The sequence below is a fragment of the Benincasa hispida genome, chromosome 2, assembly GCF_027475165.1.
Source record: "Benincasa hispida cultivar pf3 chromosome 2, pf3_genome.v1.1, whole genome shotgun sequence".
Taxonomy (NCBI): Eukaryota; Viridiplantae; Streptophyta; class Magnoliopsida; order Cucurbitales; family Cucurbitaceae; genus Benincasa; species Benincasa hispida.
Genome location: NC_143479.1, coordinates 55,638,882 through 55,710,970, shown reverse-complemented (window position 1 = coordinate 55,710,970; position 72,089 = coordinate 55,638,882). Strand labels below are relative to the sequence as shown.

Genomic DNA, 72,089 nt, shown 5'->3' with positions numbered 1-72,089 from the left:
TCAACACTTAAGGGAACAACCTATCTACTATCCCTAAAGCGGGTAGGAGTGAATTCCCTCTTGCACCCTATGTCCCCAGTTATCTATCTAGTCTTACCCCTGAAATGGCAGTCATATTGGGCCGGCATTGTTGAGCCAACCCTCACTTATGCAAATCTAAGGACAATCCCAGATAAACAAGAGTTCATAGTTAGCTTAGGATTAAGGTCAAGTTACCTAGGTCATCGCTTTAAAATAGTCAGTTTTAAACAATAAACAACGTTATAAAGTAAGAGTGACTCATTTCGTGGTCCGATCTTGTACAAACTCTTTTGCACAAGGACACTCCCACTCCTCATGTCCAACATGAACGAATTAGGATCACTTCGTTTGTAGCACTTTACAACTCCTTGTAAAACTATAGAGCAGGCCGTATCCAATAGTGTTACCAGAATAAGGTACCAACCTTATCCATGTACTATAGATCATTTTTACTATTTACTCGAACCTGATCCTCCTTTATGTCTCCACATAAAGTTCAAGTACTCATCCAATAGTCAAGGGACTTTTAGGTTTATTGGATTTCTATTCAAGTAATAGATCTATTCAATAACACCTTTATTGAATTTTCAGAATAAGCTACATTATTTACATACCACGAGTTTTAGGACATAAAACCCAACACAATAAACCAAGCAAACATGCTTCCATCACCCTTATACTATAACGCTTATAATATAAAGATGATGCGTGAATATGCTTACTACATGCATAAATATAACTCTTATATTTCATGATGCATGTGCATGTTTTCTTGTAATTTCATCACGCCAAAGACTATATTATAACATTTATAATATATGATGCATGAATAATTGCATAACCTAAGGTGGGTTTTAAATCTATATGTCATACACTATGGCATATAAACGACCATACATCTCATGTATATTAAATAAAAGTTAATGACCCGTGATAATTAGCTTTAAATCCTCAAAAAAACAAAGCTAACTATTACAAATAGCAAAAAGTCTCTGGTTCAAATAGGTGAACCGGGTCTTAAACCGTCCAGGCGAAGAAACGCGTCTCTTTGATCATGTACCAAATTCCTTGTGATCGCCTACATGATAGAGTAAACAAATGAGCAAAGTGTTTACCAATTTCTCCTCAATCGTGTACCAAATTACTCTATCGTTTACCAACGCTTATAGAGCTAAACGATCGTCTAGCAATGATCGTGTACCTTTGACTATGCGATGAAGCATGAAGGCATGCGATTGTGCAACACGCATCATGTAACACAAGCCTTTAAACGATCATCTAAACGACAATGATGCGGTGAAGCAAAATTGTCTAAACGATCACTGAGCAAGCGCCAAGGTATCGTATACCAGGTGATCGTATAGTCAATGATTATGCGATGAAGCATGCTAACTACACGATCATTTAGTGCACGCGCCTTTTATTAAACGATGAGCATCAAATGTGCTATATGATCGTCTACCTCCAGTATCCATGCGATCGGGCAACCAACACTACGCGATAGAGCAACCTTTACCCCATCATTTAGCATTAGCTAAACGATCATTTAGTAAATACTACACGATCACGCAGAATTTTTTTATATGATTGTTTAGCCACTTCTCAACGATCGTTTACCTTAGGCTACACGATACGACCAACCCTTGGATTTCTTCCTCGATGAGAACCGCATCTCCATGCTTCGAAACTTCATCACGAATGACTCAACAAGCTCAAACACTTTGAATTACAGACTCGATTGCATGTTAATTATGCCAAAAAATGCAAGGGCCCTTACAAATTAACACTTTGTAATTGAAAAGAAAGCTTTAGATAGAGGAAATTAACCCGTAAACATTCATCAACACATCCATAAAATGCATTTAACACTTAAACGCAATGCAGAAAACCCATCACGACTATAAAATAAGTTCAAAACAGAAATGAAATTTGGAATATCAAAACAACCTGGCTCTGATACCAATTGAAGGAAATCAAGCATGAGGATTTCCATGAGCAGCGGAATGATCGTTCCAAATTCTATTCGAAATTGAACATATATAAATACAGTACAAGAACGGAAACTAACAGGTCATGCACAACAAGAAATTACAACATGCTAACAAGAGTATCAAGGGATAGAGTATGCGTACTTTTGAAGAACCATTCTTTAAACTCCCTCAATCAATCTACAAGCGTCCACAGTAACACAGCCCTTGAATGCAACGACCGATGCAACATGATCACCAGCACGAACATGAACCCAACAAACAACCTTCACGAACCAATCGAGTCACACTTGATTCATGAAGTGAGTGAGGACACCACTACAATGGTTACCTTGGTATTCTCAGTGTGAGAATCCAGGAGTTTGGGCTATGTATGACCTTGGCTTGAGGTAGAGATTGGAGGACAACGATCGTGTAGACGATGTACTTGATCATGTAGTAAATGACAACCTATCGTATAGACAAAGCCACACGATCGTTTAGCTACGATTAGTTGATGAACTATCGCATAGTCAAACTCCACGATCGTTTAGTCTCTCTATAGCTATCTCTTAGTGAAACACTTTTACTTAATAGATTTCACCATGAGTCCTTTCCGAAAAATGGCAACATCTAAATTTAGGAAAACATTTTTTCTGTTATCTCACGGTTATCATAAAACCACCAATAATCTCCCACTCAATCGGTTATTAGAGAAAAAGATTTAATTATCAAATAATTAATATAATAACCAACTCACGATATTATATTTATAACCTATAGTTATAATATTTCATCTCATGAAACATACAAACCATAGTTCTTTTTCTATTTTATGGTACTTAATGTAAATCATATTTACATTAATCCTCCACTTGATGTATCTCATACATCACACCAATAATATCATATATAATTGAATTTTCTCATGTGAATTTGAACACTTCAAACTAACACCAAGAACTAATTCTTAACTTGAATCCATTGAGTTACCAAGGGGACTTTATGGACCTATAGCTTGAAGCTCCAACATTACGTGAATAACTAACTAAACTCTTTAGTCATGGAATCCACTATCCGTTAACTACCGGACACTCCACTAAAGACCGACAACTACACTCTCCTCACTATAGATATATTTCTGTGTCCATATCAACCAATCAACAGTGCGATAACCATTCACAGATCGCTCATAAATACAGCTGGGCCAATTTACCGTTTTTCCCCTACAGTTACATCTAACTTCTTAAGTACCACCGATTCCTCTAATGAACATAAGTCATAGTCCTACTATGGCTGAGTCCTCTTTTCCAAATAAAGGATGTGGCCACTATGTTCAAGACCCGGAATTAGCCCTTAAGAGAGTAATCTATCTACTTACCCTTGCTTCGGGGAAGGAGTGAATTCTGTCTTGTGTAACCGAGTTTCCAGCTCCCCAATCAGACAAATTCCCAAAAAGGTAGACTTGTTGAGTTTGCAATCTGGCCACTCTCACCCATATTAATCAAAGGACCGCCCTCAAAGGTAGAAGTTCCAAAAACACTCAGGATTAAGTTCATGTCACCTATGGTCGTTTAAGTGGGATGTAAGTCTCAAGTATCAACTGCGTTATATAAAGAGACGAATCATCTCGTGGTCTGGTCTTATACAAACTTTTTATATAGGACACCCCTGCTGTCATGTCTTCACATGAATGGTCAGGATCAGATCATCTGTAGTAGTTCATAACAATTGTAAACCTCTACAAAGCGGGTCATATCCGTAGTGTCACAAGGATAAGGTATCCTTCCTTAATCCGTACACTATAACCCTTTTAAGTTATTAATTAAGGCATGATCCACTTGTATATCTCATATACATGCTTAAGTTTACATACAATAACCACATATCTTTATTTATTGGATATGAGTAAATGAAAATAAAATAACTCTTATTTTATTCATAACAAAGTGTATAAAGTTTACAAACTACAAGACTTCGGAAGAATTAGGACACCAATCCCAAAAGTCTTTGTATAATATTGTTGGAAGATTTTTATTAGAAGACAAACCATATGTTTCACGAATGTGTTGAGTCATTGATCTTAGCCATACATATTATCGACTAGCCTCGTGAATTGCAAGAATTTCAGCATGATTTGAGGAAGTAGCCATTATGGTCCATTTCACTGACCGCCATGATATAATAGTTCCTCCACACGTGAATAGATAACCTGTTTGAGATCTAACTTTGAGTGGATTAAATAAATATCCAAAATCTACATAACCAACTAGATCAAATTTTGATTTATTTGAACAAAATAAAGCCATATCAATCGTTCCTCGAAGATAATAGAGTATATGCTTAATTTCGTTCCAATGTCTTTTTGTTGGAGAAGAACTATATCTTGCTAATAAATTTACTGAAAATGGAATATCTGGTCTTGTATTATTAGAAAGATACATAAGTGCACCAATTACACTAAGATATGGTATCTCAGGACCAAGAAGTTCTTCTTTATCATCTCGAGGTTGAAATATATCTTTGCTTACATTTAATGAACGAACTGTTGGGGTTGATGCCCTAAAGTCTCGTGTCCTGTAGTTTGTAAACAGTTTGTACGGACGCTTATGATATATAATATATGATATTTTACTTCACTCCTTGATTTTGCTTAGTTGTTTGTTTTATTTGCTTTACCACAAACCAATAAACCTAAAATCCCTGGTTATCTGTATGTAACTTAAGCATGTATGTGGTGACATACAAGTGGATCATGTCTTAAGTGATAACCAAAATGGTTTGTAGTATATGGATATAGAAGGGAAACCTTATCCTGGTAATGGTACGGATATGGCTCGCTTTGTGGAATGGTCACAAATGTTGTGACTTGTCACAGATGGTCTAATCCTGATAATTCGTGTAGGGGACATGCGAGCGAGGGCGTCCTATACAAAGAGTTTGTATAAGACCTGACCACGAAGTGTTAACGTCTCGTTATATAACACCATTCATGATAGAGATTTCACTTTACTAGGATGACCATAGGTAACATGACCTCAATCCTGAGTGAGTTGGGATCTCCTGCCATTGAGGGCGGTCCTTTGATTTGCATAGGTGCGAGTGTCCAGGTCGCTGACTCAAACCTACCATTTTGGGGATTCGTCTAATTTGGGAGCTGGGAACTCAGTTACACAAGATGGAATTCACTCCTTCCCCGAAGTAAGGGCAAGTAGATAGATAGCTCCCTTAAGGGTTGATTCCAGGGCTTGAACGATGTGATGCCACACACCTTCTCTTGGCCCGAGAGGTGTTCACATATAGTTGAACTATGTTGTATTGTTCATTAGAGGAATCAGTGGTACTTAAGATGTAGCTACTGGGGCAAAATGGTAAATTGGCCCAACTGTACTTACGAGCATCTGTGAAGGGTCATCGTACTCATAATTGGTTATATCTGATGGACACAGAAATATATCTGTGGTAAGAAGTGTTCAGCCCTTGGTCTTTATTGAAATGTCTGACAGTTAACGGATGGTGGATCTCATGGCGAAAGAGTTTAGTCAGCTATTCACGTATCGTTGGAGCTTCGATCCATAGGTCTATAAGGTCCCCCTGGTAGCTTGGATAAAGTCGAGAATCAATTTTTGGGTCAGTTTGAAATGTTTAAATTGACAAGAGGGAATTCGATTATATATGATATAATTGAATTGGTTAATTATATATGATATAATTGATTAAATGTATGAGATACATTATTTTGGAGGAAATTAGGTATAAATATGATTTATATTATTTTGGAGGAAATTAGGTATAAATATGATTTATATCAAGTAGATGAGAAATCACTATAATAGATATATGATATCAAACTATAGGCTAAGAATATAATATGATTATATTCATTATTTATTTAAATAGGCGGTTATGAGATAATTGGTCAGGAATTTCTCCTAAATCATGCGAAAGTGGGAAGATTGATTTCGGTTATTGTAGCTGAAGAATAAAATGAAAATTGGTTTCATTTTGCAAAAAGTTCGAAAAAATCGCTCACGGTGTGGAAACTTCACGATCGCTTAGTTGAGAGCCTATACGATAGCGCCTATTGCCTAAACAATCACACACCCGCACACTAAATGATCGCACGCGTTCTCTAAATGATCGCTCACCTTCCCTAAACGATTGCTTAGCGCGCCAAGCTTTCCTGAACGATCGTTTACTAATTACTAGACGACCGCTTCGTAAAACTTACACGATCGTGTACCTTTCTCTAAGCGACAAGCACCCGACTATACTATCTCCCACTTGCTTGTCGTTCTACATGACCGTCCTTTTCTCCTTCCTCTACCAATTCCCTCAAAGTACATTCTTTGGATTGTCATTCCGAGAATACCAAGAGCTTCAAGTGGTGGTGCCATCCCTGGTTGTTGCTTGTTCATGTAGACGATCGTGGTGCTGCTAGGTGATAACTTGTAGAAATACAAGTTATTTATGCCACCTTATCTAGATATTGCAGTCAAAAGTTAGTAATTATGCACCAATTGTATGAAAATCAGCCTAGTATTGCAATAATTATAAATGTTTGTGATTACACCCACTAACACCAAGAAGATGGAAGACAAGCTGAACTTTACTCTGTTTTGCAGGAGACCAAGTCACCGCTTGCGCTCAAGGCTCACGAGAGACTAATCAACGCATCTCTGTCACATTGCGCCCGTCAATCAATAATGAAGAGACAATTAGAGTGATGACGGCACAATGCGACAGTCGATCCAAGAGCTGTGCTTCAACCACATGCGGTAATAAAAACAAACACCGCATGCGAACCTATGATCGAAAGATGCAGCTGAGCAACACAAGAGCAGAGGATTGAGACACGTATACAACTAACGGTTGTGCAGAATAGACGGTCTGATTGCATAACAGAAGGAATAATATCCCTCCATCTTTGGAATTACCATAACATGAGTGAGGACCACAAGGCCGGAGTCAAAGATCTGAACCTATAAATACCCCATTGATTTCAGAGAAAAGATATGCTACTTGATACAGGGCTAAGTGCTACTAGATTGTAGAAAAAAGGCTGAGTTGAGTGCTTAAGAGAAGAAATCCGGGAGGAAGACGAGATAAGGCCAAGAGGTGAATCTCAGATCCAACCTGCCAAGCTCCCAATCGGAAGCTCTGTGCAAAGATCCCTGCTACCGGTAGAGCAAGCCTAAGAGGGAAGCTCTTCCTACCATCAAATCCATCCTATCCGACAACCAGATCTTCATTAAATTTGTGCCAAGACATTGGCACTTGTTTGTATCTGTTTTATCTCTCTTTCATTGTGTATTTCATGTTTTCTTTATCTCTTCATTCACACACCATGTATCAAACGCTTAGTAGAAATATTAAATGTTTCGATAAATTCCATTTACCATTCTCTGTCTATTTCTGTTCACCTACCAATCACTTTCTCCATGATGTCTCTTAACCCTCTGATGAGCAATATGAATCACTAAGAACTTAATTTGTATTAAAGATATAAAATACGTTTAGCTAAAGCATACTAGATGACATCTTCATCTGTGAGAGCAAAAGTGAAGGTGTCATTCTGATCTATCGAGAGAAGGTCAGAAGAATGCGTTAACTAAAGCGAGTAGTACTTCCAAACATGGAAGCAACCTTGCGTTCATTACATTAGTCTCTGTTTCACCACAGACATGTGGAAGCGCGACTGATCACTGAGAGGTGTATGCTAAGAGAAGAGTGGAATAGTATTTGTACCTTCAATCCAATTAAGAACTTGCGTTGTTTGTATTATTTGTCTTTATCTTTCTATTCTATTCATAAGACTTGTCGCTGCATCCCATGTCTTTACATAACTTTCACAGCCAGCCTTAATCCTAGCATCTTGTACATGAAGTCTGTATCTTGTATCATCTAGCTTAAGTTTACTGTATTTTTATGTTTTTATCGCATTTTTACTGCTTTCCTTATTGCAATTTATATACTTATATAAACTCATTTTTAAAGATTGAAAACCTGGTCGCATATATCATGAACGTATCGCAATAACCTAAACCAGTCCCCATGTTCGACCTCGGATCACACCGAGAAACTTGCAGTAGAATTACACTTGGTTCCATCGTAAGGAAACTTGTGACAACGCATGGCATACTACATGAACATCCATAATTAACGCATAACTAGAAGTAGTATCGCATCATTGTGAACAATTTATATCATCAATCCATACTCGTTACACTAGGCAACTGACTGCTGGGCGATAAGGACAATAGAAGAATCGCTTCCGCTGGATTGAGTTTGAGTGAAGATAGTCTTCAACTGGTACGTTTACTCAATCTGTTGTATTTTATTTGTCAAAGCATGCCTATAATTAGTGTTAAAATGCATACCTATTTGTTAGAATGTGTGTGTGGTAATTTGGTCACAATGAAATAGGAACGATCTGAACCCACTCATGGATACTCTTGTTTAAGAGTTCCTTCATGAACTTCCATTGCAATGTTCGATGGATGTGCTATAGAACCTTTTCAAAATTTTTCCTATATAAGTTGACTGATAAAAAAATGTCCCATTTGCTAAATGCTCAATTTGTAAGCCAAGGCAAAATTTTGTTTTTCTGAGATTTTTCATCTCAAATTCTTTCTTAAGATATTCTATTGCCTTTGTCAACATATACAGTTATAATAACAAATCTTGACTGTGATTTTTTTATAAAAACATATGGACATATTGGATTGTTTTGATATTCTTCTTTCAACAAATATCCACTCGAGCGATTGTACCACATTCCTCCTTATTGTTTCAATCCATATAGCGATATCTGTAACTTTATTGAATCAATTCCCGAGAATTTGATTAATATATTTCAAGTACTTTAAATCCTTCTGGAATTCTCATATAAATATCATTATCAAGAGATCTATATAAATATGTTGTGACGACATCCATAAGATGCATGTCCAAATTGTCATACACTGTCAGACCAATTAAATATCTTAATGTAATTGCATTCAGCACTGGAGAATATGTCTCCTCATAATCAATACCAAGTCTTTGTGAAAAAACCTTGTGTAATTAATCTTGCTTTATATCTTGTGACAACATTATTTTCATTTCTTTTCTTCACAAATACCCATTTGTATGCCATAGGTTTGACACTTTTTGGTGTTCAGGCTACTGGTCTAAAAATCTGACATTTTGAAAGTAAGTTTAATTCTGCCTTGATTGCTTTTTCGCTGAAGCCAATCTTTTCTATGTTGACATTCTTCAACGGATTTTGGTTCAGAATCTTCATTTTTATATATAATATCAAGAACAACATTTTACGCAAAAATGTTGTCAATAATTATATGAGTTCGGTTCCATCTTTTTTCTGTCATGACATAGTTTATTAAAATCTCATTATTATCTTTAGGTATTTCACCTTCCTCAGTAGTTATGTCAAGGATTTCTTCATTGGTATTTACATCCTCAACCAAGTATTTTTTACTAGTAATTATTTTTCTTTTTGAAGGATTGTTATCTTTAGAACCCGCTGGTTTACCATACTTCTGGTGTGTTCCAGACTCATTAGTGACAACTTGCTATGTTGGGATATCAATTTTCGATGGAACATTTGTAGCTGGTATATGTGATTTAGTTACTTTCTTTGCACCTATAAATGCATCTAGTAACTAATTTTCTATATTTTGCAAATGAATTATCTTCTAAACTTTAAGTTCACATTGATATGTATGGAGATCTAAATGAGACAATAACGATGCATTCCATGTAATTTCTTTTTCCAACTTCTTAATTTCTCCCCCTAATATTGGAAAATTTGTCTCATTAAAATGACAATCAGCAAATCGTGTAGTATATACATCACCCGTCAGAGGTTTAAGATATTTAATAATTGATGGGGAATCATATCCAATATATATTCCTAACCTCCTTTAAGGACCCATCTTAGTGTGTTGTGGTGGAGCAATTGGAAAATATATTGCACATCCAAAAATTCTCAAATAGAAAACAATTGGCTCATGACCATAAGCTAATTGTAATGGCGAGTGCTTATGATAAGCTACTGGCCTAATGTGTACAAGTGATGTTGCATGCAAAATAGCAAGTCTCCATACAGATGTAGGAAGCTTAGCTCTCATAAGCAGTGGTCTAGCAATTAACTGCAAACATTTTATGAATGATATTGCTAAACCATTTTGTGTATGAATATGAGCTACATGATGTTCAACACTTATCCCAATTGACATACAATAATTATCAAAAGCTTGAGATGTAAATTCACCAACATTATTAAGACGAATGGTCTTAATTGTATAATCAAGAAATTGTATTCTTAATTTAATTATTTGAGCAAGTAATCTTTCAAATGCAAGATTTCAACTTGATAACAAGCATATATGTGCTATCTACTAGATGCGTCTATTAATACCATAAAATATCTAAATGGTCCACTTGGTGGGTTAATAGGTCCACATATATTACCATAAATTCGTTTTAAAAATGCAGATGAGTCAGTCCTCACTTTGACTGGTGATGGTCTAATGATTAATTCGCATTGAGAGCAAGCATCACATGATAATTCATTAGATTGAAGAATCATTTGGCTCTTCAGTGGATGTCCATTTGAATTCTCAATAATTCTTCTCATCATTATAGATCCTGGATGACCCAATCGGTTATGCCAAATTGTAAATATATCTGGATTCATGAACTTCAGGTTCATTTTTGCATATGTTTCATTTACTTGTATATGAGTATAATATGATCCAGAAGATAAAGCAGACAACTCTTCCAGTATACAATTTTCATATGAGATGGTAGATATGATATAAAGATACTCCATATTATTCTTTCTATCAGTCTCAATATGATAACCATTGCAACGTATATCTTTAAGACTATGCAGATTTCTCTTTGATTGATTAGAGAATAATGTATTGTCAATTGTAAATTTTGTTCCTCTAGGCAAAATAATATTTGCCTTTTCAAACTCTTCAATTAGGTTTGCAAAATATGATATTATATTGACTTTTGCTTCCAACATTGTCAGTTTGGAAAAATATTTTCTACTTGTAAGTATTGAATGTGTAGTTGCACTGTCTGCTAGATGTATATCTTCTTTACTCATTTTTAAATCATCCAACATATGAAAATGATCCAGATTTCTTCATTAAAAGAAAATAATTACAATAAAAAAAACAACATTTAGAATATACCAATGTTAATATCTACTAAGAGAGAAAAAAAACATGAAGATGAAAAAAAAAAAAACAATATTAAGTCTAAATATTTTCAAAGTCAAAGGAAATACTTGATGTTCCATCAATTATGCTGATTTTCTCTTCAGGAGATTCAAAGAAGTCCGTCACATCCAAATTTGTCATGTGGGACGGGTCAAATATGTTATCTCGTTATGCAAAATTTGCTTCCACATTTTTTTTTCTTTTTCCTCCAGGGATGCTTGATAGAGATCAACTAAGTGTTTAACGCTTATCAGGTATGTGACCAATGCCCAGTCATTCCGCATCGAGAGTATTTATTTTCAACACTTTTTGAACTCTTATATTGTGGAGTTTTTCCTTTGTGATCATCATTTTATGTGGTTCTTTTAAAATTTGAATGATTAGAATGATCTCCATGAAAATAATAATTATTTCTTCCTCTGCTATGGTCATGACCTCGACCGCGACCACGATCTCGACCATGATCTCGACCACGATTATTAACATTTACATCATTCACTTCAATGAATGGTGTTGTTCCAGTTGGTCGAGATTAATGATTTTTCATCAATAACTCGTTATTTTGTTCGGCCACGAGAAGACATGAAATTAATTCAGAATATTGTAGAAAAATGTCTTCTCTAACAATTGATTTAAAACTTTGGAGCCTTAAGTGCATCCATTTACGACGAACTTTAGGAAGAAGATTTGTTTTCTAGTGATCACGTTTTTATGGCATCTAGGTATATCTTGGCATCAAACACTAATGATAAATAATTATTACCATTAATACCAAATGCTACAAATTCTAATTTTATAATATTTTTATTGTAACACTATTACAAAATATTATATTTATATTAAAAATGTAATATATATCAAATATGTAAAATAACATTTAATTTATTAATTACAAGGAAGAGAGAAAAATCGACATACCTTGAGGACCTATCTTTAGCGAGGAAAACGATAGAAGCTCATGCTGATAACATGTTGTGAACTTGAGGAACACAACGGAACATGGCTACCAATAAAATATAATATTAAAATAAATAAAATAAAATAAAATAATAAAATAAATAAATATTAAAAAACATAATATATAAATAAACAAAATAAAATGGATTAGCAAAATATAAAATAAGAGATTTCTCAAAATTCTCTACTTTCTCAAATTTTCATGGAATTTGCCTAATGTGTATCTTCCAAAGCCCACAAAATGCCACTATTTATAAGCAATTTGACAAGTAGGAGGTGGATTACATGAATACTAATAATGTGTAATATTGAGACATATGGACAACACTTTGTGAAATGGGGGCATGACATGTGGTCAATGGACATTAAGCATGAACGACATCTAATGGACATCTATTATCATAATATTTACAATAATTTTGTAATTATTTATTATATGTTTATTTTAAAGAAAACTAGACCTCATCGTAATAAAAATTTAAGGCTCATATGTCACCTTTTAAATATCAAGCTCTAATTTGCCGAAGTCGATTAGTAAGTTGTCACACTGCCATGTGTATTTTTCCTTCAAATTTGTTTTAGCTATATCATTTCTACATGAACATTGATTTGAGTAATTCAAGAGGTGTCAAAATCGCTATTTCGAGTTCTACGGTATGTGCACTATTCAAAATAGTAAATTTATTGATAAACAAAATTATGTTTGTTATCATCAAAATATGAATTAGTTTGAAACTAAAGGCTAAAAAGTCCATAAAAAAAATTGAAAGAGAGAAAACAAAAACCATTTAAGAAAACTATATTATAAAACGAACCATTTTATAAAAAAATAAGTCTAATTCAACCGAGAGAAAAAAAAAAAAAAAACTTTTTTTGAGGTGTGGTTTCAAATTGGCCATATAAATATTCTCACGGCATAATAAAACATATTTGATCAACTTTCCATTTAAGTTCTCAATGGATAATAGCAGAATGATGGGTTAATGGGACGAATATTGTATTTTTATATCAAAAAAAAGATAAAACGAGTACTTTTAAAACGATGATCGATTTCATCGGTCGAAGAGACACATTCAGAAAAAAATAATATTTTTTTTAAAAAAATATCTTTTGAAGGTCTAGTTTCTATTTACTCCTTATATTTTAAAATGTATTTAGTTCTTATGTTTTGAATTTGATTTTAATTTAGTCCCTTAGGTTTCAAAATATTAAAATTTAACCTTAACATTTGAGTTTGCTTTTAATTTTCTCCATATGTTTCAAGATTTACATTTTAAACTCATTTTTCATTTAATACTCATTTTATTCTTTATTCATGTATCTTAATAAATTTAAAAGAATTATAATTAATCAAGTTTCATTATTTTTCATCACTTTTAAAGTTAAATTCAAAATTTTGTTTCATAATTATTTTTAATTAATTAAAAGATATTGATATCAATGATTGAAAATGAGTTTTCAACGAAAGATTAAGGTTAGAAAATGTCAAATCTTGAAATATAAGAACTAAATTGAAACAAAACTCAAATCTCAATGGTAAAATTATAACATTTTGAAACAATAAATTGAAACCAAATTCAAAATTTAAAGATTAAATGTGTAACATTTTAAAATTTAAGGGAACAGATAAAAACGAGACAAAATCTGACGACTAAAAAGATACTTTTTCCTATTTTTTTAAATTTATTTTTGGTCAATGTGTCACTTCACCTTTTGAATTGTCTGTCAAAAAAATTTTATGGTTAAACATGGGTGACACTTTCTCTCTCTTCTTTTCTATTTTTACACCTTTTTTATTAATTATTTTTTTTATTTATGTTATTTTTTCTGTTAAAAAAAGCCCAGTAATTTAGTATAGACTTAATGGATAAACATGGACGAGAAATTAATTGTTTTCTGTTTTCTGTTTTGTTATTGTCTTTTCCATTAATCTTAAATTTAGTTTTTAAAAATCAAATTGTTATTATATTTGATTAACCATTTAATTCATTTGTTGAGAAATTAATCTCTTATGTTTAAATATGTCTATTAATTTGTATTACATAAGAAACTGTGTCGATCATAACAAAACATAAACTGCTATATATATATTTCATATGTATATATATATAAAATCTAAATTTAATTATTCATTTCAAACATATTAATTATGTCTATTCATTAAACAATAAAATTTAAAATTTAAAAATATGAATATAATATTTATATAGTAATAATAACATAATAATAAACTGCTATAATAAATTAAAAAAAGAAGCAAAACGATGCGGAAGCCGAGAATGGAAAATCCCTCCTAAACGGGAATTTTAAATATGACATTTTTTATTGTTATTTCATTGAAAAATTCTAACTAAATTATAAACAAAATTTACTTACACTAATATCATTTTAATATGAAATACAAAAATGCCAAAGAAGATTTTTCTAAAAAAAATAATAACATTTGAAAATGGTTACTAAATTACTTTTTAATAAAATGACATTAAAATTACTGTGTTTTTTTAATAGAAAAAGTAACATAAATAAAAAGAAAAAAAATAATATAAATGTGTGAAAATAGAAAAGAAGAGAGAAAAAGTCATCCACCTCAACGAAAAGATGAAGATATACATTAACCAAAAATTAATAATAATAAAAAAAAAAGTCTTTGCATACAAAAAATGTCAAATTATTTATATAAAAAAGCAAAAAAAAAAAAAATATTATACTTCTATCGGTGTCTATCAGTGATAGATTTCTATCATATCATTGATAGACACTGATACACTTCTATCAACCCTCTATATATCAAAGAAGATTAAAATTTTACTATTTTATATAAATAATTTATCCTAAAAAGATATTAATTTTTCTAAATGCTTCACTTAAAGGACAGATTCTAATAAAAAAAAAAAAAAAAAAAAAAAAATTACTCGTCTCTAGTTATTTTAAAAAATAATCGTTTTATCTAATTTTTTTTTAATAAAAGTACAATATTGATCTCATTAACCCCACGATGATGTAATAAAATATTAAAATTCTTTCATCTCACATGTTTTTTTTTTCTTAAAAAAAATACTAAAAAAGACTTTCATAAACCATTTAAGACTTTAAAGTCTCTTTACATACTCCATAAACTAAACTAACAAAACCGACCAGTAATTTTTTTAGTCAAAAGAATATGTATTTTGTGTCAGTAAAGCTCAAGATTTAAAAGTCGATGTGGGCAAAAATTTTGAGAGCTTAATTTATGGAAAAAGTTATGAATTACTATAAACATTTTAATGTCAATGGATATGTCTGAAAAAACAAACTTGAAAACATTGAATCCTACGTAAAACAAAACAAAGTCCTAAGAAAAAATGTGACAAGTTAAATATATTATACAATTTAATACGAACCATCTAAAATGAACTTGAAAATATTCTAAAAATAAAAACAATAAGTTTATATATTTATTTTTGATATCTTCATAAAAAAATATTTATTATTAATATTATATTCAACATTTAATTACTTCTTTTTATGTTTATTGTTTTTTTTACGATATAATAGAAATGGTGATTCATCTCATATGTGGATATTAAACTTATGGATATATGAAAATATCAATGAAAAATGTCAGTAGACAAAAATTCAATACCTTGGTTGAGCTAAGCTCAATTGACGAGTAACTAACACGATATATTTGTTAAAATATAATTATGGTCACTATATTTTAAATTTTGTTCAGTTTTAGTTCATGTAGTTTCATAAATTCAATTATCTAATTGTAGTCGTGTAATTTCAATAAATTTTAAATTTAGTTTTTTAAACTTAATTTTTTCTGAAAATGATTAAATAATAATAATAATTTTGAAAATAAGTCATTTTGAAAAAAATTGAAATATTTGGCAACTACACAAAATAGTTTTTGAAACATTCTCAATGTACATTTTAAACGTTTTTTTATCAATTTTTTTTTTTGAAGAACTTTTTTTTTCTCTCTAGTTAATTTAAAGAGATGCTACGTTTTCAAATATTATAACAAAAATAGGTGTCCAAAAAAGTGGCTGAGAAATGGGAGAATTGGTGGGAGATAGAGTTTGAGAAATGGCCAAATTTACAACTTCTTAGCAACGGATCCATTGAATTTGAAAACGGTTTTTAAGGATGAACTTAGCTTCTTGCTCCTGAATCCTCACACCATGAACAACTTTAAACACTTTTTAAGGGATTTTCAGAGGCATCCGTTAAAGTTCATGAAATAGTCTTTTTTTCCTTTTTATGTGTGTGGATAAGAGTGTTTAAATTTATCTATTTACTCAATACACAAGGATTTTTTTTTAAAAAAATAACATTTAATCTAGCTAAGAAGGGTTAATCTAACTTGTTCGAGATTAGAAAAAACTATATCTTAATCTTAGGAGGGTTAAATCTCATATCTTAATCTTAGAATTAAGATAAACTCTAGATCAAATCCCTTTTAGATAGATCATTATGACTCCATACAAGGTATTTAAGAACTTGTAACCTTTTATTCTCTATTCTATAATTCTCATACTGACTTAGGCATTGGAGCTTGTTGCGTGTTGCACTTTTGAAGATGATTGTAGAAAAATGAATGATCTATTTCTTGGTGTGAAGATAACGGTATGCGTCAAACAAATAATGAATTAATGATCAAGCACAAACTTTGCCAGTTGCATACAAGTTTTCTTAAGCTAGACACAAGTAAAAATCTAACTTAAGCGTCTTGGTAAGCCCAAGGTCGAACGCAAGGAATCTAGTGTAGACTAATGCAAGATGGTCTACTAATTTGTTTACAGTGGTTTACTAGTTAAATATATATGTTGGTTATGTACACTAAACTAATTTAGCACGCTTACAAGAGGAAATAGAAGTTCAAATAAAGGGGAATAAGATACATGGATGAATGGATCGGGCGTTAGATGGTATGCGTTGATTTCTTAGTTATAACAACAAGCCTATGTAAGTACAGTAAAAATGAGGTAGAAATGGTAAAGATGCCAGCTAGAATCTAAGTGTATGTGCGCAATGCGCTTAGAGTCTATTCTTTAGTTTATCTCTCGTTGTAAATGCTACATTTATCTTTTCTCTAAGATGGATTCGTTAGTCAAAATGAATAAATGAATAAATAAATGACATGAATAACTTTATCTCTAAAATTACTCAACGCCCTGGCTTGACGCATAAATACTTATTCTCTCGAGTAACTAAGTGCTTTTACTTCAATCGACTGATCAGGTGGATTGAAGTAATATACTGTATACAAATATCAAGCAAGCAAACTTCACACACACAAATAACTTAGTAATTCAACAGATGGAAATGTGAAAATGGTTGAAAGAAGATTGAATTAAAGAAATATATTTTGTTATATAGAATCTCAGTTTAATCAAGCAAGACAATGAATAAAAATGCTAATTAAGAAGAAGAATCAAGTCGTAGGGTTCAATCTCTTGTCCCCCTTGGCTCGTTTTTGTACTTGCTGTTTGAAAACTACGTAGAAGGGATGGAGGAGATATCTCTCTCGAGCTTTTCACCAGCAGCACTTCGTTACCAAAGGTGGGAAATGACAACTGTCACATCCCCTCCCAGATTACCTTTTTAACCTAAGAGGAGGTGTGAAGACAGCAGATGCCAACCCTCTTATGACATCTATTGCCAAATGAACCTATTAACCTCACATCTTATGAGCCTGTATTACTATAGGCTTAACCCTATGAACTTGCTCATCAGTAATTCTATCACAGAATATAACTTAACTCATCATCACAATACTATAGTTACAACACCATTAATCAAGAAATAGCTTATTACAGGCCAAACCTTGACTCTAACTCTATAGAGACTAACTAATTACCACCACTTCCAGACTAACACCTGACTAATAGACTCTTTACAACGGTGTCAGACTGGACATTCTTTGTCAAGCAACTTGCAATCTTAAAATCCTAAAACTCTCATGCTACTTGGGAAGGGAGGGGAAGAAAAACAAAAACATTGGAAACGTGAGCTGGGAAGCCTAGTGAGTGGCACGTTTAAGAACATAAGCTTTTACTATGAAAATTCATTTTGCAAGCAACTTTTTAAAACATTAGCATGCTCTCCTAGCTTTAGTTTGGAAAAATCATTTGTGCATCTACAGCACATATAAACATTGTACTCTCAAATTAATCAGTGAAAACTAAAGTCTATTTAAATCATAAACTTCTAGACTTAGAACATAATATATTAAAACAGAAGATTCATAAAATAAATATCTTTTGTAGTTGATGCCCTAAATCTCGTGGGTACTGTAGTTTGTAATTGTATTGTACAAATAATTTATTTATTTAATAAAATCTGAGGTATTTTATTCGACATTTAGTAGCAGTAACCCACAAAACCAATAAACAAATATCTAAGATTATCTTTTGTAGCTTAAACATGTATGTAGAGACATACAGATGGATTGTATTTAGGTGATAACCTGAACAACCTGTAGTATATGGATAGGGTTAGTGTAGGATTGTATCAACAGCAGCGGAAATACAAGGATCATCTAAGCACTCAAATTCACTAATTTTGGCAAAATATAAAGCATGCTTTTGTAGAAAAAATGGGTTTCAAGACATACCTCTTGTAGATATTCTTCAAAGCTCCTTCTCCAGTTGCTATCTTCTCCATCCTTGTTGCAGACCACCTCAAGATCTTTTCCATTATTCTCTTGGTGCTCTAGATTGAGTTATGGACTCAAAACAAGCTTAAATCAAGGATGAAGGAGAAAAGCTCACTGCAGCAACCTTGTTGAAGAACCATTCTTCACACCGAATTTTCTCTAAAATTCTCTATGGATTGCATGTCCGATTTTCACTCCAATCTCTTCATTATATTGCAGATCAACATGCAAAGAGAAGAGCTGCATGAGTTGCAGCTCATGCTTGGAGAAGACAAGGCCAAGATATTGCAATATGTGTGAGCTAGTTCAAAGATGGATAATGGAAAATCTTCATTTTCCAACTAAGTGTTTAGTTTTCTTTTCCTTTTTCAATTTTATCTAAAAATCAAAATTTGATTTTTTAAAATCTATTTTGATTTTAAAAAATGAAAAAAATTAATTAATTTCATAAATTAATTATTAAATAAAACTTAATTAATTTAATATCAAGTATTAAATTAATTTTAACACATATCCATCTTTATATATTTAAATCATATTTAAATATATAAATTCTCCTATTTCGTTTAATTCTAAAATTAAACATATAATTATATCTCATATAATTACTAGTTCCTTTAATTCTAATTTGAACGTTTCAAATTAATTTATCACGCTATTCTAGAGCTAGTAGGGGGCGGACCTACAGATCATGGGCTCCAACGATCCGAAATTAATTGGCTAAACTTATTAGACCAAATTAATCCCCATTCGTTAACTAATGGGTCACTTCATTAAAGCCCATAGTTGCACTCCCTTCACTGTAGATATATTATGTCCACATGATTTAACCATAATCAGTAAGTCGACCCTTCACAAGTTGTTCGTAATAACGGCTGGGTCAAATATCTGTTTTACCCTTGAGATTATGTCTTATTCCTCAAGTTCCTATTGATCCTCTAATGAACAATTGATTTGTGATCCAATCACCAAACCAAACTCTCTCAGCCCAGTGAGAGGGTGGGGCCTCTTATTCAAAACCTGGATTCAGTACTTGAGAGAACAACCTTTCTCTTATCCCTAAATCAGGTAGGTGTGAACTCTTTCTTGCACCCTATATTCCCAGCTATCTATCCGGTCTTACCCCTGAAATGGGAGTCTTATTGAGCTGGCGCTGTTGAGCCAGCCCTCAACTATACAAATCTAAGGGCAATCCCGAATAAACAGGAGTTCATAGTTAGCTCAGGATTAAGATTGAGTTACCTAGGTCATTTAGGTAAAATAGTTAGTCTTAAACAGTAAACAACGTTAGAAAGTAAGAGTGACTTATTTTTTGGTCTTGATCTTATGCAAACTCATTGTATAGGATGCCCTCACTCCTCATGTCATAACATGTACGAATTAGGATCACATCGTATGTAGCACTTTACAACTCTTTGTAACAACTACAAAGTAGGCCGCATCCAATGTTGTTACCAGAATAAGGTACCCAACCTCATTCATGTACCATAGATCATTTTGACTATTTACTCGAATTTGATCCACTCTTATGTCTCAACATAAAGTTCAAGTACTCATACTATAGTCATGAGTCTTAGTTTATTGGATTTTGACTTTCATACAATTTATGAGATCAATAATAAGTATATTAATAATAGAAAATGTTTATTATTTTACAAACTGCTAGTTTTTAGGACATAAAACCCAACAGTTGGGTACCTTATCCTGTTAACGCTACGAACAACCCACTTTATAGATGTTACAATTGTTGTAAAGTTCTACAAATGATCTAATCCTGATCATTCATGTGAGCAGAGGTGTTCTATATAAAATAAGGTCGAGCCACGAAATGAATAGTCTCATTATATAATACTGTTAATAGTAGAGATTTACATTTCATCAGGATGATCACAGGTGATATGACCTAAATCCTGAGTGAGTTGTGAACTCCTGCCTATGAAGGCGGTCCTTTGATCTTCATGGGTGAGAGTGACCATTTTGCCGACTCAATATGCCTACTATTTTAGGGATTCATCTGATTGAGGAGTTGGAAATACAACTACACAAGACGAAATTCCTGTTTCCCTACTGTCAGGATAAATAGATAAATTGCTCCCTTAAAATTTTATTCTGGGTCTTGAACAATGTGGCGCCACACCCTCTCTTGGCCCGAGAGGGGTTTGGTCATAGTTGGACTATGACTTATTGTTTATTAGAGGGATCAATGGTACTTAAGGAGTTCGTTGTAACTACAGAGGAAAAACAGAAATTTTGGCCTAATTGTACTTACGAGAAATTCGTGATGAATCATCGCACTGTAGACTGGATATATTCAATTGACACATAAATATATATGTAGTGTGCAACTGTCGTTCTTTAGTGGAGTGAACGATAGTTAATGAATGTTAGATAATTTAATTAAAGAAGTTTAATTAATTATCCAAGTACCGTTGGAGCTTCAATCTATAGGTCCATAAGGTTCTCTCTGTCGCTCAACTGAGATTATTGAGAATTAAGTTAATTTTGGATGAATTTGAATTGTTCAAATTAATTGAGAAAATTAATTATATATGATATAATTAATTTAAATTAATTATATGTGATATAATTAATATAATGTCTTTGTACATTATAATACAAAGTTTATTTTAGAGCAAAATAAATATTTGAATATGATTCAAATATTAATTATATGAATTGGATTCATATAATTAAATTTAATATGTATTTGATTCACATTAAATTCCATAAGATATTGAGAGATTTTCAAACCATAGATTATATTATATTTGATGTAATATAAACTATAAGTTATATGTTATATTAGATATAACATATAATATTAGATATAACATATAGTTTGATATATGTTATATAAATAATAAAGTAGTTATTATATATATATATATATATATATATATATATATATATATATTAATAATTTAATTAGTTTTTTAATTTTGATTTTTTAAAACTAATTAAGGAGGGAGTTATTCCCCCTAATATATCTCAAATGAAAATCGTGGGTGATTTTTGGATGAACTGCTTCTTCCTTATTTTGTATGCAGAACAGTCGGAGAGTTACACAAACCATTTTGCTCTGGCAAAAATTTCTCTCATCTCTAACTCTCTCCTTGAAAAATTAAGAGAAACCCACAACTCTCTCTTCGATTCTCAACTTTAAGGAGAATACGGAGGTTTCTCTTGTGGTGGTGCCCAACGAATTATTTTGGTGGAATTGCAGTGATTTGGTGTTGGTTAAAGAAGAGATCGTGGCCGTTTGGAGAGGATTTTGTGAAGTTTTTTGGACTTCAAGGGTTAGTATTTTTCTTAAACCTTTTCTCCTAATCTCTGGGGTTTTCATAAACCTTTAATATCAACTAAAAGCATTGTTATAGGTTCAGGGTTAAAATAGACTTTTCACTATTCTTGTCAAATAATAAAATATCATCATGTGATAATAATCATTCTGAAAACCCCAAAAACATCGTATGAATCAATCATATAAAAGCTTTGTACCCTTCTAAACCTTAGTTGGGTGGAGCCCCTTCGCTCACATTCCCAATGTAAAAAACCTTAGCTGAGGTGGAATTCTACATAACCAACAACATCGATAATACTCTTATGTGCATGTAGAGATTTTTCCTTGGTTACTTTCGTCTTCTTCAGCGTCATGGTGAAATCAACCTTATATATCTTCGTCTCTTTCGGTAGCGGATACCCACATACCTTCACAACCTTCAGTATTGGGCTTTAAAGCTAGGATACTAAAAACATATTTCTCATAAAAACCTTGAAATAACACTCCTCATTAACACATCATTTTGAAGGGATATCATCGATGAAACACATAATCATTAGAAATGCATGCATCGAATAACACATTCTGAAAACATCATGCTCTAAAACATTTGAGCTAATATCTTTCAAATGAAATTTTGTATAAAAACTCGTAAGTAAACTGTTCGATATAAGTCATGCATTGAAACTCTTGGAGTACGTCATTCGTCACTAAACATAAGAATATTTTTAAAGAAGTCTTTAGTAAAAATTTGTATATGAACATATTTTGAAGATACAGGAATACTTAGTTTATGAAAACTAACTCATCTAGAGCATGCTATGAGCTCATTTATCAAACATACTATACTTAGTCATTTCCAAACATGCTAAAACTTGAAAACTAGTAAAAGCATAAACTTTGAAATACATTAAGAGTTAGAAGCCATTCACACTTAGTTAGCTCCTTTCCTAGCCTTTTAAGCCTTGAGCATCTCGTAAGCCAACACACACTCCTTCATTATGAAGGAACTCATATCAAATAGTACCTATGAGCGAAAGCAAGATCGTTCCAAATTCATTGTGATAGAATTACAAGCATTCACAAACATACATACAAGTTATGCATTTCAGAACAAATTATGACATGCTTTCAACAAATTAAATACAAAGGAACAAGAGACTTACCTTTGAAGAATTTTTCTTCTATTTATCTCTCGCTCTCGTCAAGAATAACACCTCTCGCTGCCACTGCAATGCCAAGCCAATCGTCTTCCCAAATCTCTCATTATCGCTCAGCAAGCGAACAGTCTTCTACACGAACAAGCAGCAACCGGGACACCACCACTCAGTGGCCTTGGTATTCTCGGAGTGAGAATCCAGGAGGTGTGGGCTCTGTTGGATTTGGTAGAGGGAAGAGGAAAGAACAATCGCACTCAACGATCAAGAAAGTGGGAAAGGATTGTGTCTATCCTATAAACTTGTGCTTGATCGTTTATAAAAGGTATACGATCGTTTAATAAATCAGGTCGATCGTTTAGACGATCGTTTAGTGAATCTCGCTCAAGCGTGCGATCTCTTAGTAAAAGCTATACGATCGTTTAGGTAGAAGTGCGTGTACACGATCGTTTAGGAAACATTTTGAGGCTGTTGTGTAGACTCTCGTGAGTTAAACGATAGGCAGTGTACCACTTATGAAGCGATTATCCGATTCTTTTATCCTTTTAGTTATGAAAACTGAATGCAACCTTCCACTTTCACGCATGGTTATGAAGAAAACCACCAACAATTATCTCATAATTGTTTTAATTATAAATAAATATAATAACTAACTTATCATATTATATTTATAACCTATAGTTTTAATATCACATCATATGCAACAGTTAAATCATATTCCTTTTCTCATTTACTTGATATAAATCATATTTATAACGATTTCCTCCAATTAATGTATCTCATACATCATGCCAACTATATAATATATAATTGAACCAGTTTAATCCACCTCCTATATCCATATATTACAGACCATTTTGGTTATCATTTAAGACATGATCCACTTGTATGTCTCCACATACATGCTTAAGTTACAACGACAATCAGGAATCTTAGTTTATTGGTTTATGGTAAATCAATTAAAACATCTCATATTTCATAGACAACAGTGAAGAAAATATCTCATATTATTACATCACAAATGTGTTTATTCACTATAGGTGTTTACAAACTACAGAACCCAATGCGAGTTTAAGGCATCAACCCTAACAATCTCCCACTTGTCCTATAACGAATAGGGTGTACAATACAACAAGTACAAAACAATAAACTAGGGCACTAAGGCCCAGTACAAAAATCTCCCACTTGCCCTAGTCCAGCCGCAGGCGGTCCCTGATGACATGCAGAAATGCATGTCATCTTAGGCCTTTTACTTAGAATTATGAAGGTCGTTAAGCAGAATATGCGGCAATTATGATAGGAATTCACGAGAAAATGAACTTGCAGCGATCAATATGTTGAATCTCAGCTAACCCATTATTATATGTTATTATGCGTTCAATTATCTATTTTTTTTTGTAGCTAATGCAAGAAGTGGACGCAACCGCGGAAACTGGTCCATTGCATGCGAAGAAACTCTCCATCGCAAGGCAAACGTGTTCGATCAACACATGGATGTTGCGGTAATCAGCCGCATGCGTACATCGCATGGGAATTGCGCTCGTCAAGCGATTGCAGTCATCGTGTAGAGTTACGGTATTAAGTGAATGTGGTCACTGAATGATTGTAGCTACGCGATAACGCATATTAATGGGATCAACGCAAGGTTGGTGGAATGAACGTATCAATGCATCTACCACGAGCAAATCAAAAGCTGATGTTGACATTTCACCTACCACGCTGTTAGCAGCAGAGGTTCAGAAAAGGACTAACGTGCTGAATGTCAGAATCAGAGCAGCCCATTAATGCTGTCGGTGATCCAAGCTCTATAAATAGAAGCCGATGAGCAGAATTTCAACTTGTCTGGGGATTATCCCTGCAACCCAGGGTTTTCCCTGTGATAAAAAAAAAATGCGTGAGAAGACGCTTGAGAGTTCTTCACCTCCTTCATCCATCCCGAGTGACGACCGGAGCCTTCGATCGAAGCTAGATCTCCGGAGAGTCAGCTCCACCATCCAACCATGGCACCACCGGCAGCCTTGACGCACTTGCTTCCAGCTGGTCATTTCATTTTCCCTTCTTTTCTTTGTACCACATTTTGGAATTAAGAAATTAATACATTTTGTGTTCAATGCATTTCTATATTTCCTTCGACTCCATCTCCATCTTCTTTGCTTAGCATCTTTATTTTCATTGCAACACTTAGTGAGATTGCTTAGGTATTGCATACTTAGTCATGTGGATTAGGGATATGAAGCATATAGCAACCCACCGAGAGGTGTGCGTTGCGTGAGTGTGTGAGTAAGCTTATTTGCTTAAGTGTGAAGCTACGACAACGCTTGTCTATAGGCTAACGCAATGCTTGTTTATGAGTAAAGTCAGCAGCAACCAACTATCCAGTAGGGTAAGTGGTTGGTCGCATTAAGCAATGTATGCATTATTCGTTAGAGATAAGAATAATTTTATGTTAGCAAATTTATGCGATTACCTTGTCTTATGTATGTGTCCATCGCATCTTTAGAGCTGCTTGGGAGAGAGTCTAAAGAAAGAACCTAAGAATCGAGAGAGCTAGGTTAGAATCGATGCTCGGAAGGGCTAGATTAGGTTTGCATAAGCAAGAATGGGGAACTTAGGAATAAGCTCCATTTTCCATCACACAGTGTATGCACCCTACGGATAAGATATTGCATGCGTCCAGGAAGTAGGATATAATGTGATATGCGGCCATCACGCTCATGCGATGAGAGCTCGTGAGCAGGTTATAGGGGTTTAGGCTGGCATAGGCTTCTCGACAATATCGCATATACATTGCATACATCCTAGATTTAGGCTTTAGTGTGTGTAGCATGACAACATGGCTTGCGTTGACTAAGGTTGCCCTTGTGGTCACTCTTAAGTATTGCAATGAAGACATCTCCGTATTTTATCTATTCTCCCATTCATTTGTTTCATGTCATGAGTTGTCGTGTTTCTACCTCTCATTCTTATTCTCATTGCGTTGTCTGTTAGCTAGGAGTAGGAGTAGTGTTAACTTAAAAACCCCTCCAACATTCTTTTATTTAACCACTGCATGCACATTATCGCACTCACTCAACTACAAGTCCCTGTGTTCGATCTCGGATCACTCGATAAACTTGCGTTTGCATTATACTTAGTGTGAGCGCAAGAAAACTTGTGACAGGACGCATGGTCATCGTATACATCCGTTAGCGCATTGTCATTCCAATGCATGACCATCAATGTATGACTACCAACGCATACCTTAAGAACATGCATCACATATCGCATCCAAGGGATTTAGTTTTCAAGAAAATTGACTTCTAATTTCCCGTCATCAGTCCCTGGACCCATGCTCTAAAGGTGACCCTAATAAACTGTAGCCGTGAGAGTCTTTGTAAACAGGTCCGCAATGTTGTGCTCCGAAGCGATCTTCATGACTATCATGTCCCCTCGATGCACTATCTCGTGGATGAGATGATACTTCTGCTTTATATGTTTGCCGCGCTTGTGACTGTTGAGCTTCTTGGAGTTCGCCACAATACCACTATTATCACAATAGAGGGTGATGGGCCTAGACATGTCTAGAAAAACTTCCAGATTATTTAGAAACTTCCTGAGCCAAACGGCCTCCTTAGCAGCTTCACAAGCTGCTATATACTCGATCTCCATTGTGGAGTCGGCGATGCACCCTTGCCTAGTGCTTCACCACACGACAGCCCCTCCGTTAAGAGTGAACACTGACTTTGAAGTGGATTTTCGAGAATCCTTATCAGTCTGAAAGTCAGAGTTCGTGTATCCAATAAGGATCAAATCCTTAGATTCATATACGAGCATGTAGTCCCTTGTTCTCCGAAGATACTTGAGGATGTTCTTGACGGCAGTTTAGTGACCCTGTTCTGGACTAGACTGATACCTACTGACAATCCCCACAGTGTAGCAGATGTCTGGTCTAGTACACAACATCGCATACATCAAACTGCCAACGACAGATGCATATAACCCCATCTCATCTTCTCAACCTCTTGAGGTGTCTTAGGACACATTTCCTTAGACAATGTAATTCCATGCCTGAAAGGTAGTAGGCCCATTTTGAAGTTCTGCATCGAGTACTTGAGCAACATCTTGTCAATGTACGATGCCTGAGACAGCACTAGCATTTTGTTCTTCCGATCCCGAAAGATCTAAATACCAAGAACAAACTAAGTCTCTCCCAAATCTTTCATTTGGAATTGGGTTGCTAGCCAAGTCTTAACTGATGTCAGTAGACCTACATCATTCCCAATGAGTAGGATATTGTCTACATACAACACAGGAAAACTATTGAACTGTTAATGATTTTCTTGTAGACACAAGGCTCATCAACGTTTTGGTCAAAGTCGTACGATTTGATCGCAGTATCAAACCTAATATTCCAAGATCAAGACGCCTGTTTCAACCCATAAATGAACCGATTCAGTTTGTAAATCTTTTGCTCTTAACCTTGGGTTATGAATCCCTCGGACTGCACCATATAAATGGTCTCCTCAAGATTACCATTCAGAAAGGCAGTCTTGATGTCCATTTACCATATCTCATAGTCATAATATGAGACAATGGACAAGAGGATGTAGATAGACTTCAATATGGAAACAGGCGAGAAAGTCTCCTCATAGTCGACTCCGTCCACCTGGGTATAACCCTTTGCCACAAGTCTAGCCTTGAAGGTTTGCACCTTCCCATCGACACCCAGTTCCCTCTTGTAGATCCATGTGCAACTTATAGGTTTTACCCCATCAGGTTGATCTACAAGATCCCATACTGAGTTGAAGTACATCGACTCCATCTCGAGATCCATGGCTTTGACCCATTTATCCTGGTCAACATCCTCCATTGGCTTCTGATAAGACAACGGATCCTTAACCTCGCCATCGGCTACCATAGCCAGGATTTTTGTGAAACCCACATAGCGAACAGATGGGTTTGCAACCCTCCCACTACGTCGAGGTTCCCTCAACTCCTAAGATGGAACTAACCTACCAGATGAACTACCATCAACAACTCTTGCTGATGGAGTAGGCCCTTCAACAACTCTTGTTGAAGTTTCAGTAGTTTCATTGGAAAGTTCACGTAACACGATCTTACTACAGGCACTGTGCTCCCTAATATGATCCTCCTCTAGAAAGGTAGCTGTCATTGACACAAACATTTTGTTTTCTGTAGAATCATAAAAGTAACCCCTTGTGTACCTTTGGGGTAGCCTACAAAGAGGCACAACCTCGAACGTGGTTCCAATTTCTTTGATTATCTTCAAGCACATGTGCTGGGCAACCCCATATGCGGAAGTGACGCAAGCTAGCTTTGCACCCATTCCAAAACTTCGAAGGTGTTCTCGCAACACTCTTGGAAGGAATACAGTTGAGGATATACACTGCAGTCTCCATTGCAAAACCCCAAAATGAGTCCGGTAAGGAAGCATAACTCATCATCAACCAAACCATGTCCAAAAAAGATTCTATTTCTCCTCTCCGCTACACCATTCTGCTGAGGTGTACCCGGTGCTAAGAGTTGGGAAACAATTCAATGTTCTATCAAATAGTTCTGGAACCCATAATCCAAAACCTTTTCATCTCGATCTAATCGAAGTGCTTTAATCCGTCTATCCAATGCATTTTCAACTTCAGCCTTGAACTCTCTGAACTTTTCAAAGGATTCAGACTTCCGTTGTATCAAATAAACATACCTATACTGAGAGTAATCATCAGTAAAAGTGATGAAATACTCATAGCCTCCCCTAGCTCGCACATTCATCAGACCACAAAGGTTAGAATGCACTAACTCTAAAGGCTCTTTGGCTCGATAACCTTTTCCAGAAAAAAGGTTTTTTAGTTATTTTGTCTTCAAGGCAAGATTCGCACACCGGTAAAGAATTTTCCTCTAACTCATTTAGAAGTCCATTCTTCACCAACCTCTCAATCCTATTGAGATTGATGTGCCCTAATTGAAGGTGCCAAAATTGGGAATTTCCTTTAGGAGAAACCTTTTGTCATTTATTTTGAATTATGATAGTTTTAAATATCTCCATGTTATGGAGGGAACTCGTTGCTAACGGCCTTAGCACATACAAGTTGTTTTCCAGTTTTGCTGAACAGATCTCAACTCCATCTTTATGAATGTTTACACTTTATTCAAATTAAAAATAAGAGTATAATCACACTGAATCAGACACTTTACAGAAATTAAGTTCCGCTTTAACTCGGGAACTACATAAACATCATTTAAAATGATAAACTTCTTCTGTAAAGTCAACTGTAACCCTCCCACTGCCACAACTTAGACGACGTGCCCGGTGCCTACTCGCATCGTCATCTCTCTAGCCTCAAGTTGTCGCTAGAAACTAATCCCCTGAAAAGAAGAACAAACATAATTAGTGGCCCTAGAGTCAATAATCCAGGAAGAATCATCATTCTCCAATAAACATGTTTCCAAAACTAGAAAATCATATTTACCTTGTTTTGCCTTGGCCTTAGCCTTCTTCTTCTCCTTGATCCAACGAGGACAGATCCTCTTCTAGTGCCCATCCTGGTTGCAATGGAAATAGTTTCCTTTGTCAATCGGTGTTGGTCGCCTCCCTCGCTGTGCGACAGGCTGTGGGTTAGCAGATGCCTTCCTCTTCCCCTTACCACCCTTCTTCTTATTCCACCTAGAAGTGTCAGAAGTAGAAGGTGCAAACTTAGTCCCTGAGGTCGAACCTCGAAAGAACTTCTTTGAAGATGAAGCAACATTTGCATCACCTCCCTTCTTCTTCTTACTTTTCAGTAAGGATTGGAATGTCTGCAACTCGTTGAGGAAAGTTGTAAGGGTATGGTCTACTTTGTTCAGTATAGCATTACTGAAAAAAGGAAGGAAGCTATCTGGCAACGAGTGCAGGATGATGCTAACCTCGCTACCCTCATCGATGCGTGACTCATTCATCTCTGCCACATCGAAGTGAACTATCATATTCAACACATGTTCAAGAATAGAGGTGCCTTCCTCCATTTTGGAGTTGAAGATGCATTTTCGAGCTTCATGCTTGAGTTGTCTAGATGGTTGTACGAACATTCCCTGCAAGGACTCCATGATCTCACGTGCTGAGACCATAGGCTCATGCTTCTTGACCAAAACTTCGTTAAGACTGGCCAAGATATAAGCTCGGGCCTTCTCGTTTGCCCGTGTCCAACGCTCATAAGCCTCATGAACATTTCGAGTGGTGTTCTAATATGGAATAGGAGGACACTCCTCCATAAGGACGAACCTCAGGACATCAATGATTAAAATGGTTGTGATCGTGTGTTTCTAACTAGCGTAGTTCTCGCTAGTCAATTTATCGACACTTAAAAGAGCTAACGTGGCTGTAGCCATATTTATGTTGCTAAAAAACGAACAAACTTAATAAGTATATGCAAGACCACATTTTAACACCAATTTTAGTTTTAGCAAAATAGTTCCCATGTACCCTAAGTGAAAAGGCATCTGATGCTCCAGCAAGGCAGGACAAATGTCACTGGTGGGGTAATCAAATGCTCCTTCACTGGGATGGGACACTCTCAACATTAGGTAGAAACAACTCTTGTAACTGACTCTAACAGTCAACATTTTTCGGTCCAAAACTATTAATCTTTAACAATTCTATGTAAATGTAACCCCTCATTTTCAGCCCTAGAGTCTCGCCTTAATGCGTCCACCATAGGGAAAAAGCAAATTAGGACAAGAGACTAAAGCGACCTTATCCTATATAGGAGGTCAGATAAAGAGTCGTGCAAAACTGCCATCCTATAGGGGAACACTCCTAGGGTACCTCGAGGCGATGCACATAAACGTTATCTAACCTAATGAGAAAGACCGTGGGATATGCTGTTGCACGTCCTACTCCCAATTACTATAAACATTCTCTCCATTTACCTTGGTATTGACCTACCCAAACATCATCCTTTAGGGGACACTCCCAGGGTGCCACGAGCTCGATGATAGATCTCACGCTGTGAATATAAAGGGAGAAACGTGAAGAGGTTTAAATGAAGTATTATATACCCCAAGTACCTCCAACTGAATGTTCTACCTAGGGGTTCATTAACTTAGACCATCCGATTACTGATTTTATTTAAGTTAGTTTAATTTGCTAAAAAACAACTATTGTCTTTGAAATTAAACAAGTTCAAGTAGTCCCATTAAACTCTTGAATGGACTGTCCTCAAAATTTGCATGCATGCATCAAATCTATCTAATTCACCTTTCCAGGTAGGTTCCCAAGTAGGGGTGTTCCATTTCCATTAGTTTAAGTACCCTAGCCTAGTTAGAACCCACTTTCGACAAAAAGGTCCTTTATAGATAGATTTGCTACATATTTAATCTTTTATTAGTCAATTCAATCCTATTAGACTGATTAAAAGATTAAAACTTAGATTGATAATCTCATTAGAACCGTGATCTTAGGTCTATCTCCACCAAGTTTTAAAACTCTTTTAAAACCATGATTCAAGCCTAAGTTTGTATGCATGCCTTTCTTATTGATTTTAGTTCTAATTTCCCTTATAACATTTATAAAAGAAACAACAAAAACCCATACACATTACCATTCACAAGGTATTTATAACTCTTATAAATTTAACCTATGTGTCATGCTTCATACAATGTCCATTCATTACTATATATAACTCTTATATACTTATTATGAACTAAGCAAACATGCTTCCATACACCCTTATACTATAACACTTATAATATAAAGATGATGCATGTCTATGCTTAATGCATGCAAAAATATAACTCTTATATTATATAATGGATGAGCATGCTCTTATGTAATTTAAATCATGCAAACTACTATATCATAACACTTACAATATAGAGATGATGCATAACTAATGCATAACCTAAGGTGGGATTTCAACTATATGACATACCATATGACATATAATAAAACATACAACTTATGTACATTCACCAAAGACTAATGGACCGGGATGATTTAGCCTTAAAATCAAAAATTAAAATTCTATCTATTACATAAATCCATCGAGCAAACCAGTTCATAGGCGAACTGGGTCTTGAACCCCCTGGGCGAAGCCTCCTTGATCGTTTAGTAAACCGACCGAGTATCCAAGATCATTTAACAACGATCGAGTACCATTTACAATGCGATGAAGCATGAGGCACTCAATCGTTTAGCTCACTAATATTAAACGCGCAAGTCTAATTGATCATTTAGTCGACGACGTTGCTGTGAAGAACGAACGTCTAGACGATCGTAGAACAAGCGCTTAAGCAACATTTACTCTGCGATCGTGTAGTTACGGACTAAGCGATGAAGCTTGTTGAGCTACACGATCATTTAATGTACGTGCGTTCACCTTGCTATCGAGTATCCCATACTCAACGATTGCTTATCCCATCGTTTACACGATTTGACCAATGCTTGGTCTTCTTCTTCCTCGAAGTATAGTGCAAATCCTTGCCTTGAAACTTCATCACGAGTGACTCATACTGACTCAAACTCTTTGAATTACAGACTCGATAGCAAGTTAATATGCCCAAAAACGAAGGGGCCCTTATAATTAACTTTGAATGTAAAAGAATTAAACAACCAGAGGCATCATCCCATAAAACTCCATTAATCCACATCCACAAACACATGTTTAACACTTAAACAGAATGCGGACATGCTTCACCCACCAAGAATGTAAATGCTATTTTATACAACAATGGATTTGGAATATTAGATCCTGACTCTGATACTAATTGGAGGAACTCATATCAAAGAGTACCTATGAGTGGAAGCAAGATCGTTCCAAATTCATTGGGACAGAAAAACAAGCATTCACAAATATACTTACAAGTTATGCATTTTAGAACAAATTACGGCATGCTTTCAACAAATTAAATACAAAGAAACAATAGACTCACTTTTAAGAACTTTTCTTCTATTTATCTCTCGCTCTTGTCAAGAACAACACCTCTCATTGTCGCTACAACGCCAAGCCAGTCGTCTATACAAATCTCTCGCTGTCGCTCAGCAAACGAACAGTCTTCTACATGAACAAGCAGCAACCGGGACAACACCACTCAGTACCTTGGTATTCTCGAAGTGAGAATCCAGAAGGTGTGGGCTCTGTTGGATTTGGTAGAGGGAAGGAGGAAAGAATGATCGCACTCAACGACCAAGCAAGTGGGAGAGGTTTGTGTCTATCGTATAGACTTGTGCTTGATCGTTTAGTAAAAGGTATATGATCGTTTAGTAAATTAGGTTGATCGTTTAGACGATCGATTAGTGAATCTCACTCAGGCGCGCGATCATTTAGTAAAAGTTATAGGATCGTTTAGGTAGAAGTGCGTGTACACGATTGTTTAGAAAACACTTTGAGGTTGTCGTGTAGGCTCTTATGAGCTAAACGATAGGCAATGTACCACTTATGAAGCGATTATCCTATTCTTTTCCAAAATGAAAACAATTTTCATTTTATCCTTTCGGTTATGAAAATTGAATGCAACCTCCCACTTTCATGCACGGTTATGGAAAAAACCACCAACAACTATCTCATAATTGTTTTAATTATGAATAAATATAATAACTAACTTATCATATTATATTTATAACCTATAGTTTTAAAATCACATCATATGCAACATTTAAACCATAGTTCTTTTCTCCTTTACTTGATATAAATCATATTGATATCGATTTCCTCCAATTAATGTATCTCATACATCATATCAACTATATCATGTATAATTGAACCAATTTAATCATATAATATATAATCAAACTCCCTCTTGTCAATTTGAACACTTCAAACTGACCCAAAAACTGATTCTCAACTTGAATCCATTGAGCTACCAAGGGGACCTTATGGACTTGTAGCTTGAAGCTTCAACGGTACATGAATAGTTGACTAAACTCTTTAGCCACAAGATCCACCATCCGTTAACTGTTAGGCACTCCACTAAAGACCGACAGCTGCACTCTTCTCACCACAGATATATTTTTGTGTCCATCGAATATAACCAGTCAACAGTACGATAACCCTTCATAGATGCTCGTAAGTACAGCTTGGCCAATTTACCGTTTTACCTCTGTAGTTACATCTAACTCCTTAAGTACCATTGATCCCTCTAATGAACAATACATCATAGTCCTACTATGAGTGGACACCTCTTGGGCTATGAGTAGGTGTGTGGCACCACATCGTTTAATCCCCGGAATCAGCCCTTAAGGGAGAAATCTATCTACTTACCCTTGCTTCGGGGAAGAAGTAGATTTCATCTTGTGTAGCTGGGTTCCCAGCTCCCAAATCAGACGAATCCTCAAAGTGGTAGGTTTGAGTTGGCAATCTGGCCACTCGCGCCCATGCAAATCAAAGGACTGCCCTCACAGGTAGGAGTTCCCAACTCACCCAGGATTAAGGTCATATTACCTATGGTCATCCTAGTGAAGTGAAGTCTCTGTCATGAATGATTCACTTCGTGGTTCGATCTTATAAAAACTCCTTTGTATAGGACACCCCCGCTCGCATGTCTCCACATGAATGATTAGGATTAGATCATTTGTAGCACATCACAACACTTGTAACTATCTACAAAGCAGGCCGCATCCGTAGTGTCACCAGGATAAGGTTTCCCTCCTATATTCATATACTACGGACCATTTTTGTTATCACTTAAGGCATAATCCACTTGTATGTCTCCACATACATGCTTAAGTTATAACAACAACCAGAGATCTTAGTTTATTGGTTTGTGGTAAAGCAATTTGTAACACCCCAAATTTTTATTATTTATGTAATTTCAGTAATCTTTATTATTTGAGGGCATTTTTGGAATTTTTGGACTTTAAGTGTAATTGCGGAAATTTAATTACTGAATAAGGGGTGTTTCAATTTAATGGTTTTGGAAATTGGACTTTTCATGGCTAATAATTTAATTTGAGATTAATATCAAAAATTAATTTCAAATTGGAAGGGGAAGGGTTGCTTTTGAAGATTTGGGGGAAAAAGAATTTAATAAAATGAAATGAAAAAAAGAAAAAATAATAGAATAAAATAAAGTAAATATATTATTATATTATATTATATTTTTTTTCCTTTTCTTTTATTTCTTTTATTTTCTTCTTTCTTCTTTTTATTTCCCCCTTCTTCTTGGCGTCTCCCGAGAACCCCCCCCTCGGTGTTTTTCTTCTTCGCACCCTAACAACCGTCCACCGCCTCCGTTCCTCCCTCGCCTCCGATTGCGCCGCCACGCCGAACGTCCTCCTCACCGTCAGCCTACACAGCCGCTCAGCTACTTTGCAAGCCCTCCGCTCGTCCGTGACCCGCGCGTTGAAGCCAAGCACCACGAGGATCGGACATTGTGCGAGCTGCTCGCCCAACTTTTCTCCTCCGCGAGCCGCTCGTCCAGTCAGTCTCCTCCGTCGTCTCGCCTAGTTTCGACCGTACGTGAGCACCTGCTTCAAACCGCAACGTCGCTCCAGCTGCACGTTCGCCGCCCCAGCCGTACCGCTGTCGGTCGCCTTCGCCCTGCCGCGTCGAATCCGTCTTGAACTTCGTCAAATCTGTTGGGGTAAGGTTGTGTCGGTTCATTTCGTTCTCTTGGCCATTAGTATTGTATTTCAGTGTTATGACTTGCCTTCGTTGGATTTTGTTTCAAGCCTAAGCTGTCAAGGAGTTTGGGAGTTAAAAGGTGGCACCGTCAAGGAAGGTGGAATTGATTTTTATTCTTTGGGTAAGTTCTTGATAGTTTGGATTTAGACTTGAAGTCTTACAATTGTAACTTGAATTCAAATTTGAGTGTCGTTTTTGTGGTTAGGGCTGGGCTGCTGATATAGTTTGATGGTCTGATTTTTATCTGCAGATTTTCGATTTAGGTAAAGTTAAATTGAAGATCTTTAAATAATTTGGTTAATTGGATTTAGACCCCAAAGATGAGTTTAAAACTTTGGATTTGTTATTTTTGGACCAGGGGTGCTAAATTAATATTTGTAATGTATGTTATAGGGTAGATTCAAAGTCTTCCAAGAGTTGTAAGAGGGTTAATTACTTGGATTAATTTGTGACCAAATTTGAAGTAAGTAATCTTACTACTAGAACTGTCCATGGGCCAGGCATTAGATGTATGGTAGTATGATAGATGAATATTATGATAGAACGATGGCATGATAGACTGATAGTATAGTATAGCCGATGCATATTCTTGTATGAGGATCTGAAAGATTTATTTGTACACGTAGATACTTGAATGCTAGCATGAGATGATATTGATTCCATGAGGTTGTATATGATCTGTGGATATTGATGCATATATGTATGTTGTAGAGCCATGATGTTGAGGCGTATATGCATGTCATAGGACGATATTGTGATAATTATGATGCTGAGACTATGATAGTGATTTTACTGATTAGTTAGATGCCCACTAGAGATTGTGTTTCCTTCGGGATTCACTAGATTATGTTTCATTCAGGATTCACCAGATTGTGTTTCATTCGGGATTCACCAGATATTGTGTTTCCTTCAGGGTTCACCAGAGGTAGTGGGCATACTTAATTACAGTAGGATAGAAACTAGTTTTGCATGTATGTATGTGTCGCATGAGGACTAGGGCAGTTTATATGTTCCACTAGAGGTAAGCATCTAGAGGACATAGATGCCTAACCTGACCCCTGTAGTGGGGTTACTTAGTGAGTATTTTATACTCATTCTTTCTCATGTTGTTGTTTTAGGTAAAGGTAGAGATGCACCAGCGATGGACAAGCGAAATTCGTGATCGAGCCACTGGGACTAGTTTTATGCTTCCGCTCATGAAACTTAGATTTCCTTTCATGTTTTTCTTAACTTTCAGTTTTGATATTTGAAACCTACTATTAAGAATTGTTTTCAGACTTATTTATTAACATTTAAGATTTATGGGTACCCCATTGTTGTTTTTAATATTTGCATTTAATACAGGACTTTTGAACTTACCTTATTTATTTAGCATTTATTTCACCATAAAAGAGTGTCGTTTTAAGTTCCATGAATGCATGTATTTAGTAACGGCCTAACTTAAGTCCTAGGGGGCCAAGTCGTTACAGTTGGTATCAGAGCCCATGTTTTGGGTTCTGTAGACTGACTTACTACGTAAGTCTAGGTAGTCCCTGTGGCCCAGTAACGGATTCCTCGTCATCGTCAAGTATGACCTACTAATGAAAGTTTTCAGTGCATATATGAGATTAGTGATGTAATGTTTTCGTAGCATGATTTCTAAGAAAGATCCAGAGGTAAAGAGCTAAATTATGAGTTCATGACAGGACATGACACCTAAACTTAGAGCAAGAAAGATTGTTAGAGGAGGGGTACAGGAAGAGGGAGCTGAGAGTAGCCAAACTGTCCCGATAGCTCCAAATCCACCTATGGCCCAAGTCGATGAGAAGGCAATGGAAGCCATAATTAGTGAAGTTGTTGCATCCTCCCGAATGGGAAAACTGCAGGAGTTGATCTGTAACACGATGGTAGGACAGACTGCCCAGAACCAGGCTCAGGAGGAACTGGTGCCACCCGAGCAGTTACAGCAGACTCGACCGCAGGATAGAGACATGCAGGGCCTGTCTCTTGAGGCTAAACATCTGAGGGATTTGAGGAAGTTTGACCCTCGCTTCTTTGATGGATCGTTGGGGGACCCCACCAAAGCAAAGATGTGGTTTTCATCTATTGAGACGATATTCTGTTTTATGAGATGCCCGGAAGAGCATAAGCTTGAATACGCAGTTTTCATGTTGACTGGCAACGCAGAAATCTGGTGACGTTCAGCAGAGAAATTGATTGATACTGGTGGGAAACTTGCAACCTGGGAGTAGTTCAAGGAGCGCTTTTATAAGAAGTATTTTTCGGCCAACACCCGGTACAACAAACAGGCAGAATTCTTGAACTTGAAACAGGGAGTTATGTCGATGGAGGAGTATGAACAGGAATTTGATAAGCTGTCCCACTTTGCTCCTAAACTAATAGCCACTGAGGCAGCCAGGACCGAGAGATTCATCCAAGGTTTGAGGACCAGACTGCGAGGTATGGTACATGCCTTGGACCTCAAGATGTATGCGGCGGCACAACGAGCCGCCATGAGGATTGATGCTAACTCCCAAGCAGGAGAAGAGTATAGGAGGTCACTCGGGATTGGGACCTCTGCAGGTCAGAAAAGGAAGGCTGAGCCCAAGGTTCCTAAGCATCGGCAAAGGAACCAGAACACAGTGAATGCACCACGTCAGTGGAGACAAGTAGGGCTCCCAAGTTGTGACCATCGAGGAGGATAGGCCGATCTGTACTATTTGTGGTAGGCGACACTGGGGACGTTGCCTAGTCGACTCTGGGGTCTGTTTTCGATGTGGCCAGAAGGGGTATATGTCAGAGAAATGCCCAAGGAGGAACGCACCTGAACTCAGGGGCCAGCTCGTAAGCTCGTTTCAGGGAGGCCCAAGTCGTTTTTGTGGTTAGGGCCACTACTTTGGGCTGCCGTTATAGTTTGGTGGTCTGATTTTTATCTGCGGATTTTCGATTTAGGTAAAGTTAAATTGAAGATATTTAAATAATTTGGTTAACTGGATTTAAACCCCAAAGATGAGTTTAAAACTTTGGATTTGTTATTTTTGAACCGGGAGTGCTAAATTAATATTTGTAATGTATGTTATAGGGTGGATTCAAAGCCTTCCAAGAGTTATAAGAGGGCTAATTACTTGGATTAATTTGTGACCAAATTTGAGGTAAGTAATCTTACTACTAGAACTGTCCATGGGCCAGACATTAGATGTATGGTAGTATGATAGATGAATATTATGACAGAACGATGGCATGATAGACTGATAGTATAGTATAGCTGATGCATGCTCTTGTATGAGGATCTGAATGATTTATTTGTGCACGTAGATACTTGAACGCTAGCATGAGATGATATTGATTCCATGAGGTTGTATATGATCTATGGATATTGATGCATATATGTATGTTGTAGAGCCATGATGTTGAGGCGTATATGCATGTCATAGGACGATATTGTGATAATTATGATGCTGAGACTATGATAGTGATTTTACTGATTAGTTAGATGCCCACTAGAGATTGTGTTTCCTTCGGGATTCACCAGATTGTGTTTCCTTCGAGATTCACTAGATTGTGTTTCCTTTGGGATTCACCAGATATTGTGTTTCCTTCGGGATTCATTAGATTGTGTTTCTTTCGAGATTCACCAGATATTGTGTTTTCTTCAGGATTCACCAAAGGTAATGAACATATTTAATTACAGTAGGATAGAAACTAGTTTTGCATATATATATACGTGTCCCATGAGGACTAGGGCAATTTATATGTTCCACCAGAGGTAGGCATCTAGAGGACATAGATGCCTAACCTGACCCCAGTAGTGGGGTTACTTATTGAGTATTTTATATTCATTCTTTCTCATGTTGTTGTTTTAGGTAAAGGTAGAGATGCACTAGTGATGGACAAGCGGAATTTGTGATCGAGCCACTGGGACTAGTTTTGTACTTTCGCTCATGAGACTAAGATTTCCTTTCATGTTTTGCTTTATTTTTAGTTTTGATATTTGAAACCTACTATTAAGAATTGTTTTCAAACTTATTTATTAACATTTGTGATTTTTGGGTACCCCATTGTTGTTTTCATTATTTGCATTTAATAAAGGACTTTTGAACTTACCTTATTCATTTAGCATATTTTACCATAAAAGAGTGTCATTTTAAGTTCCATGCATGCATGTATTAAGTAACAGCCTAACTTAAGTCCTAGTGGGTCGGGTTGTTACACACTTAAAACATCTCATGTTTCATAGACAACAATGAAGAAAATATCTCATATTATTACATCACAAGTGTTTGTTCACTATAGGTGTTTACAAACTACAGGACCCAATGAAAGTTTTGCGCATCAATCCCAACACATTCTGTAGCATAGTTGGTCCATGGTCTCTTCTTGGTCGCATGGTCTCTCTTTGGACGCATGGTCCCTCCTTGAGCGCATGGTTCTTTCTATTTTCCTCCATTTCTCAACACTTATATAGCATCAATTCTAGCTCAACTTAACCAAAACTTCCTTTATGAAACTTGTTAAGAGTTGTCTCAGGAAGCTTACCTCCAAATTTGAGTCTCTAATTCCTCCTCTGTAGCTCAATGCTCCAAATATCTCAGCCTACTCTAGATGCTTTGAATTCTGACCTTCATTGAGTTCCCTTCACTTTTGGTCATCCTTTTGGCCAAATCTCCTCATGGTAGCGCAGGGTTATATTCTACACTCAAAGAGATTCAACATAGTTGAAAATATTTTTCTTAGCACCAGACAAATGCTCACACTGTGTGCTTTTTTCAACCCTTAGTCAGCTGCTTACTTCTTCATCACCTAAATCCCACGTTCAACTTTCAAAATATATAACTCGAAATCTATTCATTAAAATATGAAACTTCCTTCTATAAACTTATTACATATTCTTTGGACTAACGTTCAAAATTGGAGCTCTTAATTATTCTTGAAACGCTCGAAATTTATCAAACATCATGGACTGCCCTGATTGAACATAGAATCTGCACTACCTTGATTCTTCTTTGATTTTCAGCATCATTTGTGGGAGTTTTCCTTCAGAAGCCCCACATTTTCTTCCTCCCTCATCCAGCTTTCAGATGGCTCTAAGATCACCTCTTTTGGCTGAGTAAAAAGGGCCAAATCAATCCTCTTTCCACAGTCCATATTTATAGAAAATTCTACTTGAATTCCATCTTCCTCAATTTTGCCAAGTAACCTCCCTTAGCTGGCAATTTTCTCTTATTTGACTAACTCTTATCATGCCACGTCATGCTTCAGCCATATTATGTGTCTTGCACCGCCCAATACTTTACTTTCAACACATGGAAGCTTACTTCAACGTATGGATGTTCCTTTGCTCCCAACGCATCACTAGGTTTCAAGCTTCCCAACGCATGACATTTCTCCAAGCTAATCCAACCTCTATGGTAAGCCAACCAACGCATGGTTTGCCTCTTCCTCAAGCTAAATCCTTCAAAATGAGCTTCCTTCACCTCATGACATAGCTTAAAAATGTCAAGACATCCAGTGTAAAGAATATGAGGGTTCTTGATAAGGTAGAAACGTCAAGAACAGTGACATTTGACGTGATTAAATGTCAAATATCAAGATATTTTTTACTTGATATGTTAAAAATGTGAAGATCTACTTTACTTGATAGGTGAAAAGTGTCAAGAATATGTGGTATTCTTGACAACAATAAAGTGTCAAGTACAAAACTTCTTGACAATTCCCACTTGTCAAATATATCGATATCTTGACACATATGACTAGTCAAGTCTATTTGTGATTTTTTCTTAATTTTTAATATAGATGTTTACCTATATATATGACAAAAATTCATCAAACTAAATAAACAACCACATACATTTTCAATCTTATCAACCAAAATTTCCTCCAATACACTTAACAAAAGATCACTTCTCTTCAACATTGTAAATATATGGACAACCTCATATAAACAATTTCAACATTAGTCAACCTCATATGAACAATTTTCAAAAGCATATAACAACTATGAACCCCAATATGAACATTTTTCCAAAACTACAATCAATAATGTCTATACTTCTGGAATTCCCACTTGCTGTTATCTGAAAAACACAACAAAAAATCAATAAAAAAAAAAGGTACAATTTTCATACAGTTCTATGCATTAAAAACATTAAATCATAATAAAGTATACCCCAATGATTATTTCACATATAAATTAGATATAATTTAGCTATTTTTTAACGTGCTTTGACTCAAATGGATGTTTGACGTGTAATTTCTCTGACTGTGCAAACTGCGAAACTCTATGTGTTCATCAGTCATATACTTTCAGCTCTCTTCTGTCCAAGCTTTATTGGGAAAACGATAAAGAGAGAATAGTTATAGTAAGAACACATGTGAATGATCGTGCATAAAATCATGCAGAAAAACGCAACTGGGAAAAATCATTTTAGCAAATCAAAATTTGATAAGGAAAGCACATGGTAAGGCAAATTAAGCTACTCTAACAGCTACAACAAAATGCAGTAGAATCAAATATTCTTTAAGCATATCAGACTTCAGCAAATTCAATACTGCACTGATAATTATCATTGAGTTGCTTAATATCAATGCATTTCCCTTCTTGCAGTTCTTATGTTCAGAATCTTTTCTTCTACAACAGTTTTGAAATGTACTTCCAATTCTAGTTTTTGTTGGTAGTTTTTCATAATTCCTTCTTTCTTGGTTTGCATCAATACTGGAAGCGTTGTGCGAGAGTGATGAATTTCTCTTTTGCGGGGGTGGAAAAAGGCAGAAAATTCGATCGTTTAGACTTGAAAATTGCAACAGTTCATATTTTTTTTTTCCTATGTAGCCATTATTTAAGTGTATCATGCTTATAGATATAAAGCAAAAATCACATCGCAAAAGATTTACCTTATCAAAACACTCATCTATGGAAGGAGTCTGGCTTTCGCTTTTTATTGAAATCTGAGATGCAAACTACATACTTTTTGTTTGTGACAGTATTTCAACCCACACTCATCAAAGCATCAACTTGTTCATCTGTCCAATCATCTAACATCAACGAAAGAACCTGGCATAATTTTAGATTCAACAGTAAATTTATAGTTTAGAAGATCTTGTTAGAAAGAAAGAATGAAAATGCTATACTTATTCTCAAATGACTTCTAAAGCAAAAATCAAAAGGCCGGACAATTTGTAAGAACTAGACATCAAGAATTGAAGTGAAAAACACGTGGAGAGAGTTATGCAAAATACCTCACCTCACACGTTGTTGGATTGTATGTCCTAAAATTCGGAGTTTGTAAAGTTAAATATATTCTATTATCAATAAAGATGTTATTCGACATTACTTCAATAAAGTTATTATTGAATCTATTAAGTGTACTTATATGAATATTTGAACTTTATGTGGAGACATAAAAGTAGATCAAGTTCGAGTATATAGTCAAAATGATCTATAGTATACGAATAAGGTTGGGTGCTTTATTCTAGTAATATTATCGAATGCGGCCCACTCTGTAGTTGTTACAATTTGTTGTAAGATGCTATAAACAAAGCTCCTTGGTTATTATATGTAAACTTAAGCATGTATATGTGATATAAAAATGGATAATTCCTTAAGTGATAACCTAGATAGGTCTGTAGCATAAGGATTAAGGTGGGATACCTAATCCTAGTGACACTATAGATACAGCCCGCTTTGTAGAGGTTTGCAAGTGTTGTAAACTACTACAGATGATAGATCCTGACCTAGTCCAGTCGCGGGTGGTCCTGTAGACCCATGCTTTGAAAGTGACCCTCAAACACTGTAGCCATGAGAGCCTTCGTAAATGGGTTAGCAACATTGTGCTCCGAAGCAATCTTCGTGACGATCACATCCCCTCGATACACTATCTCGCGGATCACATGATACTTCCGCTCTGTGTTTGCCGCTTCTGTGACTCCTAGGCTCCTTGGAGTTTGCCACAACACCATTATTGTCACAATAGAGGGTGATTGGCCTAGACATATCTGGAATAACTTTCAATTCTATCAAGAACTGTCTGAGCCAGACAACCTCTTAGCAGTTTCGCAAGCTGCTACGTACTCCACCTCTATAGTGGAGTTGGCGATGCACCCCTGCTTAGTACTTCGCCACACTACAGCTCCTCCATTAAGAGTAAAAACTGACCTTAAAGTGGACTTGCGAGAGTTTTTATCAGTCTGAAAGTCAGAATTCGTGTATCCAGTACGGATTAAATCCCTAGATCCATACATGAGCATGTAGTCCCTCGTTCTCCAAAGATACTTGAGGATGTTTTTCACTGTTGTTCAGTGACCTTGGCCTGGGTTAGACTGATACCTACTGACTATTCCCACAGCATAGCAGATATCTGGCCGAGTGTAGAGCATCGCATACTTCAAACTGCCAACGATAGATGCATATGAGACTCGTCTCATCTCCTTAACCTCTTGAGGCATCTTAGGACACATGTCCTTAGACAAAGTGACTCCATGCTTGAACGGTAGTAGGTCCCTTTTGAAGTCCTACATCGAGTACTTGAGCAACATCTTGCCAATGTACGATGCCTAATACAGTGCTAGGATTTTGTTCTTACGATCCTAAAAGATCAATATACCTAGAACAAACTGAGCCTCTCCCAAATCTTTCATTTGGAATTGGGTCGCTAGCCAGTTCTTAACTACCGTCAGTAGACCTACATCATTCCCAATGAGTAGTATATCGTCTACATACAACGCTAAGAAAACTACTGAAGCGTTGATGATCTTCTTGTAGACACAAGGTTCATCAATGTTCTGGTCAAAGCCATACAATTTGATTGCAGTATCAAACCATATGTTCCAAGATCTAGACGCCTATTTCAGCCCATAAATGGACTGATTCAGTTTGTAAAATTTTTGCTCTTGACCTTGGGCAATGTATCACTCGGGTTGCGCCATGTAAATGGTCTCCTCAAGATTGCCATTCAGAAAAGCCGTCTTGGCGTCCATTTTCCAAATCTCATAATTATAATAAGCTGCAATGGACAGGAGGATGCGGATTGACTTTAACATGGCAACAGGCAAGAAAGTCTCCTCATAGTCGACTCCCTCTACCTGGGTATAACCCTTTGCCACAAGTCGAGGCTTGAAGGTTTGCACCTTTCCATCAGCACCTCGTTTGCGCTTGTAGATCCATTTACAACGTATAGGTCTTACCCCATCAGGCTGATCTACAAGATCCCATAGTGAGTTGAAGTACATCGACTCCATCTCGAGATCCATGGCTTTGACCCATTCATCCCGATCTACATCCTCTATTTCCTTCTGATAAGAAAACAGATCCTCAACGTCGCCATATGCTACCATAGCAAGGATTTCCGCGAAACCTAAATAGTGAATGGGTGGGTTCTCAACCCTCCCACTACGTCAAGGTTCCCTCAACTCCTGAGGTGGAACTAACCTACTAGATGAACTATCATCAACAACTCTTGCTGATGAAGTAGGCCCTTTAACAACTCTTGTTGAAGTTTTCGTAGTTTCATTGGAAAGCTCGCGTAACACGACTTTACTATGTGGACCATGCTCCCTAATATGATCCTCCTCTAGGAAAGTAGCGTTTGTGGAAACAAACACCCTATTTTCCAACGGATCATAAACTACTACCATAGCAAGGATTTCTGCGAAACCTAAATAGTGAATGGGTGGGTTCTCAACCCTCCCACTACGTCAAGGTTCCCTCAACTCCTGAGGTGGAACCAACCTACTAGATGAACTATCATCAACAACTCTTGCTGATGAAGTAGGCCCTTTAACAACTCTTGTTGAAGTTTTCGTAGTTTCATTGGAAAGCTCACGTAACACGACTTTACTATGTGGACCATGCTCCCTAATATGATCCTCCTCTAGGAAAGTAGCGTTTGTGGAAACAAACACCCTATTTTCCAACGGATCATAAACTAACCCCTCCCCCCCCCCGTGTACCTTTGGGGTAGCCTACAAAGAAGCATAACCTCGACCTTGGTTCCAACTTCTTAGGATTCCCCTTAAACACATGTGCAAGGCAACCCCAAATGCGGAAGTGACATAAACTAGCTTTATACCTGTTTCCACAACTCTAGAGGTGTTCTCGCAACACTCTTGGAAGGAACATATTTGAGTATGTATACCGTAGTCTCCACTGCGAAACCCCAAAACGAGTCCGATAAGGAAGCGTAATTCATCATCGAACGAACCATGTCCAATAAGGTTCTATTTCTCCTCTCCGCTACACCATTCTGCTGAGGTGTACCCGACGCTGAAAGTTGGGAAACAATTCCATGTTCTATTAAATAGTCCTGGAACCCGGAGTCCAAAAACTTTCCACCTCGATCCAATCAAAGTGTTTTAATCCGTCTATCCAATGCGTTTTCAACTTTAGCCTTGAACTCTTTGAACTTTTCAAAGGATTCAGACTTCCATTGCATCAGATAAACATACCCATACCTAGAGTAATCATCAGTAAAAATGATAAAATACTCATAGCCACCTCGGGCTCGCACATTCATAGGACCACAAAGGTCAGAATGTACTGACTCAAGAGGCTCTTTGGCTTGATAACCTTTTCCAGTAAAATGGTCTTTTAGTCATCTTACCCTCAAGGCAAGATTCACACACTGGTAAAGAATTTTCTTCTAACTCACTTAGAAGGCCATTCTTCACGAATCTTTCAATCCTATTGAGATTGATGTGCCTTAATCGAAGGTGCCAAAGTTAGGCATTTTTTTTTAGAGAAATTCGTTGATGTTTAGATTGAGTTACGATAGATCTAAAAAACTCTATGTTATTGATGGAACTTAAGGCTAACAGTCTTAGCACATACAAGTTACTTTCCAGATTAGCTGTACAAATTTCAACACCATCTTTATGCGTAAACACTATATCCACATTAAAAGAAAGCGTATTACATTGTAACAGACACTTTAGGGAAATAAGGTTCCTCTTTAGTTTAGGAACTACATATATATCTTTTAAAACTAGAAACCTATTCTATAAAGATAATTGGATGCCTCCCACTGCCACAGCTGAGACGACGTGCCTGGTGCCTACTCACATTGTCATCTCACCAGCTTCCAACTGTCGCCAGGATCTAATGCCCTGAAAAGAAGAACAAACATGATTAGTGACGCCCGAATCAATTATCCAGGTCGAATCATCATTCTCCACTAAACATGTTTCTAGTACAAGAGAATCATATTTACCTCTGTCTGCCTTAGCCTTAGCCTTGGCGGCCTTCCTTTCTTTCAACCAGCGAGGACAATTCCTCTTCTAGTGTCCGTCCTGGTTGTAATGAAAACATTTTTCTTTTTCAACTAGCAGCAGATGCCTCCTTGGGGTGATAGGTGGCAGGTTAGCAGGCGCTTTCCCTTTCCCCTTACCACTTTTCTTCTTCTTCCCCTTTGCAGAGTTAGAAGTAGAAGGTGTAGATTTCGTTCCTGAGGTCGAACCTCGATGGAACGTCCTAGAGGATGAAGCAACATTTGCCTCAGGCCTTTTCCTCTCCTTACTTTTCAGTAAAGATTGGTATGTCTGCAACTCGTTGAGCAGAGTTGTAAGGTATATTTTACTTTGTTAAGAATCACATTGCTAACAAAGGGTAGAAAGCTCTCCGGCAAGGAATACAGGATTATGCTAACCTGACTGCCCTCATCGATGCTAGACCCATTCATCTCCGCCACATTGAAGTGAACCATCATATTGAGCACATGTTCATGAACAGAGGTGTCTTCCTCTATTTTGGAGTTGAAGATGTATTTTAGAGCCTCGTGCTTGAGTTGTTCAGACGGTTGTCCAAACATCTCCCGCAAGGACTCCATGATCTCACGCGCTGAGACCATGGGCTCATGCTTCTTGGCCAACATGTCATTAAGACTGGCCAAGATATAGTCTCGGGCCTTCTCGTTTTCCCATGTCCATTGCTCGTATGCCTCTTGAACATTTCGAACGGCGTTGGGAGCTGGAATAGGAGGACAGACCTCCGTAAGGGAAAACATGAGATCCTCGATGATTAGTATTATCGGGATCATATGTTTCCAAGTAGAAAAGTTTTCGCCAGTAAGTTTGTCGGCGCTAAGAAAAGCTATAGTGGCTGTAGCCATTTTAAAACTTGTTGTTGAAAAACGAACAAACTTTTATAAGATTTTTCTAAACCACATTTTAACCAATTAGTTTTAGCAAAACAGTTTATAAGTACCCTAAGTGTTAAGACTTTTATTTTGTAATGATGCCTCAACGAGGCAAGACAAATGTCACCGATGGGGTGATCAGATGCCCCTTCACTAGGATGAGATATTCTCAACCATCATGTAGAACCAACTCTTGGAACTGAACCTAATAGCCATCATTTATTTGGTCTAGAACTGTTAACCCTTAACAATTCCGCATAAGTGTGACCCCTTTCTTTCGGCACAAGAGTCCTTCCCTAATGAGCCCACCGTAGGGAAGAAGTAGATTAAGACAAGATTCTAAGTAACCTTATCCTCCTACAGGAGATCAAATAAAGAAACACGCAAAACTGCTATCCTATAGGGGGACACTCCCAGGGTGCCTCGAGACGATGCGTAGAAACTTTATTTAATCAATGAGGGAGACCGTGGGATATGCGGTCGCATTTCTCGCTCTCACTTATTATGAACATTCTCTCCATCCACCTTGATATTGACCTACCCAAACACCATCCTTTAGGGGGACACTCCCAGGGTGCCACGAGGCCACGATGTGGACTATATGGGAGAAACGTGAAAGGTTTAAATGAAGCACCATATGCCCCAAGTACCTCCCACTGAATGTTCTTCCTAGAGGTTCATTAACCTAGACAATTCGGCTACTGATTATAGTCTAAGTCATCTTTTAATTCTGCTCATAGACAACTTTTGTCTATGAAATAAATAAGTTCAAGTAGTCACATTTAAACACTTCAATGGATTGTCCTTAACTTGTATGCATGCATCAAATCTATCTAATTCACCTTTCCAGGTAGGTTCCCAGGTAGGGGTGTTACGTTTCGGTCAACTTAAATACTTCAGCTTAGTCAGAACCCGCCTTAAACAAAAGATCCCTTATAGATAGATTTGTTACAATTTAACCTTCAATTAGTCAATTTAATCCTATTAAACTGATTAAAAGATTAAAGCCTAAGGGTTGCTAATCATATTAGAACTGTGATCTTAGGTCTATATCATCCAAGTTTTAAACATTTTAAACCTATGAATTAAACCTAAGTGAGCATGCATGTCTTTCTTATTGCTTTTAGTTCTAATTTCTCTTTAACCTTTAAAAAGAAACAACTAAAACACATTTCCATATAACAAGGTATTTATAACGCTTATAAAGGAACCTATGTTTCATGCTTCATACAATGTCCGATCATTACTATACATAACTTTTATATACAAGTAATAACCAAGCAAATATGCTTTCCATACACCCTTATACTATAACAATTATAATATAAAGATAATGCATGTCAATGCTTTTTATGCATGCATAAATATAAATTTTATATTATATGATGCATGAGCATGCTTTTACGTAATTTAAATCATACTTATTTAAATTATAACATTTATAATAAAGAGATGATGCATGACTAATGCATATCCTAAGGTGGGATTTTTCTATATGTGCATACCATATGACATATAATTAAACATACATCTCATGTATTAAACCAAAGATTAATGGACCGGGATGAACCAACACAAAATCAGAATGAAAAATTCTATCTATTACATTTTTCCACTGAGCAAATGGTTCACAGGCGAACTGGGTCTTGAATCACCAAGCGAAGCTCCATCATTTAGAAAACGCCTCTAGGTAAACGATCATGTAGCACATACTAGATGATAGTGCGAGAAGTTAAACGATTGCTTAGACGAAAACAAGGCTGCAAACCCTAATTGTCTAGACGATCGCTTAACACGTGAAAAGGTAAATGATTTATCACGCCTTTACTCCGTGATCATATAGTCAATAACTAAGGGATGAGGCTTGCTAAAATATACGATTGTCTAGTGCGCGTGCATGTTAAACGACACCTGAGCATCCGATACTCAACGATCGTCTACCCCATCGTCTACACGACCCGACCAACTCTTGATCGTCTTCTTCCTCGAAGAACAGCAACCCTTGCTTCGAACTTCTTCACGAACGAATCAAAACTCAAACTAACTTTGAAATTACATATTTGATAGCAATTAATGACGCCTAAAAACACAGTGGCCTTTACGATTAACTGAAAATGTAATAGAATTTAAGAAACCGAGGTTTCATCCCAGAAAACTCCATTAATCCACACATCTACAAACAAATTAACTATTAAAACAAAGAGTAGACATGCTGCTCCCACCGAGAATGTATATGCAATTCTTTGCATCAATGAAATTGGATTATCAGAAACCTGGCTCTAATACCAATTGAAGGAACTCTTATTCAAGAGTACCTATGAGTGAAAATGGATCTTTCCAATTCATTGTGACAGAATTTACACATATACATTTGAACATACAGATATGCATTGACAACGCTAAATTACTGGCATGCTTTAAAAGAAAAAATACAAGAAACCGAGAGAACATACCAGTTGAAGACTTCATTCACAAAACTCGCTCTCTCCATGAATGAACTCCTCTTGCTCTCGCTAGTCCAGCAAGTAATCACCCAACAACACCTCAGTCATCTACACGAACAGCTTCGCACAAACAACAGGCAACGGGAACGACACTACCACCTTGAGCCCTCAGTATTCGCAGAGTGAGAATCCAAAGGGTAGGCTTTGATGGAATTGGTAGAGAGGAGGAGGAGAGTCTATCGTGTACTACGATTAAGCAAGTGGGAGAATGAAAAGACTATCGTGTAGTCAGATGCTTGATCGTTTAGTGCGGTACACGATTGTGTAGTAAAAACTAAGCGATCGTCTATACGATCGTTTAGTTACACTTAGGCGCTAAGCGATCGTCTATGAAAAGGTAAGCGATCGTTTAGAAAAGCACGGGCGATTGTTTAGGAAAGTGTGGGTGCGGGTGCGCGATTGTTTAGTAAGTAGGTGCCATCGTATAAGCTCTCAACACTAAGCGATACAAGGTTAACACACCATGAGCGATTATGCGTCTCTCATGCAAAATGAAAACAATTTTCATTTTATTCTTCAGTTACTAAAACTGAATTGAACTTCCCACTAATGCATGAATTCAGAGAAAACGTCAGCCAATTATCTCATAACTGCCTAATTAATAAAATAATGAATATAATCATATTATATTATTAACCTATAATTTGATATCATATATCAACGATAGTGTTTTCTCCTAAACTTTATATAAATCATATTTATATCCAATTTCCTCCAAAATAATGTATCTCATACATTTAGTCAATCATATCTTATATAATTAACCAGTTCAATTATATCATATATAATCGAACTCCCTCTTGTCAATTTGAACATTTCAAACTGACACAAAAACTTATTCTCAACTTGTATACAGGCTACCAAGGGGACCTAATGGACCTATGGCTCGAAGCTCCAACGGTACGTGAATAGCTGACTAAACTCTTTAGCCACGAGATCCACCATCCATTAACTGCCAAGCATTCCACTAAAGACCGACAGCTGAACTTTTCTTATCAGAGATTTATTTCTATGTCCATCGAATATAGCCAATCATGAGTACGATAGCCCTTCACAGATGCTCGTAAGTACAGCTGGGCCAATTTATTGTTTTGCTCCTGTAGTTACATCTCACTACCACTGATCCCTCTAATGAACAATACAACATAGTCTGACTATGTGTGAACACACTCGGGCCAGGAGAAGATGTGTGGCACCACATCGTTCAAGCCCTAGAATCAGCCCTTAAGGGAGCTATCTATCTACTTACCTCTACTTTGGGGAAAGAGTGAATTCCATCTTGTGTAGCTGAGTTTCTAGCTCCCAAATTAGACGAATCCCCAAAGTGGTAGGTTTGAGTCGGCGGCCTAGCCACTCGCACCCATGCAAATCAAAGGACCGCCCTCAATGGCAAGAGTTCCCAACTCACTCAAGATTGAGGTCATGTTACCTATGGTCATCCTAGTGAAGTGAAGTCTTTGTCATGAATGATTTTATATAACGAGACGTTAACACTTCGTGGTCAGGTCGTATACAAACTCTTTATATAGGATGCCCACACTTGCATGTCCCCTACACGAATGATTAGGATCAGACCATCTGTGATAAGTTAGAACACTTGTAACCATTCCACAAAGCGGGCCGCATCTGTAGCGTTACCAGGATAAGGTTTCCTTCCTATATCCATATACTACAGACCATTTTGGTTATCACTTAAGACACGATCTACTTGTATGTCACCACATACATGCTTAAGTTACATAATGACAACTAGGGATTTTAGTTTATTGGTTTGTGGTAAAGCAAATAAAACATCCAAATGAGAAAAATCAAGAAGTGAAGTAAATATCATATATTATACATCACAAGCATTCGTACAAACTACGACACGAAACTTTAGGGTATCAACCCAAACAATCTCCCACTTGTCCTAAAGTGAAGTAGGGTGTACAAAAAACAAATACAAAATAATAAACTAGGGCATAAAAGCCCAGTACAAGAAAATCTCCCACTTTCCCTAGTCCAGCCACGGCCGGTCCCGTAGACCCATGCTCTGAAGGTGACCCTCAAACATTGTAGCCGTGAGATCCTTTGTAAACAGATCAGCAACATTGTGCTCCAAAGTGATCTTCGTGACGATTACGTCCTCTGATGCATTATTTTGCGGATCAGATGATACTTTTACTCTATGTGTTTTTCGCGCTTGTGACTCCTGGGCTCCTTGGAGTTCGCCACAGCAGCATTATTGTCACAATAGAGGGTGATTGGCCTAGACATATCTAGAACAACTTCCAGTTTTGTCAAGAACTTCCTAAGCCAAATGGCCTCCTTAGCAGCTTCGCAAGCCGCTACGTACTCCGCCTCCATAGTGGAGTCAACGATGCACCCCTGCTTAGTGCTTTGTCACAATACAGCTCCTCCGTTAAGAGTAAAGACTGACCCTGAAGTGGACTTGCGAGAGTCCATATCAGTCTGAAAGTCAGAATCCGTGTATTCGGTAAGGATCAAATCTCTAGATCCATACACGAGCATGTAATCCCTCATTCTCCAAAGATACTTGAGGATGTTCTTCACTGCTGTCCAGTAACCCTGGACTGAGTTAGACTGATACCTACTGACTATTGCCATAGCTTAGCAGATGTCTGACCGAGTGCAAAGCCGCATACATCAAAATACCAACGACAGATGCATATGGGACCCATCTCATCTCCTCAACCTTTTGAGGCGTCTTAGGACACATGTCCTTAGACAAAGTGACTCCATGGCGGAACGACAGTAGGCCCCTTTTGGAGTCCTGCATCGAGAACTTGAGCAACATCTTATCAATGTACGATACTTGATACAGTGCTAGGACTTTGTTCTTACGATCCCTAAATATTTGTATACCTAGAACAAACTGAGCCTCTTCTAAATCTCTCATTTGGAATTGGGTCGCTGGCCAGTTCTTAACTGAAGTCAGTAGACCTACATCATTTTCAATTAGTAGTATATCGTCTACATACAACATTAAGAAAACTACTGAAGTGTTGGCGATCTTCTTGTAGACACAAGGTTCATCAATGTTCTGGTCAAAGCCATAAGATTTGATCGCAGTATCAAACCGTATGTTCCAAGATCTAGATGCCTGTTTCAGCCCATAAATGTACCGATTCATTTTGTAAAATTTTTGCTCTTGACCTTGGGCAATGAATCCCTCGGGTTGATCGCAATATCAAACCGTATGTTCCAAGATCTAGACGTCTTGTAGCCTTTTTAAATTTCTGCTTCTCTTATTTGTTTATTTATTTATTTATTTTTACATTGGACTCATGTACATGCACATATATATTTTTTGATCACGTGGCTGAACCTAAATCTCTTTAAGCTGCCTACATACCCTTTATAATGACAGGGATCAAGTCGTAACGTAGTTCATACAAAGGTTTTTTTTTCTTTACATTTGTCAAGCGTTAAACTTCTTGAGAAAATTGTCGTTGATTAGGTTGATTCTTAGCCTGTCTTGATCAACTATCTTGTATGCTCCGTTTGTGTAGACTTCTTTGACGACGTAGGGCCCATCCCATTTAAGTGTAAAATTATTCCTCATATGTCTTTTCGTGATAATTGGTCTTCTTATGGCGAGCACTAGATCACCAACTTGAAAAGATCGAGGCCTTAAATGTTTATCAAAGGCTTTAGACATTCGTGCTTGGTAACATTCCAACGCTTGTTGAGCTTCTAATCGTTTTTCATCCAGTGCTTCCAACTCTTGGAGCCGCAGTTTGGCATTGTCCTCTGTAGTCAACCCTTCTTGCACCGCCATTCTTAACGATGGAATTTCTTTTTCCAAAGGAAGGACAGCTTCTACCCTATAAATGAGAGAGTATGGGGTAACTCCTGTAGGGGTACGGTGAGTAGTGTGATAAGCCCACAACGCTTCATCGATCTTCTCCTGCCAATCTCTCTTCGACTTGGAAACAATCTTCTTCAGCAGGTCACATAATGTCTTGTTAAATGCCTCTACCAACCCGTTTGCGGCAGCGTTATACATGGATGACTTGTACTTCTTGAATTTGAATTTTCCACACAACCTATCCATCAAGCTGTTGAAGAATTGCCTCCCGTTATCCATCACGATTCGATGGGGAATACCGTACCGATAAATGATATGAGTGCTGATGAAATCCACCACATTTTCTTTCTTGGCTTCTCTTAGAGCGACTGCCTCAGCCCATCTAGAAAAGTAGTTCGTGGCTGCAAGGATATAAGAGTGCCCTGTTGACGACTCAGGTGTTATAGGGCCGACTACATCAAGCCCCCATGCTTCGAAAGGCCACGAGGCTATGATTGGATGCAGAGGCTCGAGCGGCTGATGAATGAAATTTGCGTGATATTGATAGGCTTCGCACTTCTTTGCATATTCCATCGAGTCTTGGATCATCCTCGGCCAATAGTAACCCATTCTTTTTAGCTGGAAATGTAGCTTTGGTCCAGCTTGATGCGCGCTGCATACACGTAAAATTGCTACCTCCAAATACTTTGCTGACTCCTCTTTACTGAGGCATCGAAGGAAAAGTCCTTCAAGGGATCGATGGTATAGGACTCCTTTGTAGTAAATGAAATGCACGACCCTCATTCGATCCTCGATTTTATGGCGAGGGTCATCTGAGAGCCTTCCATGCTCAAGGTAATCTATGATGGGCTGCTGCCAGTCTTCCTCGTCGGTTAGATAGACTGATATCACATTTATTTCCTCACATGCAGTCCCAACCAGAGGTACAACCCATCTTCAACAAAGCGATATATTAAGGGGCACATTATTCAGGACCGTTAAGGCAGTAGCTAGGTTTTCTAAGACATTCGCTTTCTTATTCTCTGTCCTTGAGACATGCTCCAACATCACGCTTTCGAACTTTTCCATCAACTGGCGAGCATAAGTGAAGTAAGGTTTCAAGTCATCATGCTTCACCTCGTACTGGCATAAGAGTTGATTGATTATCAACTTTGAGTCACCGAAGATCACTATACAAGCTACCCCAATCTCTAGGGCCATTTGGAGACCAATTATCAAGGCTTGGTATTCGGCGACGTTGTTCGAGCATAACTCGGCAAGTGCGAAGCTATAAGGTAGCATGTGCTTTTTTGGCAAAATGAGGACGATACCTGCCCCCGTACCATTTCTTCGTACCGCACCGTCAAAGAACATGACCCACAACCCTGAGGTTTCTATGAAGAAAACATCATCGTCGGGCAAGTCTTCACTTAACTTCCAATCTAATGGAACTGGGTGATCTGCCAAGAAGTCGGCCAATGCTTGCTCTTTAACTGCCCTTTGCGGTACATAAACGATGTCGTACTATTGAAGCATGATTGCCCACTTGGCTAAATGCCCCGAGATGATTGGCCTGGACAGGATGTACTTGATGGGATCGGCTTTCACAATTAAGTGGACTCAGAAGGCTTGCATGTAGTGCCTTAACTTATCTATGGCGAAGAAGAGCGCAAGGCACGTATTCTCAATAGGAGAATAGTTTATCTTGACTCCGTTTAGGGTTCTATATAAGTAGTAGAGAGCACGTTCTTTTCCTTTCTCTTCTTCTTATGCCAACAGTACCCCCAACGATCTCTCTTGCGTTACGATGTACAATATCAATGGCTTGCCCGCTACTGGGGCTCCTAAGACAGGAGAGCTGATCAGGTACCTCTTTATGCTATCAAAACCATTCTGGCGGGCCTCATCCCATTCGAATTCTCTCCCTTTCTCATCAGTTTTTGAAAAGGTTGACACCGCTCTGCCAGGCTAGAAATAAAACTCCAGATGTAGGCTAGACATCCTTGCAAACTTCTCAACTCATGTAGAGTCCTTAGTCTTGGCATCGATCTTGGATTGGTCTATCTCTATCCCTTGATATCTCACAATGAAGCCCATAAAATTTCTTGAAGTTACGTCAAACGCACATTTGAGGGGGTTCATCTTTAACTGGTACTTTCGCAGGTGATCGAACACGGTTTTTAGATCTTTTAAGTGGTTCTGTCGTCGCTTGGTCTTAACCATAAGGTCATCCACATAGCATTCCACATGTTTGTGTAAATTATCGTCAAACACTTTCTGCATGGCACGTTGATAAGTAGCGCCAATGTTCTTTAACCCGAAAGGCATTACCTTGTAGTAATATATTCCTTTTGGGGTTCAAAATGTCGTCATTTCCTCGTCCACAAGGGCCATTCATATCTAGTTATACCCAGATGACCCGGGAAGGATAAGGCCTCATGTCCCATTGTCACATCAATCATGACCTTTATGATGGCCAATGGAAAATCGTCTTTCGGGCATGTGATGTTTAGGTCGCGAAAGTCGACGCAGACACGAAGCTATCCATTCTTTTTTCTAACTAGAACAATGTTGGCTATCCATGGGTATTTGACTTTGCGGATGAACCCGACTTCAATCAGCTTATTGACTTCAACCTCAATCTGGGATAAGTTCCGGTTGAAAGTGTCGCTGAGCCTGCTTAACGGGTCGACACCCCTGTTTGATCGCGAGATGGTGAACTGCTACCTTCGGATCTAGTCCTGGCATCTCTTTGTATGACCAGGTGAAAACATCCCTGTATTAGGTGAGAAAACTCATGTATTCACCCTCTTCCCCTTCCGAGTGGGACGTACTGATGAAAGTCGAACTTCGGCTTCTTTACTATGCCCAGATTCACCTATTTTAGCTCGTCTACCATGGATTGACTACCGTTCTCTAGACCTTATGGAGCGTCCTTCACTTCCTCCTCGGTCATACCTTCTTCGGATTCTTTGGTGGTGGTGATGTGGTGGTAAAAAGTTTCGTTTCCTCATGCTCTAAACTTCCATTATGAGGATTGGTGAAAATAGCGTCGCGCCTCTTTAATTTGAGCGAGCCCTCACTTGTGTTTAAAGTAACGAAGGTCTTTCTCTTCATGCGTGAGGGGACGATACTATGGATTTCTCCATCACTTTTTACCTCTCCTAATGGCTTCTTGTTTGATGGTCCTTCAACGTTTTTAAGGTCGAGGTGTTGCCAAATTGCCCTCAGGGTATTGGCCCCCTCTTTCTTATAGTCATTTCGGGGGCGTCAACGCAGGCTTTTTCCTTCTTCTTTGTCTCACTAGGGACATATTCATCGAGGGGATCTTTAATCCTCTTGTGCTTCAGGCGATAAAAAATGGGACTGCGAGGTTTTCCTTCGCTTTCCTTTGGAGTTGCACCTAGTCTCTCGAAGGCTGATGGTCACACCATCACCGATAGTTGGCAGATGATTTCCTCCTTTCGTTCATTCGGCAGAGTCAACCTTCAAAAGAATGAGTGTTGAGTAGCTCTGAGAATCATATGTGGGCTTCCTCTTTCTACTTCTAGCATGCTTAACTTCTCGAAGAGCAAGGTGCATGTGACAGATAGTCTAATACGATCGAAGGCTGAGGCTCTTTTATCTTTGCCCTCCTCTTCCCCCGTATCATCAACTTCTTCTGCAATTATATGATTGATGTTGGCCATTTTCCCTTTCGCCTTTCTGATTATGCAGACTGGCTCTAATGACTCATATCCGAGTCCCACCCTCGACGTAGGTATAATGTGTCCCTCTTGCAAAAGCTTCTTTTGGGTCGACAAGAGTCGGGGTTGCTCATAAATCTTCAAACTCTTGAACTCAGTGTGAGTTATGAAGTCATTGCTCGCCTTCACTAATAGCTTGTAAGCCTTGGGATCGAATCCATCTTCAGTTTGCCTCTCGGGCCGCTTAACTCCGTCACTTCCGCCTCCGGCTTGTGGACTTCTTGCTTCGTTATCGTCGTAAGGGGTGTGACGAAACTCTCCTTTAGAATTTCTATGTCACCGACCTACAAATCTTTTGAGCATTCCGTAAAAGGTGACTCACATTTTTTCTGTCTCGAAAAAAGGACATAGCGCAAAATCTTAGGTTTTCAGGCTTTTTCATCCTCACCACGGACGTCTCTCCAACATTGGAAGATATCCTACTCCCTTTTGAGCTGGAGGCTTGTACCTTACTACCCTCTTTCCCTGTTTCTATTAGCAACCTCGACCGGGATCCACCTGCTTTCTTTGTTAGCAAGGTCTCTGCCGGCATTGTTTCACCAGAATTTTCGCTCTTTAGGTAAAATTTTGCATCTGCAAAGTGAGACTCGACCTCAGAAAATGGATTAGAGTCTGCTTCAACCTTCTTAATCCCATCCTGGTAAAACTTGAAACATTGATGTAGTGTCGATGTAATCACACCATTCCCGTGAATCCAAGGGCATCCCAATAGCAGCCTATAGGTGGTCTTTGAGTCAATCACATGAAATAATGTGTCAGCCTTCAGATCGCCAATGAGGAGCTCTAAGCGTATCATGCCTATCGCCTTTTGGCTACCTTGATTGAAACCCTGAATTACTAATTTGTTGTTTGATAGCTCTTCCATGAGTATGCCCACCTATTTCATAATCGTCTTAGGCATTATATTGATGGCAGATCTGTTACTGATGAGGTTTCGACCACTCTTTGTTCTCGAATGTATCCAAAGACGTACAAAGGCCTATTATGCAATTTGGATCCCAACAGCAGATCTTCGTCTAAGAAGCCTATGGACGTACACGAGGTATTCGCACGTGCTACGGAGGTCGGTACACTAGATGCGTTGGATTCTAACAATGCCTCAATGAGGGTTATCTTGGCTTCTTGAGAGTAGGTCGTTTATGCTGAATGGCAACAAGCCTTCAGATCTTCTGTCGATTTTAATAAGCTTGGGAGGGCATCCTCTTCTTCTGCAGTACTGACAACATGACAAGTAGCAGCCTCTGGCGTCTCTTCTGAACCCCAATTGCTGAAGTTCTTCGGGAGGAAATCTGCCAACATCACCTGTCACCTGAGGCGAGGAACATCCTCGTCACTCTTGCCAACAGCCTTAGGCCTCCAGGCCTTCTTTCTACCCTTCCTTTTTTGTGTCTTGCTCCCTCTCCTGTAACTTCGATAAGAGTGTGACACTTTTTGGGTAGAATTTGATCCTTTCTTCTTATAACGTGTCACAAGGATCCAACCCTCATTATCATCGTTATCAATGCGCTCTCCTCCGCTTTAAGGATCTGTGGCTTGGACCTCCCATTGAAACCACACAACCACAGGTTCGAAGGTCCCAAACTAGACCAAACTCTCACTTTCTTCATAACATATGACTGGTGCCAACACGCTTAGAGTTACTGTCACTGTGGCATGATTTGTTTGGACTACCTCATCTAGATCCAGTTTTATTTTTCTCTCATGGGCCAATTTGAGGATCAACTCCTTTAATACAAAATATTTTTCGACTGGGTGGCTAATGACCCTGTGATACTTGCAGTAGTTGAGATCATCCACTTTTTCGGCTTGTTTCGGTCATTTACATTCTAGTAGCTGGATAAGGTGGTTCTCCAGTAGTTGCTCAAGCATATCCGTAACGTCAGAGTCGGAGAATGGGTAGACTTTTTCCTATCGCTTCTTTAGGGTTAGGCAACGCCTTTCGCCTCCTTCATCTTTCTTTTCTATCTCCTTCTCTTTCCCTTTTGAGGAAAACTTCAACGAGGTCGTATTAACGACCATTGATTCCTTCCTGCGCCTTTCACAATTTTCTCAGCGCCCTTCACTTCCTTCTTGTCTTTCTTTGGTTCATAGCTCAGGAAATCCCTCATTCCTCTGTTGGCGATACTTAGCTCCATGTCGTGGGCGCGGGTCGCCAATTCTTCAAAGGTACGGGGCTTTATTCCTTGCAAGATATAGAGGAGTTCTAAGTGCATACCTTGCGTGCAGATTTCCACAACGGATAATTCGGTGAGTCGGTCTTTGTAGTCTAGATTCAAAACTCTCCATCGGTTGATGTAGTTGATGACTGGCTATTTTCCATTGCTTGGCGTTTATCAGCTCCATTATGCTGACAGTGCGTCTAGTGTTGTAGAAGCAATTCAAGAATTCTCTTCCAAGTTGTTCCCAGTTGTCGATCACCTCAGGTTCTAAGTCTGTGTACCAGTCAAAAGCGTTTCCTTTGAAGGTTCTGATGAACTGCTTGACTAGTAGATCTCCCTTTGTTCCCGTATTCTCGCATGTTTCTACGAAGTGGGCAATGTGTTATTTTTTATGGAACTCGAGACATACGCAACGGAATTAGGATCTAATTACACTCTAATTGCTCTTAAATTAAAGGAAATAAGCATGCATCATGAAGGAAAAAATAGTGGATTAAAAAGTGTAGGATACTATCTTTGAAGCCCCCGAAAACCGCTTCTCCTCGTTGAATCTCACCCGAACTCTTTCGGACTACCACTAGAGTTGACCTACTATCCTCTGGACTCAAAACCGAGTTGTGGGACCCAGAGGATGAAGAGAACCGAGAGAGAGAGAGAAAAAAGATGGAAAATAAGATGAATTTGAGTTTGGGTTTTTATTTCACTCAAAGAACATAGGATTTTCCAGCCCAAATTTAGAGCATCCTTTTTCTAAAATGGCAAAAGTCTTTTAACTAAATTGAAGAGCCCAATTTATAGAAAAAAGACATGCAACAATTGCATGAAAATTTTTCACAAAAACCCAACACTTAGAATCCACTCACTTAGTGGGCTTAATGTGTTCACTTTAAGCCAACATCTAGCCCACTATTTTGTTAGTGGAATTATCCAACAAAAGTTTGGTTTTTCCCACTAACTATAGTCAAAGGGCAAAATAGTCATTTGGTCAAAGTCAAACTTTGACCAAAAAGTCAACATTTTGACTTTTTATGATTTTTTCCGTGTTAACTAATTTTGACCTCCCGAGCATGAATCCGCATTCATTTTATCGAAATTCAAATCACATTTGAATATAAGGTCGGTCAAAGTTTTTGCTTTTCAAAGTTAAAAGTGAACTCTTTGACTTTTTACAACTTTGACCATTTCCATCATTTTCGAGTTTCCGAATATGAACGTATTCATATTCTTGATATTTAAATCACATTTAAATATTAAAGCTGTGTCTCTAAGCTAAAAAGACCCGACCACTATATCACATATACTTGTCGGTTTCTCTCTCTCTACCTAATTTGAACTATTCAAATTATTCTATCATACTGTTCTAAGTTTATTCCATATGAGCTAGTAAGGGAACCTAATGAACCTATAGATCATGGGCTCCAATGATCCAAGATTAGCTAGCTAAACTCTTTAGACGAAGTTAATCAACATTCGTTAACTAATGGGTCATTCCACTAAAGTCCCGTAGTTGCACTCCCCTCACTATAGATATATTTGTGTCCATTTGATATAACCATGATGAGTAAGTTAATCGTTCACAGGTTGTTCGTAATCTCGGCTGGGTCATAAAAATCGTTTTACCCCCAAGACTACATCTTGTTCCTTAAGTTCCACTGATCCTCTAATGAACAATTGGTTTAAGGTCCAACCTATAAACCAAATCCCTCTCGGGCCAAGGAGAGGGTGGGGCCCCTTGTTCAAGACCTGGATTCAGTACTAAAGGGAACAACCTATCTACTGTTCCTATAACGGGTAGGAGTGAATTTCATCTTGTACTCTATGTTCCCAGCTATCCATCCAATCTTACCCTTGAAATGGGAGGCTTTTGGGCCGACGATATTGAGTTGCCCTCACCTATGCAGATCTAAGGATAATTCTGAGTGAACAGGAGTTCATAGTTAGCTCAAGATTAAGATTAAGTTACCTAGGTCATCAATTAACGAAATAGTCAGTTTTATACATAAAACGACATTTAGAACGTAAAAAGTGACTATTTCATGGTTCAGTCTTATGTAAACTCTTTACATAGGATATCCCCACTCACATATCTCTATATGAACGATTCAGGATCACATCGTTTGAGGTTGATTTATTCACACGAGGTAGAGAGGTCCCATTGGGCTTGCCAATTTATTCACACGAGGCTTCTGGAGAAACGTGTTTCGTAGAGTTGAACTTGGGTTGGTGTTGAGGTTGAGGTTGATTTGATGCGATGTAGTTTGATCTCTAGCACTTGATCCCTTAATTCTCTCTCGGTTTGGTGAATATGCTTGACTTGAAGAAGAAAAGCACTGAATGTTCTTGAAGTAGAAGTCTTGGCAGAGTGTTTGTGTCTTCAAGGGTCTTCTGTCTTCTAGGAGTGTAGCTTTAGGAGTCTGAGAGTCTTCTGCTTGTTGATGAATTTTCTCTAGACTCTCTGAATGTAGAATTGCTAACCCTTGAAATGAGAAGAGTTCCTTTATTTATAAGACTCTTTTAGGGCTTTATGGGTTTGGTCTGGCTGGCCCATGGGTTTAGTTGGCCTATGGGTTTGGTTGGCTCATGGGTTTGGGCCTCGTTGACCCATGGGTTTAGTGGGCCCGTGGATTTGGGCCTAACCCTTGGGCCCAATTATTTGGGTCTGAGCCTACTTTGGTATTTAGGCCTCATTAAGCCCAATTTTGGGCTCAACTATACTTTTACCCAAATAATTATATCAGATTGAGGCTAAATTAATCTTACCTGATTCAACAGTCATGATGACATCACGTGACATCACCGAGATTTGTCTTCAACTTCAATTTGAGACATGTGTCAACTCCTAATTGGTATAAATTTACTGATTTGGAATTCCATCATTTAATTTAGTAAATGACGTGGCAGCTTGTGATTGGTCTAAAATTTCTCATTCAACAGTAGCATTTGGTGGATCTTAAAATCACACACATACATTAGTGAGAATTCCACTTCCACTAATTTTCATATTATCCAATTTTATAATTTTACTTATATTATGTTTTTAGTTATTTTATTTTATATATTTAATATTATTACATAAATATATTATTATATTATATTTTCTCAATATATGTGTTCTCGTTATGCTCCTCAAATTCACAACATGTTATCAGCACGAGCTCCTATCATTTTTCTCGCTAAAAGTAGGTCCTAAAAGTATGTTGATTTTTTCCTCTTTGTTATAATTAATAAATTTAATATTATTTTGCATATTCAATATCTATTAAATTTCTAATATAAGTACAATATTTTATGATAGTGCTGCCATGACAAATCTCACAAAATTAGAATTTGTCGCCCTTAATATTAATGCCAATAATTATTTGTCAGGGGTACTTGATGCTGAAATCCACTTGGATGCTATGAATCTTGGTGAGACTATTAAAGAAGAAAATACGACATCTAGTCAGAACAAAGCAAAAGATATGATTGAAAATAAAGTATCTTACAATAAAAGATCCTCGTATCTTGTGGAAAAATTTTAAAAAGATGTATGATCATCAAAAAACGATTATTCTTCCTAAAGCTCGTTATGAGTTGATGCACTTGAGGCTACAAGATTTCAAATCAGTAAGTGATTACAACTCCGCATTATTTAAAATCAGTTCGAAATTGTTATTATGGGGAGAGAAAATTATTGATGCCAATATGTTAGAGAAGATATTTTCTATATTTTATGTCTCGAATATGCTCCTACAGTAGCAATATCAAGAGAAAGGTTTTTAACAATATTCTGAATTAATTTCATGTCTTCTCGTGACCGAACAAAATAATGAGTTATTGATGAAAAATCATGAATGTCGACCAATCAGAATGACACCATTCCCTAAAGTGAAGGCTGTGAATTTTAATAATCGTGGTCAAGGTCGTGGTCGTGGTCGAGGTCGTGGTCGTGACCGTGGCAAAGGAAGAAATAATTATTATTTTCGTGATGGTCGTTTTAATCATTCAAATTTCAAAAGAACTACACAAAATGATGATCACAAAAGAAAAGCTCCACAAGATAAGAGTTTAAAAAGTGTTGAAAATAAACGATTTTGATGCGGAATGACTAGGCATTGGTCACATACCTGTTACGTCAAAACACTTAGTTGACCTCTATCAACCCTCCCTAAAGGAAAAAGAAAAAATGTGGAAGCAAATTTTGCATACTAGGATAATAACATATTTGACCCATCCCATATGACAAATTTGGATGTGGCGGACTTTTTTGAATCTTTTGAAGAGAAGATTGGCACAGTTGATGGAACATCAAATGTTGTTTTAAGAATATCTAGACTGAATGTTATTGTTTTCTTTTATCTATCTTCATGTTTTTTAGTAACTTTTGTATATTTTAAGTGATGTTTTTCTTATTGTAATTATTTTCTTTTAATGAAGCAACATGGATCATTTTCATATGTTAGGTATTTTAAAAATGAGTAAAGAAGATCTATGTCTGGCAGACAGTGTAACTACACACACAATACTTACAAATAAAAAATACTTTTCCAAATTGACAATACTGAAAGCAAAAGCACATTGATATCAGGTTCTGCAAACTTGATCGAAGGTTTTGAAAAAGAAAATATTATTTTGTCTAGAGGAATGAAATTTATAATTGACAATACATTTTTCTCTAGTCGATCAAAGAGAAATCTTCTAAGTTTTAAAGATATACGTTGCAATGGTTATCATATTGAGACTGATAGTAAGAATAATATGAAACATCTATATATCATATCCACTGTCTCAAATGAGAAGCGTATATTGGCAGAGTTGTCTGCTTTACCTTCTGGATTGTATTATACTTATATACGAGTAATTGAAACATATGCAACAATGAATCTGAAGTTCATGAATCCAGACATATTTACAATTTGGCATGATCAATTGGGTCATCCAAGATCTATAATGATGAGGAGAATTATTGAGAATTCAAATGGGCACCCATTGAAAAACCAGAAGATTCTTCAATCTAATGAATTATCATATGATGCTTGTTCTCAAGGAAAATTAATAATTAGACCATCACCAGCTAAAGTGGGGACTGAATCACCTGCATTTTTAGAACGAATTCATGGTGATATATGTGGGCCCATCAACCTACCAAGTGGACCATTTAGATATTTTATGGTATTAATAGATGCATCTAGCAGATGGTCACACGTGTGCTTATTATCAAGTCGAAATCTTGCATTTGCAAGATTACTTGCTCAAATAATTAAGTTAAGAGCATAATTTCCTGATTATACAATTAAGATCATTCGTTTTGATAATGTTAGTGAATTTATATCCCAAGCTTTTGATAATTATTGTATGTCAATTGGGATAAGTATTGAATATCTTGTAGCTCATGTTCATATACAAAATGGTTTAGCAAAATCATTTATAAAATATCTGCAATTAATTGCATGACTATTACTTATGAGAGTTAAGCTTCCTTCATCTGTATGAGGACATGCTATTTTGCATGCAACGTCACTTGTACGCATTAGGCCAGTACTCGACATTACAATTAGCTTATGGTCATGAGCCAAGTATTTCCCATCTGAGAATTTTTGGATGTGCAGTATATGTTCCAATTACTCTACCACAACGCACTAAGATGGGTCTTGAAAGGAGGTTAAGAATATATGATGAATATGATTCTCCATCAATTATTAAATATCTTGAGCTCTTGACGAGTGATGTATTTACTGTACGATTTGTTGATTGTCATTTTAATGAGACAAATTTTCCAACATTAGGAGGAGGAATTAAGAAGTTGGAAAAAGAAATTACATGAAATGCATCGTTATTGTCTCATTTAGATCCTCGTACAGATCAATGTGAACTTGAAGTTCAGAAAATAATTCATTTGCAAAATATAGGAAATAAATTACTAGATGCATTTATAGATGCAAAGAAAGTAACTAAGTCATATATACCAGTTGCAAATGTTCCATCAAAATTGATATCCCAACACAAGTTGTCACTAATGAGTCTGGAACATGGCAGAAGCGTGGTAGACCAGTGGGTTCCAAAGATAAAAATCCTCGAAAACGAAAAATAATTAATAGTAAAAAAGATTTGTTTGAGGATGTAAATACCCATAAAGAAAACTTCGACATGACTAGTGAAGAAGGTGAAATACCTAAAGCTATTCAATAAACTATATCATGACAAGAAAAAGATGGAATCGAACTAATGTAATTATTGACAACATTTTTGCGTATAATGTTGCTCTTAATATTATATCTGAAAATGAGGATACTGAACCAAAATCTTTTGAAGAATGTCAACATAGAAAAGATTGGCTTCAGTGGAAAGAAGCAATCAAGGCATAATTAAACTCACTTCAAAATATTAGGTTTTTGGATCAGTAGTCCGAACACCAGAAGGTGTTAAACCTGTGGGATACAAATGGGTATTTATGAGGAAAAGAAATGAAAATAATGAGGTCACAAGATATAAAGTAAGGCTAGTTGCACAAGATTTTTCACAAAGACCTGGTATTGATTTTGAGGAGATGTATTCTCCAGTGGTAGATGCAATTACATTAAGATATTTAATTGGCTTGACTCTATGTAAAAGTCTAGATATGCATCTTATGGATGTAGTAACAACATATTTAGAATATTTATATAAGAATCCCAGAAGTATTTAAGGTATCTGAAACATATACATCAAATTTTTGAGAATGGTATTCAATAAAATTATAGAGATCACTATATGGATTGAAACAATCAGGATGGACATGGTACAATTGTCTGAGTGGATATTTATTGAAAGACTGATATTAAAATAATCCAATATGTCTGTGTGTTTTTATAAAGAAATCACAATCAGTATTTGCTATTATAATTGTATATGTTAATAACTTGAATATAATTGGGTGAAGGGCTTTCAAAGGCAATAGAATATCTTAAGAAAGAATTTGAGATGAAAGATCTCGGAAAAACAAAATTTTGCTTTAGTTTGCAAATTGAGCATTTAGCAGATGGAATATTTATTCATCAATCAACTTATACAGAAAAATTTTTGAAAAGATTTTATATGGACAAAGCACATCCATTAAATATTCTAATGGAAATCTGTTCATTGGATATAAAGAAAGATATATTTCGACCTTGAGAAGATAAAAGAAAAATTTATTGGTCCTGAAGTATCATATCTTAGTGCAATTGGTGCACTTATGTATCTTGCTAATAATACAAAACCAGATATTGCATTTTCAGTAAATTTATTAGCTAGATATAGTTCTTCTCCTACAAAAAGACATTGGAACAGAATTAAGCATATACTTTGTTATCTCCGAGGAACAATCGATATGGGTTTGTTTTATTCAAATAAATCAAATTTTGATCTAGTTGATTATGCAAATTCTGAATATTTATCTGATCCACGCAAAACTAGATCTCAAACAGGTTATCTGTTTACATGTGGAGGAACCGCTATATCATGGTGATCGGTGAAACAGACTATAACGGTCACTTCCTCAAATCATGCTAAAATTCTTGCAATTCACGGGGCTAGTCGAGAATGTGTATGGCTACGGTCAATGACTCAACACATTCATGAAATGTGTGGCTTGTCTTCTAATAAAAATCTTCTAACAATATTATACGAAAACAACAAAGCTTGCATAACCCAAATCAAAGGAGGATATACTAAAGAAGATAGAACAAAACATATTTCATCAAAGCTTTTCTACACTCATGATCTTGAAGAAAATGGCGACATCACTATACAACAAACTTGTTTTAAGGATAACTTGACAGACTTATTTACAAAGGCATTACCAACCACAACTTTTAAAAATTGATGCACAATATTAGAATGCGGTGACCCAAAGATCTTAAGTGATGTTTTCATGAGGGGGAGTAAATATATTGTATTCTTTTAAGAGTGTATATTATATAAAATATATACTCTTTTTCCTTCACTAGGGTTTTTTCCCATTGGGTTTTTCCTAGTAAGGTTTTAACGAGGCATATTTCATATATATATATATATATGGGCATCTAAAGGGAGTATTATGAATATTATAATAATAAATAGATGTTCATTGCTTAGTGTCCCAAAAGTCATGTGTCACCCTTCATGTTGTCCATGTGCTTTGTAATTATTCATACTTAGTGTCCATGTAAGTCCACATCCTACTTGCCACTTTGCCTATAAAAAGTGGCATTTTGTGGATCTTAAAACCACACACATACATTAGTGAGAATTCCAGCTCCACTCATTTTCATATTATCCAATTTTATAATTTTAGTTCTTTTATTTTATATTATATTTTATATATTTAATATTATTATATAAATATATTATTATATTATATTTTCTCTATATCTGTATTTTCATTGTGCTCATCAAATTTACAACAGATAATTGATTAAATTCAATTTATTGCTTGAGATTTAAAATCCAAATCTCAAAAGAAGTTAGATTTTATTTGAAATCTAAACCTCATGAGAAGTTTAGATTTTAGTTTGAAGATTTGATATTTTTGGATTTAATTGGTTAAAATATTCTAGGTTTTAATTTGGCCAAAGTGTTTTATATCTTTATTTATTTATTTATTTTCCCTCTTTTAAAGCCAAAATTTGTTTCTTAATCAAATTTGATAAAAACGGTGATTTCATTTTAGGCCAAATTGAAAGTATAGTCTAAAAAAAGTTGGCCATTCAAAAAAACACAATTGGTTGAGTGAATTTCAGTGTCCATCAAATTATGGAACTTACTTTTAAATGTTTTAAATTGGACAAAATCAATATAAAATCAAATTGTTAACCAAACTCATATTTTGATAAAATAAATTGAAATCATTGCTCAAAACATACGAAGTTCTCGAAATTCATCCACACATGAATGTGCATAAATTTTGAAAAGGGACATTTGTAAGAGAAGAAATTTTGTCCCATTACAAAATCCCACGTGTCTTCCATCCGGCCATTTGATCACAATAATGAGCTTATCAACTTCAACGGTAGTAAAACCTAAACCACGATCGATAAACTTGGCTGGATATCCGATTAGGCTTTAAATCATGGATGGATCGGGTCGAGTATTTAAAATCAATATCTAAAATTCAACCCAATTCAAGCCCACAATGGAAAGTTTGGGCATATTGGACCTAAGCCCAACTTTGGCCCAAACCCAAAAAGTAATTAGGCCCAAACCCACCTAAAACCCATGTAAATCCTCTTAGAGGTCTTACTCTTTCATTTGAGAGAGATTGGAAAATTGGCAAGAGAGTACTAAAACTCTAGAGATCAAGACTAAAAGCTCTGAAACTCTGAAGATTTTGAAGTTTTGATTAATCTCGAGATTGTCACCTAAAGATTGAAGATTTGGAAGATTAAAACTTTCTTGAATTCCAGAAGATTGAAGTTCAAAACAACTTCTTGAAGATTGAAGATGGAAGATTTAGAGATTTTAAACTTTATCCCTTGTATTAGAGAGGACATCAAAGGATCAAACATTAGAGATTATATCTACTCTACTATACTGAAAGGAATACAAAATTCCACAAATTAAATTTCATCGAAATCTTGTGTGAACAATTATGACTAAAAGTCTAAATTAATTTATTTATGAAAGTTTAGGAGTTTGATTAACATAATTAAAAGTTCTACATGAGGTTTTACCTAACAAACATAAAAGATGATGTAAATTGACACATTTACAAAGAAAAAATTAAGTTTAAATTAATACAATTACTAGTTCAGATTTAAATTGATACAACTTTAATATTTAGGAATATAAATGGATATTCTCTTTTTTTCCCCTTTTTAGAAATAAAACCACACTCAAGCTAAAAGATTACATCAATAGACAATCAAAAAAACAAACCACTCTAAATAAGGAGAAATATGAATGGCCTCCATGCAAGGGAATGAGCCAAAGAATTATGGTCCCACCTTCACATGGAATGAGGGAACAGCGTCCAACTCAATTACAGTGGACTAGACCTTTTCGATGAAGAAGAAGACCTTCGATATCCACTAACCAACTCATTAACAAAAAAAAAAAAAAAAAAAAAAAAAAAAAAAAAAAAAAATTAAACATTGTAACTCAGTAGATCCAAATATCTTTCTACCTATTTAGTTTCAGAAAGAAGATACCATTTTTCAACTGAACTCCCAAACAGCCTCTAAAGTACATAACAAATACCATTCAAATTAAAACAGCACTCACTACAGAGAAAATCTAAAAGGATAAATTAATTTGAAGATTTATGGTCTATAATTGCTTAAAAGTAATAAAAAGAAAAAAATTAAAAAGAGAAAGTAAAGCCGCTGGTGAAGAGATTATTGAAGTATTTACTGGAAAAATATGGGAAGTCATCTCCCTGGTTATGCGGGTTGTTGCTTCCTCCTTGTTCATTATCCTTCCATCTTCTCTCGTATCTTATATTGCAAAGAAGCCGGAGCACAATCCAATGGCGTCTCTCCTGTGGCAGTCACAAAATGAATCGTTATGCAATATCACAGCTTTTCTCTTAAGTAATCATCAAATAATTTACGTGTTAGAAAGTAGATAACAAAAGAAAGAAACTCAAGTAGTATTTATAAGCTTAATTTCCAAAAGAAAAAAGATTATTGCGAACATATGGAAGTTCCCACAATATTTCACATGCCTCTAAATTCAAAACTCTTGCAAACTTCTTGCCTAATCTACGATCTTAAGTAGAGGTACATCCATGCTTTAACTCAGTTACAATCATCAGCCAGAGGAATTTTTATTTAGATGGTGAATGAAGAATATTTTAGTGATATAAAACTTTTTAACCTTGAGTTAGGATGTTTAATTTCTAGAGAGAACTGCCTATAACCATACTTTTACGGCTTTCACACACCACCAGAATATTATACTCACTGTATTAAGTGCAATCACACAGAAACTAGCTATATTTATTCTTTTTCTTTGGTTTCTAATCGCCTACCTTGAAGAAAGATAATGGGGATGGTAACCAAGGGTTGTTTGAAATTCTTTTCTCAGAACAGTTTGTTTTTTAGTATGAAATTGTTTTAAGAGATACATTTCAATAATTGATAGCTAAACTTTTATAGAAGTGTGTTCTAATATATGAGATATTACTTTTAAAAAATTGGAACGTGTATTCTGGTAAAACCACATATTTTTTATCTTTGATTTCGATGTACAAAATTATAAAATTATAGAAATTATAAATAAAATAAAATAAAACTAAAACTCTAAAAACAAAACTGTTCTCAAGACAGTTTTTTTAAACACTCCTAATTCTCAAAGCCCCACCTGAAGTATGATTGGATATAAATGTTATGACAGTTTATATTCGATACTATATCAAGATCCAGCAACCTTTTTTCTTTTCTTTTCTTTTTTGAGAAATATTGATAAGTTACCTTGAGCATTTTTGTAGTCCAGGCTAGCCCCGCTTTCAATGAGGGCAAAAACAATATCAGTCTGATTAAAGACTGCCGCCTACATCCAAATTAATATTAATCTTAATATGATATCTCTAAACCGAAATGAATGACATGTTCTGCTGGGTGGGGGGGAGAAAGGGATTTCATACCACATGCAGCAAAGACAATCCTTGTTTGTCATGATAATTTGCATCTACACCCTGCCAAAACGAGAAGAGTAAATAATTCCATTTCATATTTTAATTTTTATAAAGGCATTTAATACCTCGCTCAAAAGTTTTTTGACAGCAATGGTGTCACCGTTCTTGATTGCTTCCCTTAACCCCTGCAAGAACGTAAATTCTAAAGATGAAGCAGAACTTAAACTCCTTTGACAGACACCAAAGGAATATTAAGATGATACAGACTATATACCTCGCCACTTGCTTCATAATTAATCCTCGATTCATCTGCAAGATTTCTGTTTAATGATATAAATTACAACTTCAGATTAAAATTGGCCTTATCCTCCAAAATCAATAATA

General features: G+C 36.5%; 1 protein-coding gene and 2 long non-coding RNA genes across 3 annotated transcripts in view; 2 read left to right on the top strand and 1 right to left on the bottom strand.

The window, feature by feature from the left end:
- Positions 1 to 35,332: 35,332 nt before the first annotated feature.
- Positions 35,333 to 37,214, top strand: LOC120070787 (uncharacterized). Its single transcript, XR_016527501.1, has 3 exons — positions 35,333 to 35,810; positions 35,899 to 35,972; positions 36,970 to 37,214. It is a non-coding gene; the product is annotated as an uncharacterized LOC120070787 (long non-coding RNA).
- Positions 37,215 to 38,643: 1,429 nt separating this feature from the next.
- On the top strand, positions 38,644 to 39,001 carry LOC150038017 (uncharacterized). Its single transcript, XR_016527502.1, has 2 exons — positions 38,644 to 38,782; positions 38,913 to 39,001. It is a non-coding gene; the product is annotated as an uncharacterized LOC150038017 (long non-coding RNA).
- Positions 39,002 to 70,232: 31,231 nt separating this feature from the next.
- LOC120070689 (Ankyrin repeat family protein) overlaps positions 70,233 to 72,089 on the bottom strand; it is a 4,930-nt gene continuing 3,073 nt past the window's right edge. Inside the window, exons 6-10 of the mRNA XM_039022533.2 lie at positions 71,980 to 72,025; positions 71,831 to 71,890; positions 71,715 to 71,765; positions 71,542 to 71,620; positions 70,233 to 70,607 (exon numbers count right to left, since the gene is read on the bottom strand). Coding sequence (XP_038878461.1) covers positions 70,540 to 70,607; positions 71,542 to 71,620; positions 71,715 to 71,765; positions 71,831 to 71,890; positions 71,980 to 72,025 — 304 coding nt within the window. The 3' untranslated portion in view covers positions 70,233 to 70,539. The remainder of the gene's footprint in view (positions 70,608 to 71,541; positions 71,621 to 71,714; positions 71,766 to 71,830; positions 71,891 to 71,979; positions 72,026 to 72,089) is intronic.